This window comes from Dreissena polymorpha, chromosome 3 (genome assembly GCF_020536995.1).
Source record: "Dreissena polymorpha isolate Duluth1 chromosome 3, UMN_Dpol_1.0, whole genome shotgun sequence".
Taxonomy (NCBI): domain Eukaryota; kingdom Metazoa; phylum Mollusca; class Bivalvia; order Myida; family Dreissenidae; genus Dreissena; species Dreissena polymorpha.
The window spans coordinates 110117980-110190068 of NC_068357.1; the positions used below are offsets into that span (position 1 = coordinate 110117980).

The 72089-nt window shown below is 34.2% G+C and overlaps 1 protein-coding gene and 2 long non-coding RNA genes across 3 annotated transcripts; 1 reads left to right on the forward strand and 2 right to left on the reverse strand.

The window, feature by feature from the left end:
• Positions 1 to 21503: 21503 nt before the first annotated feature.
• Positions 21504 to 41743, forward strand: LOC127871000 (uncharacterized). The gene is made up of 3 exons (XR_008045036.1): positions 21504 to 21808; positions 26997 to 27113; positions 40770 to 41743. It is a non-coding gene; the product is annotated as an uncharacterized LOC127871000 (long non-coding RNA).
• Positions 41744 to 42279: 536 nt separating this feature from the next.
• LOC127871001 (uncharacterized) lies at positions 42280 to 42877 on the reverse strand. Its single transcript, XR_008045037.1, has 2 exons — positions 42785 to 42877; positions 42280 to 42458 (listed from the first exon to the last, which is right to left on the reverse strand). It is a non-coding gene; the product is annotated as an uncharacterized LOC127871001 (long non-coding RNA).
• A 4042-nt stretch (positions 42878 to 46919) lies between these two features.
• Positions 46920 to 47803, reverse strand: LOC127872495 (tigger transposable element-derived protein 4-like). The gene is made up of 3 exons (XM_052415824.1): positions 47666 to 47803; positions 47349 to 47596; positions 46920 to 47163 (listed from the first exon to the last, which is right to left on the reverse strand). The coding sequence occupies exons 1-3, from the start codon at positions 47801 to 47803 to the stop codon at positions 46920 to 46922; spliced, it is 630 nt and encodes a 209-aa protein (XP_052271784.1).
• Between the last annotated feature and the right edge of the window lie 24286 nt (positions 47804 to 72089).

Here is a 72089-nt window from a genome sequence, read left to right on the forward strand (position 1 = left end):
ATTCATTAAACATTATATTTTAATATAACAAAAGCTTTTTGTTTTATTATGCATATATTAAAAAACTTAATAGCAAAACGCAAAATTTTAAAATTGTGTATATCATACGAAAATTGATACATGTATTCCACAAATGTGTTGCGGTAACAAATCGAACATAATTTTGCATATATCTTTTAACCGCTATGGTTGAGATTATGGAAAACAAAGGGAGGTAATAATGTTAAAACCATTGCTAATTTTAGGAAAATTTCACATGTGCTGGTTTCGCACTGGAAAACAATGTTTAAACTCATATTTGTGTAATAGCATCTACATTTGCACATTTTCTGAGCTTGAATACTTAAATAAGCAAGATAAGTCTGCAGTTTTGTAGAAAAAGTTGGTAAAAATAGGAAAATTATGCAAAATAGTGGTTTGTAACATGCCGCAAACATAAATTCTCTTTTTCTTCTTATTTGAAGTCATTATGGCAACATATTTCTTCATGTGACACCTAACCGATGAAGAAAGACTAAGATTGAAGCATTTATTTGATAATAAATACGAAATAATAAGTGAATGCCACATCTGGAAGGGGGCGTACACTCCAAGCGTCTATGGTGTTCTGCGGTGTAGTTTCCGCGGCAAAAGGCTAAGGCTTAAAGCTCACCATGCACTATATTATCTTGAAAATAAACATGCCATGTCATCAAAAATGCATGTGTCACATTTATGCCACAGTAAACTTTGTGTCAACATCAAGCACTTAAGTTATGGGCCTGAAAGCATTAACATAAGGAAAATATGTGCTCATGAAGGTTCCTTATGCACTTGAAAATGTTTTCAAGCTGTGTCTTGTTTACAATGATGTTCTCATAGTCAGATATATTTGCCCACTGTTTCCAATTGTAGCACTTTGATTTTCAGACTGTGGTACTGTTTGATGTGGTCGCAGTTTAATAGGGAGAACGAGTGGACCCCGAGAACGATTACACGCATTCAAGACATCGTTAGCCACAGAATCACCCAATCGCACGACACTTTCCAGGTCAGGGTCTGAATTCAACGGAATAGAATCTTGAACTTGTTTCTCTACACAGGGCACATGCCTGCAGAAACTTTATAGTTTGGAAATACTCCTTTTTTGAAAAGTACACCTTTGTTTTTCCTAGCGTGATTGTTTTTATAACTGTGCTGTGATTTCTTATGGAGTGATCTAATTTTGAATGGTATTTTAATGAATGAATATCAATATTTGGTGCATGTATTATGTAATCATATGGGAATATACATCTGTAAGACTGATTGATAGTGTCAATAATCATTTTAAACATTTGACATATAACTTGTGTGCTTCTCTACTAAATAGAGTCAAATGTTGTGAATAGGAACACTATTTTTTTGATTATTTCTGTTCTGGTTGTTTCCCTTGAATTGTGTGAATTTTTGGAATTACTATGAAATACAAACAAAACACAGGATACAGTTCAGAAATGTTGCATTTAATTCATTAAACATTATATTTTAATATAACAAAAGCTTTTTGTTTTATTATGCATATATTAAAAAACTTAATAGCAAAACGCAAAATTTTAAAATTGTGTATATCATACGAAAATTGATACATGTATTCCACAAATGTGTTGCGGTAACAAATCGAACATAATTTTGCATATATCTTTTAACCGCTATGGTTGAGATTATGGAAAACAAAGGGAGGTAATAATGTTAAAACCATTGCTAATTTTAGGAAAATTTCACGTGTGCTGGTTTCGCACTGGAAAACAATGTTTAAACTCATATTTGTGTAATAGCATCTACATTTGCACATTTTCTGAGCTTGAATACTTAAATAAGCAAGATAAGTCTGCAGTTTTGTAGAAAAAGTTGGTAAAAATAGGAAAATTATGCAAAATAGTGGTTTGTAACATGCCACAAACATAAATTCTCTTTTTCTTCTTATTTGAAGTCATTATGGCAACATATTTCTTCATGTGACACCTAACCGATGAAGAAAGACTAAGATTGAAGCATTTATTTGATAATAAATACGAAATAATAAGTGAATGCCACATCTGGAAGGGGGCGTACACTCCAAGCGTCTATGGTGTTCTGCGGTGTAGTTTCCGCGGCAAAAGGCTAAGGCTTAAAGCTCACCATGCACTATATTATCTTGAAAATAAACATGCCATGTCATCAAAAATGCATGTGTCACATTTATGCCACAGTAAACTTTGTGTCAACATCAAGCACTTAAGTTATGGGCCTGAAAGCATTAACAAAAGGAAAATATGTGCTCATGAAGGTTCCTTATGCACTTGAAAATGTTTTCAAGCTGTGTCTTGTTTACAATGATGTTCTCATAGTCAGATATATTTGCCCACTGTTTCCAATTGTAGCACTTTGATTTTCAGACTGTGGTACTGTTTGATGTGGTCGCAGTTTAATAGGGAGAACGAGTGGACCCCGAGAACGATTACACGCATTCAAGACATCGTTAGCCACAGAATCACCCAATCGCACGACACTTTCCAGGTCAGGGTCTGAATTCAACGGAATAGAATCTTGAACTTGTTTCTCTACACAGGGCACATGCCTGCAGAAACTTTATAGTTTGGAAATACTCCTTTTTTGAAAAGTACACCTTTGTTTTTCCTAGTGTGATTGTTTTTATAACTGTGCTGTGATTTCTTATGGAGTGATCTAATTTTGAATGGTATTTTAATGAATGAATATCAATATTTGGTGCATGTATTATGTAATCATATGGGAATATACATCTGTAAGACTGATTGATAGTGTCAATAATCATTTTAAACATTTGACATATAACTTGTGTGCTTCTCTACTAAATAGAGTCAAATGTTGTGAATAGGAACACTATTTTTTTTATTATTTCTGTTCTGGTTGTTTCCCTTGAATTGTGTGAATTTTTGGAATTACTATGAAATATAAAACAAAACACAGGATACAGTTCAGAAATGTTGCATTTAATTCATTAAACATTATATTTTAATATAACAAAAGCTTTTTGTTTTATTATGCATATAATAAAAAACTTAAGGTGGCAGGGGATATATCAGTGAAAGGGGGGTCCATGAAAATTACATATCTTTAGGGTAGGTGTTACCTATGGTCTTTAAAAATCAATTAGGTATTTATAAGATGTATTTCTTGTGTTAGGTTGTAGAAAGAATGTCTCAAAATTTTGGAAAAAAACATTACAACTAGCCACAGCTCCCTAGCAAGGAAATTTTGAATCTTCAAAAAGGAGGTTTTCACTTTTGTCGGAAGTCAATATTTCACGCTGCAGAAACAGAACAAAATTTTGAAGGTAAATTGTGAAAAATCTAAACGTATGGGAGACACTTTTCTAGGCAAATAAACAAAGCACAGGGATGAAATTAGTGAGTAATGTAGCCAAAACTAGGATTGCATTCTGTTTGAATGTTCTGTGCATGCCATGAAATGGGTCAAATTTTTCATTAAAAATGAGGTGGTCAGGGGGAAAGATCAAGGGCCATAGTTTCACAAGTGAAGAAGCCAGCCTTGTCTTTGGTTGTATTTTCAATGTATATTGCCTATGCTATGACACTGACACAAAAAGGCTTTCTTGTGTCACTTTCTGTTTTGATGCAATGGATTTGACTGTTTGCGGCCTTTCGGAACTCGAAATTTGGAAAAATATATCCCCTGCCCCCTTAATAGCAAAACGCAAAATTTTAAAATTGTGTATATCATACGAAAATTGATACATGTATTCCACAAATGTGTTGCGGTAACAAATCGAACATAATTTTGCATATATCTTTTAACCGCTATGGTTGAGATTATGCAAAACAAAGGGAGGTAATAATGTTAAAACCATTAATTGCTAATTTTAGGAAAATTTCACATGTGCTGGTTTCGCACTGGAAAACAATGTTTAAACTCATATTTGTGTAATAGCATCTACATTTGCACATTTTCTGAGCTTGAATACTTAAATAAGCAAGATAAGTCTGCAGTTTTGTAGAAAAAGTTGGTAAAAATAGGAAAATTATGCAAAATAGTGGTTTGTAACATGCCGCAAACATAAATTCTCTTTTTCTTCTTATTTGAAGTCATTATGGCAACATATTTCTTCATGTGACACCTAACCGATGAAGAAAGACTAAGATTGAAGCATTTATTTGATAATAAATACGAAATAATAAGTGAATGCCACATCTGGAAGGGGGCGTACACTCCAAGCGTCTATGGTGTTCTGCGGTGTAGTTTCCGCGGCAAAAGGCTAAGGCTTAAAGCTCACCATGCACTATATTATCTTGAAAATAAACATGCCATGTCATCAAAAATGCATGTGTCACATTTATGCCACAGTAAACTTTGTGTCAACATCAAGCACTTAAGTTATGGGCCTGAAAGCATTAACATAAGGAAAATATGTGCTCATGAAGGTTCCTTATGCACTTGAAAATGTTTTCAAGCTGTGTCTTGTTTACAATGATGTTCTCATAGTCAGATATATTTGCCCACTGTTTCCAATTGTAGCACTTTGATTTTCAGACTGTGGTACTGTTTGATGTGGTCGCAGTTTAATAGGGAGAACGAGTGGACCCCGGAGAACGATTACACGCATTCAAGACATCGTTAGCCACAGAATCACCCAATCGCACGACACTTTCCAGGTCAGGGTCTGAATTCAACGGAATAGAATCTTGAACTTGTTTCTCTACACAGGGCACATGCCTGCAGAAACTTTATAGTTTGGAAATACTCCTTTTTTGAAAAGTACACCTTTGTTTTCCTAGCGTGATTGTTTTTATAACTGTGCTGTGATTTCTTATGGAGTGATCTAATTTTGAATGGTATTTTAATGAATGAATATCAATATTTGGTGCATGTATTATGTAATCATATGGGAATATACATCTGTAAGACTGATTGATAGTGTCAATAATCATTTTAAACATTTGACATATAACTTGTGTGCTTCTCTACTAAATAGAGTCAAATGTTGTGAATAGGAACACTATTTTTTTGATTATTTCTGTTCTGGTTGTTTCCCTTGAATTGTGTGAATTTTTGGAATTACTATGAAATACAAACAAAACACAGGATACAGTTCAGAAATGTTGCATTTAATTCATTAAACATTATATTTTAATATAACAAAAGCTTTTTGTTTTATTATGCATATATTAAAAAACTTAATAGCAAAACGCAAAATTTTAAAATTGTGTATATCATACGAAAATTGATACATGTATTCCACAAATGTGTTGCGGTAACAAATCGAACATAATTTTGCATATATCTTTTAACCGCTATGGTTGAGATTATGGAAAACAAAGGGAGGTAATAATGTTAAAACCATTGCTAATTTTAGGAAAATTTCACATGTGCTGGTTTCGCACTGGAAAACAATGTTTAAACTCATATTTGTGTAATAGCATCTACATTTGCACATTTTCTGAGCTTGAATACTTAAATAAGCAAGATAAGTCTGCAGTTTTGTAGAAAAAGTTGGTAAAAATAGGAAAATTATGCAAAATAGTGGTTTGTAACATGCCGCAAACATAAATTCTCTTTTTCTTCTTATTTGAAGTCATTATGGCAACATATTTCTTCATGTGACACCTAACCGATGAAGAAAGACTAAGATTGAAGCATTTATTTGATAATAAATACGAAATAATAAGTGAATGCCACATCTGGAAGGGGGCGTACACTCCAAGCGTCTATGGTGTTCTGCGGTGTAGTTTCCGCGGCAAAAGGCTAAGGCTTAAAGCTCACCATGCACTATATTATCTTGAAAATAAACATGCCATGTCATCAAAAATGCATGTGTCACATTTATGCCACAGTAAACTTTGTGTCAACATCAAGCACTTAAGTTATGGGCCTGAAAGCATTAACATAAGGAAAATATGTGCTCATGAAGGTTCCTTATGCACTTGAAAATGTTTTCAAGCTGTGTCTTGTTTACAATGATGTTCTCATAGTCAGATATATTTGCCCACTGTTTCCAATTGTAGCACTTTGATTTTCAGACTGTGGTACTGTTTGATGTGGTCGCAGTTTAATAGGGAGAACGAGTGGACCCCGAGAACGATTACACGCATTCAAGACATCGTTAGCCACAGAATCACCCAATCGCACGACACTTTCCAGGTCAGGGTCTGAATTCAACGGAATAGAATCTTGAACTTGTTTCTCTACACAGGGCACATGCCTGCAGAAACTTTATAGTTTGGAAATACTCCTTTTTTGAAAAGTACACCTTTGTTTTTCCTAGCGTGATTGTTTTTATAACTGTGCTGTGATTTCTTATGGAGTGATCTAATTTTGAATGGTATTTTAATGAATGAATATCAATATTTGGTGCATGTATTATGTAATCATATGGGAATATACATCTGTAAGACTGATTGATAGTGTCAATAATCATTTTAAACATTTGACATATAACTTGTGTGCTTCTCTACTAAATAGAGTCAAATGTTGTGAATAGGAACACTATTTTTTTGATTATTTCTGTTCTGGTTGTTTCCCTTGAATTGTGTGAATTTTTGGAATTACTATGAAATACAAACAAAACACAGGATACAGTTCAGAAATGTTGCATTTAATTCATTAAACATTATATTTTAATATAACAAAAGCTTTTTGTTTTATTATGCATATATTAAAAAACTTAATAGCAAAACGCAAAATTTTAAAATTGTGTATATCATACGAAAATTGATACATGTATTCCACAAATGTGTTGCGGTAACAAATCGAACATAATTTTGCATATATCTTTTAACCGCTATGGTTGAGATTATGGAAAACAAAGGGAGGTAATAATGTTAAAACCATTGCTAATTTTAGGAAAATTTCACGTGTGCTGGTTTCGCACTGGAAAACAATGTTTAAACTCATATTTGTGTAATAGCATCTACATTTGCACATTTTCTGAGCTTGAATACTTAAATAAGCAAGATAAGTCTGCAGTTTTGTAGAAAAAGTTGGTAAAAATAGGAAAATTATGCAAAATAGTGGTTTGTAACATGCCGCAAACATAAATTCTCTTTTTCTTCTTATTTGAAGTCATTATGGCAACATATTTCTTCATGTGACACCTAACCGATGAAGAAAGACTAAGATTGAAGCATTTATTTGATAATAAATACGAAATAATAAGTGAATGCCACATCTGGAAGGGGGCGTACACTCCAAGCGTCTATGGTGTTCTGCGGTGTAGTTTCCGCGGCAAAAGGCTAAGGCTTAAAGCTCACCATGCACTATATTATCTTGAAAATAAACATGCCATGTCATCAAAAATGCATGTGTCACATTTATGCCACAGTAAACTTTGTGTCAACATCAAGCACTTAAGTTATGGGCCTGAAAGCATTAACATAAGGAAAATATGTGCTCATGAAGGTTCCTTATGCACTTGAAAATGTTTTCAAGCTGTGTCTTGTTTACAATGATGTTCTCATAGTCAGATATATTTGCCCACTGTTTCCAATTGTAGCACTTTGATTTTCAGACTGTGGTACTGTTTGATGTGGTCGCAGTTTAATAGGGAGAACGAGTGGACCCCGAGAACGATTACACGCATTCAAGACATCGTTAGCCACAGAATCACCCAATCGCACGACACTTTCCAGGTCAGGGTCTGAATTCAACGGAATAGAATCTTGAACTTGTTTCTCTACACAGGGCACATGCCTGCAGAAACTTTATAGTTTGGAAATACTCCTTTTTTGAAAAGTACACCTTTGTTTTTCCTAGCGTGATTGTTTTTATAACTGTGCTGTGATTTCTTATGGAGTGATCTAATTTTGAATGGTATTTTAATGAATGAATATCAATATTTGGTGCATGTATTATGTAATCATATGGGAATATACATCTGTAAGACTGATTGATAGTGTCAATAATCATTTTAAACATTTGACATATAACTTGTGTGCTTCTCTACTAAATAGAGTCAAATGTTGTGAATAGGAACACTATTTTTTTGATTATTTCTGTTCTGGTTGTTTCCCTTGAATTGTGTGAATTTTTGGAATTACTATGAAATACAAACAAAACACAGGATACAGTTCAGAAATGTTGCATTTAATTCATTAAACATTATATTTTAATATAACAAAAGCTTTTTGTTTTATTATGCATATATTAAAAAACTTAATAGCAAAACGCAAAATTTTAAAATTGTGTATATCATACGAAAATTGATACATGTATTCCACAAATGTGTTGCGGTAACAAATCGAACATAATTTTGCATATATCTTTTAACCGCTATGGTTGAGATTATGGAAAACAAAGGGAGGTAATAATGTTAAAACCATTGCTAATTTTAGGAAAATTTCACGTGTGCTGGTTTCGCACTGGAAAACAATGTTTAAACTCATATTTGTGTAATAGCATCTACATTTGCACATTTTCTGAGCTTGAATACTTAAATAAGCAAGATAAGTCTGCAGTTTTGTAGAAAAAGTTGGTAAAAATAGGAAAATTATGCAAAATAGTGGTTTGTAACATGCCGCAAACATAAATTCTCTTTTTCTTCTTATTTGAAGTCATTATGGCAACATATTTCTTCATGTGACACCTAACCGATGAAGAAAGACTAAGATTGAAGCATTTATTTGATAATAAATACGAAATAATAAGTGAATGCCACATCTGGAAGGGGGCGTACACTCCAAGCGTCTATGGTGTTCTGCGGTGTAGTTTCCGCGGCAAAAGGCTAAGGCTTAAAGCTCACCATGCACTATATTATCTTGAAAATAAACATGCCATGTCATCAAAAATGCATGTGTCACATTTATGCCACAGTAAACTTTGTGTCAACATCAAGCACTTAAGTTATGGGCCTGAAAGCATTAACAAAAGGAAAATATGTGCTCATGAAGGTTCCTTATGCACTTGAAAATGTTTTCAAGCTGTGTCTTGTTTACAATGATGTTCTCATAGTCAGATATATTTGCCCACTGTTTCCAATTGTAGCACTTTGATTTTCAGACTGTGGTACTGTTTGATGTGGTCGCAGTTTAATAGGGAGAACGAGTGGACCCCGGAGAACGATTACACGCATTCAAGACATCGTTAGCCACAGAATCACCCAATCGCACGACACTTTCCAGGTCAGGGTCTGAATTCAACGGAATAGAATCTTGAACTTGTTTCTCTACACAGGGCACATGCCTGCAGAAACTTTATAGTTTGGAAATACTCCTTTTTTGAAAAGTACACCTTTGTTTTTCCTAGCGTGATTGTTTTTATAACTGTGCTGTGATTTCTTATGGAGTGATCTAATTTTGAATGGTATTTTAATGAATGAATATCAATATTTGGTGCATGTATTATGTAATCATATGGGAATATACATCTGTAAGACTGATTGATAGTGTCAATAATCATTTTAAACATTTGACATATAACTTGTGTGCTTCTCTACTAAATAGAGTCAAATGTTGTGAATAGGAACACTATTTTTTTGATTATTTCTGTTCTGGTTGTTTCCCTTGAATTGTGTGAATTTTTGGAATTACTATGAAATACAAACAAAACACAGGATACAGTTCAGAAATGTTGCATTTAATTCATTAAACATTATATTTTAATATAACAAAAGCTTTTTGTTTTATTATGCATATATTAAAAAACTTAATAGCAAAACGCAAAATTTTAAAATTGTGTATATCATACGAAAATTGATACATGTATTCCACAAATGTGTTGCGGTAACAAATCGAACATAATTTTGCATATATCTTTTAACCGCTATGGTTGAGATTATGGAAAACAAAGGGAGGTAATAATGTTAAAACCATTGCTAATTTTAGGAAAATTTCACGTGTGCTGGTTTCGCACTGGAAAACAATGTTTAAACTCATATTTGTGTAATAGCATCTACATTTGCACATTTTCTGAGCTTGAATACTTAAATAAGCAAGATAAGTCTGCAGTTTTGTAGAAAAAGTTGGTAAAAATAGGAAAATTATGCAAAATAGTGGTTTGTAACATGCCGCAAACATAAATTCTCTTTTTCTTCTTATTTGAAGTCATTATGGCAACATATTTCTTCATGTGACACCTAACCGATGAAGAAAGACTAAGATTGAAGCATTTATTTGATAATAAATACGAAATAATAAGTGAATGCCACATCTGGAAGGGGGCGTACACTCCAAGCGTCTATGGTGTTCTGCGGTGTAGTTTCCGCGGCAAAAGGCTAAGGCTTAAAGCTCACCATGCACTATATTATCTTGAAAATAAACATGCCATGTCATCAAAAATGCATGTGTCACATTTATGCCACAGTAAACTTTGTGTCAACATCAAGCACTTAAGTTATGGGCCTGAAAGCATTAACATAAGGAAAATATGTGCTCATGAAGGTTCCTTATGCACTTGAAAATGTTTTCAAGCTGTGTCTTGTTTACAATGATGTTCTCATAGTCAGATATATTTGCCCACTGTTTCCAATTGTAGCACTTTGATTTTCAGACTGTGGTACTGTTTGATGTGGTCGCAGTTTAATAGGGAGAACGAGTGGACCCCGAGAACGATTACACGCATTCAAGACATCGTTAGCCACAGAATCACCCAATCGCACGACACTTTCCAGGTCAGGGTCTGAATTCAACGGAATAGAATCTTGAACTTGTTTCTCTACACAGGGCACATGCCTGCAGAAACTTTATAGTTTGGAAATACTCCTTTTTTGAAAAGTACACCTTTGTTTTTCCTAGCGTGATTGTTTTTATAACTGTGCTGTGATTTCTTATGGAGTGATCTAATTTTGAATGGTATTTTAATGAATGAATATCAATATTTGGTGCATGTATTATGTAATCATATGGGAATATACATCTGTAAGACTGATTGATAGTGTCAATAATCATTTTAAACATTTGACATATAACTTGTGTGCTTCTCTACTAAATAGAGTCAAATGTTGTGAATAGGAACACTATTTTTTTGATTATTTCTGTTCTGGTTGTTTCCCTTGAATTGTGTGAATTTTTGGAATTACTATGAAATACAAACAAAACACAGGATACAGTTCAGAAATGTTGCATTTAATTCATTAAACATTATATTTTAATATAACAAAAGCTTTTTGTTTTATTATGCATATATTAAAAAACTTAATAGCAAAACGCAAAATTTTAAAATTGTGTATATCATACGAAAATTGATACATGTATTCCACAAATGTGTTGCGGTAACAAATCGAACATAATTTTGCATATATCTTTTAACCGCTATGGTTGAGATTATGGAAAACAAAGGGAGGTAATAATGTTAAAACCATTGCTAATTTTAGGAAAATTTCACGTGTGCTGGTTTCGCACTGGAAAACAATGTTTAAACTCATATTTGTGTAATAGCATCTACATTTGCACATTTTCTGAGCTTGAATACTTAAATAAGCAAGATAAGTCTGCAGTTTTGTAGAAAAAGTTGGTAAAAATAGGAAAATTATGCAAAATAGTGGTTTGTAACATGCCGCAAACATAAATTCTCTTTTTCTTCTTATTTGAAGTCATTATGGCAACATATTTCTTCATGTGACACCTAACCGATGAAGAAAGACTAAGATTGAAGCATTTATTTGATAATAAATACGAAATAATAAGTGAATGCCACATCTGGAAGGGGGCGTACACTCCAAGCGTCTATGGTGTTCTGCGGTGTAGTTTCCGCGGCAAAAGGCTAAGGCTTAAAGCTCACCATGCACTATATTATCTTGAAAATAAACATGCCATGTCATCAAAAATGCATGTGTCACATTTATGCCACAGTAAACTTTGTGTCAACATCAAGCACTTAAGTTATGGGCCTGAAAGCATTAACAAAAGGAAAATATGTGCTCATGAAGGTTCCTTATGCACTTGAAAATGTTTTCAAGCTGTGTCTTGTTTACAATGATGTTCTCATAGTCAGATATATTTGCCCACTGTTTCCAATTGTAGCACTTTGATTTTCAGACTGTGGTACTGTTTGATGTGGTCGCAGTTTAATAGGGAGAACGAGTGGACCCCGAGAACGATTACACGCATTCAAGACATCGTTAGCCACAGAATCACCCAATCGCACGACACTTTCCAGGTCAGGGTCTGAATTCAACGGAATAGAATCTTGAACTTGTTTCTCTACACAGGGCACATGCCTGCAGAAACTTTATAGTTTGGAAATACTCCTTTTTTGAAAAGTACACCTTTGTTTTTCCTAGCGTGATTGTTTTTATAACTGTGCTGTGATTTCTTATGGAGTGATCTAATTTTGAATGGTATTTTAATGAATGAATATCAATATTTGGTGCATGTATTATGTAATCATATGGGAATATACATCTGTAAGACTGATTGATAGTGTCAATAATCATTTTAAACATTTGACATATAACTTGTGTGCTTCTCTACTAAATAGAGTCAAATGTTGTGAATAGGAACACTATTTTTTTTATTATTTCTGTTCTGGTTGTTTCCCTTGAATTGTGTGAATTTTTGGAATTACTATGAAATACAAACAAAACACAGGATACAGTTCAGAAATGTTGCATTTAATTCATTAAACATTATATTTTAATATAACAAAAGCTTTTTGTTTTATTATGCATATAATAAAAAACTTAAGGTGGCAGGGGATATATCAGTGAAAGGGGGGGTCCATGAAAATTACATATCTTTAGGGTAGGTGTTACCTATGGTCTTTAAAATCAATTAGGTATTTATAAGATGTATTTCTTGTGTTAGGTTGTAGAAAGAATGTCTCAAAATTTTGGAAAAAAACATTACAACTAGCCACAGCTCCCTAGCAAGGAAATTTTGAATCTTCAAAAAGGAGGTTTTCACTTTTGTCGGAAGTCAATATTTCACGCTGCAGAAACAGAACAAAATTTTGAAGGTAAATTGTGAAAAATCTAAACGTATGGGAGACACTTTTCTAGGCAAATAAACAAAGCACAGGGATGAAATTAGTGAGTAATGTAGCCAAAACTAGGATTGCATTCTGTTTGAATGTTCTGTGCATGCCATGAAATGGGTCAAATTTCTCAATTTTTCATTAAAAATGAGGTGGTCGGGGGGAAAGATCAAGGGCCATAGTTTCACAAGTGAAGAAGCCAGCCTTGTCTTTGGTTGTATTTTCAATGTATATTGCCTATGCTATGACACTGACACAAAAAGGCTTTCTTGTGTCACTTTCTGTTTTGATGCAATGGATTTGACTGTTTGCGGCCTTTCGGAACTCGAAATTTGGTCAAAAATATATCCCCTGCCCCCTTAATAGCAAAACGCAAAATTTTAAAATTGTGTATATCATACGAAAATTGATACATGTATTCCACAAATGTGTTGCGGTAACAAATCGAACATAATTTTGCATATATCTTTTAACCGCTATGGTTGAGATTATGGAAAACAAAGGGAGGTAATAATGTTAAAACCATTGCTAATTTAGGAAAATTTCACGTGTGCTGGTTTCGCACTGGAAAACAATGTTTAAACTCATATTTGTGTAATAGCATCTACATTTGCACATTTTCTGAGCTTGAATACTTAAATACGCAAGATAAGTCTGCAGTTTTGTAGAAAAAGTTGGTAAAAATAGGAAAATTATGCAAAATAGTGGTTTGTAACATGCCGCAAACATAAATTCTCTTTTTCTTCTTATTTGAAGTCATTATGGCAACATATTTCTTCATGTGACACCTAACCGATGAAGAAAGACTAAGATTGAAGCATTTATTTGATAATAAATACGAAATAATAAGTGAATGCCACATCTGGAAGGGGGCGTACACTCCAAGCGTCTATGGTGTTCTGCGGTGTAGTTTCCGCGGCAAAAGGCTAAGGCTTAAAGCTCACCATGCACTATATTATCTTGAAAATAAACATGCCATGTCATCAAAAATGCATGTGTCACATTTATGCCACAGTAAACTTTGTGTCAACATCAAGCACTTAAGTTATGGGCCTGAAAGCATTAACATAAGGAAAATATGTGCTCATGAAGGTTCCTTATGCACTTGAAAATGTTTTCAAGCTGTGTCTTGTTTACAATGATGTTCTCATAGTCAGATATATTTGCCCACTGTTTCCAATTGTAGCACTTTGATTTTCAGACTGTGGTACTGTTTGATGTGGTCGCAGTTTAATAGGGAGAACGAGTGGACCCCGAGAACGATTACACGCATTCAAGACATCGTTAGCCACAGAATCACCCAATCGCACGACACTTTCCAGGTCAGGGTCTGAATTCAACGGAATAGAATCTTGAACTTGTTTCTCTACACAGGGCACATGCCTGCAGAAACTTTATAGTTTGGAAATACTCCTTTTTTGAAAAGTACACCTTTGTTTTTCCTAGCGTGATTGTTTTTATAACTGTGCTGTGATTTCTTATGGAGTGATCTAATTTTGAATGGTATTTTAATGAATGAATATCAATATTTGGTGCATGTATTATGTAATCATATGGGAATATACATCTGTAAGACTGATTGATAGTGTCAATAATCATTTTAAACATTTGACATATAACTTGTGTGCTTCTCTACTAAATAGAGTCAAATGTTGTGAATAGGAACACTATTTTTTTGATTATTTCTGTTCTGGTTGTTTCCCTTGAATTGTGTGAATTTTTGGAATTACTATGAAATACAAACAAAACACAGGATACAGTTCAGAAATGTTGCATTTAATTCATTAAACATTATATTTTAATATAACAAAAGCTTTTTGTTTTATTATGCATATATTAAGAAACTTAATAGCAAAACGCAAAATTTTAAAATTGTGTATATCATACGAAAATTGATACATGTATTCCACAAATGTGTTTTGGTAACAAATCGAACATAATTTTGCATATATCTTTTAACCGCTATGGTTGAGATTATGGAAAACAAAGGGAGGTAATAATGTTAAAACCATTGCTAATTAAGGAAAATTTCACGTGTGCTGGTTTCGCACTGGAAAACAATGTTTAAACTCATATTTGTGTAATAGCATCTACATTTGCACATTTTCTGAGCTTGAATACTTAAATAAGCAAGATAAGTCTGCAGTTTTGTAGAAAAAGTTGGTAAAAATAGGAAAATTATGCAAAATAGTGGTTTGTAACATGCCGCAAACATAAATTCTCTTTTTCTTCTTATTTGAAGTCATTATGGCAACATATTTCTTCATGTGACACCTAACCGATGAAGAAAGACTAAGATTGAAGCATTTATTTGATAATAAATACGAAATAATAAGTGAATGCCACATCTGGAAGGGGGCGTACACTCCAAGCGTCTATGGTGTTCTGCGGTGTAGTTTCCGCGGCAAAAGGCTAAGGCTTAAAGCTCACCATGCACTATATTATCTTGAAAATAAACATGCCATGTCATCAAAAATGCATGTGTCACATTTATGCCACAGTAAACTTTGTGTCAACATCAAGCACTTAAGTTATGGGCCTGAAAGCATTAACAAAGGAAAATATGTGCTCATGAAGGTTCCTTATGCACTTGAAAATGTTTTCAAGCTGTGTCTTGTTTACAATGATGTTCTCATAGTCAGGTATATTTGCCCACTGTTTCCAATTGTAGCACTTTGATTTTCAGACTGTGGTACTGTTTGATGTGGTCGCAGTTTAATAGGGAGAACGAGTGGACCCCGAGAACGATTACACGCATTCAAGACATCGTTAGCCACAGAATCACCCAATCGCACGACACTTTCCAGGTCAGGGTCTGAATTCAACGGAATAGAATCTTGAACTTGTTTCTCTACACAGGGCACATGCCTGCAGAAACTTTATAGTTTGGAAATACTCCTTTTTTGAAAAGTACACCTTTGTTTTTCCTAGCGTGATTGTTTTTATAACTGTGCTGTGATTTCTTATGGAGTGATCTAATTTTGAATGGTATTTTAATGAATGAATATCAATATTTGGTGCATGTATTATGTAATCATATGGGAATATACATCTGTAAGACTGATTGATAGTGTCAATAATCATTTTAAACATTTGACATATAACTTGTGTGCTTCTCTACTAAATAGAGTCAAATGTTGTGAATAGGAACACTATTTTTTTGATTATTTCTGTTCTGGTTGTTTCCCTTGAATTGTGTGAATTTTTGGAATTACTATGAAATACAAACAAAACACAGGATACAGTTCAGAAATGTTGCATTTAATTCATTAAACATTATATTTTAATATAACAAAAGCTTTTTGTTTTATTATGCATATATTAAAAAACTTAATAGCAAAACGCAAAATTTTAAAATTGTGTATATCATACGAAAATTGATACATGTATTCCACAAATGTGTTGCGGTAACAAATCGAACATAATTTTGCATATATCTTTTAACCGCTATGGTTGAGATTATGGAAAACAAAGGGAGGTAATAATGTTAAAACCATTGCTAATTTTAGGAAAATTTCACGTGTGCTGGTTTCGCACTGGAAAACAATGTTTAAACTCATATTTGTGTAATAGCATCTACATTTGCACATTTTCTGAGCTTGAATACTTAAATAAGCAAGATAAGTCTGCAGTTTTGTAGAAAAAGTTGGTAAAAATAGGAAAATTATGCAAAATAGTGGTTTGTAACATGCCGCAAACATAAATTCTCTTTTTCTTCTTATTTGAAGTCATTATGGCAACATATTTCTTCATGTGACACCTAACCGATGAAGAAAGACTAAGATTGAAGCATTTATTTGATAATAAATACGAAATAATAAGTGAATGCCACATCTGGAAGGGGGCGTACAATCCAAGCGTCTATGGTGTTCTGCGGTGTAGTTTCCGCGGCAAAAGGCTAAGGCTTAAAGCTCACCATGCACTATATTATCTTGAAAATAAACATGCCATGTCATCAAAAATGCATGTGTCACATTTATGCCACAGTAAACTTTGTGTCAACATCAAGCACTTAAGTTATGGGCCTGAAAGCATTAACAAAAGGAAAATATGTGCTCATGAAGGTTCCTTATGCACTTGAAAATGTTTTCAAGCTGTGTCTTGTTTACAATGATGTTCTCATAGTCAGATATATTTGCCCACTGTTTCCAATTGTAGCACTTTGATTTTCAGACTGTGGTACTGTTTGATGTGGTCGCAGTTTAATAGGGAGAACGAGTGGACCCCGAGAACGATTACACGCATTCAAGACATCGTTAGCCACAGAATCACCCAATCGCACGACACTTTCCAGGTCAGGGTCTGAATTCAACGGAATAGAATCTTGAACTTGTTTCTCTACACAGGGCACATGCCTGCAGAAACTTTATAGTTTGGAAATACTCCTTTTTTGAAAAGTACACCTTTGTTTTTCCTAGCGTGATTGTTTTTATAACTGTGCTGTGATTTCTTATGGAGTGATCTAATTTTGAATGGTATTTTAATGAATGAATATCAATATTTGGTGCATGTATTATGTAATCATATGGGAATATACATCTGTAAGACTGATTGATAGTGTCAATAATCATTTTAAACATTTGACATATAACTTGTGTGCTTCTCTACTAAATAGAGTCAAATGTTGTGAATAGGAACACTATTTTTTTGATTATTTCTGTTCTGGTTGTTTCCCTTGAATTGTGTGAATTTTTGGAATTACTATGAAATACAAACAAAACACAGGATACAGTTCAGAAATGTTTCATTTAATTCATTAAACATTATATTTTAATATAACAAAAGCTTTTTGTTTTATTATGCATATATTAAAAAACTTAATAGCAAAACGCAAAATTTTAAAATTGTGTATATCATACGAAAATTGATACATGTATTCCACAAATGTGTTGCGGTAACAAATCGAACATAATTTTGCATATATCTTTTAACCGCTATGGTTGAGATTATGGAAAACAAAGGGAGGTAATAATGTTAAAACCATTGCTAATTTTAGGAAAATTTCACGTGTGCTGGTTTCGCACTGGAAAACAATGTTTAAACTCATATTTGTGTAATAGCATCTACATTTGCACATTTTCTGAGCTTGAATACTTAAATAAGCAAGATAAGTCTGCAGTTTTGTAGAAAAAGTTGGTAAAAATAGGAAAATTATGCAAAATAGTGGTTTGTAACATGCCGCAAACATAAATTCTCTTTTTCTTCTTATTTGAAGTCATTATGGCAACATATTTCTTCATGTGACACCTAACCGATGAAGAAAGACTAAGATTGAAGCATTTATTTGATAATAAATACGAAATAATAAGTGAATGCCACATCTGGAAGGGGGCGTACACTCCAAGCGTCTATGGTGTTCTGCGGTGTAGTTTCCGCGGCAAAAGGCTAAGGCTTAAAGCTCACCATGCACTATATTATCTTGAAAATAAACATGCCATGTCATCAAAAATGCATGTGTCACATTTATGCCACAGTAAACTTTGTGTCAACATCAAGCACTTAAGTTATGGGCCTGAAAGCATTAACAAAAGGAAAATATGTGCTCATGAAGGTTCCTTATGCACTTGAAAATGTTTTCAAGCTGTGTCTTGTTTACAATGATGTTCTCATAGTCAGATATATTTGCCCACTGTTTCCAATTGTAGCACTTTGATTTTCAGACTGTGGTACTGTTTGATGTGGTCGCAGTTTAATAGGGAGAACGAGTGGACCCCGAGAACGATTACACGCATTCAAGACATCGTTAGCCACAGAATCACCCAATCGCACGACACTTTCCAGGTCAGGGTCTGAATTCAACGGAATAGAATCTTGAACTTGTTTCTCTACACAGGGCACATGCCTGCAGAAACTTTATAGTTTGGAAATACTCCTTTTTTGAAAAGTACACCTTTGTTTTTCCTAGCGTGATTGTTTTTATAACTGTGCTGTGATTTCTTATGGAGTGATCTAATTTTGAATGGTATTTTAATGAATGAATATCAATATTTGGTGCATGTATTATGTAATCATATGGGAATATACATCTGTAAGACTGATTGATAGTGTCAATAATCATTTTAAACATTTGACATATAACTTGTGTGCTTCTCTACTAAATAGAGTCAAATGTTGTGAAAAGGATCACTATTTTCTTGATTATTTCTGTTCTGGTTGTTTCCCTTGAATTTTGTGAATTTTTGGAATTGCTATGAAATACAAACAAAACACAGGATACAGTTCAGAAATGTTGCATTTAATTCATTAAACATTATATTTTAATATAACAAAAGCTTTTTGTTTTATTATGCATATATTAAAAAACTTAATAGCAAAACGCAAAATTTTAAAATTGTGTATATCATACGAAAATTGATACATGTATTCCACAAATGTGTTGCGGTAACAAATCGAACATAATTTTGCATATATCTTTTAACCGCTATGGTTGAGATTATGGAAAACAAAGGGAGGTAATAATGTTAAAACCATTGCTAATTTTAGGAAAATTTCACGTGTGCTGGTTTCGCACTGGAAAACAATGTTTAAACTCATATTTGTGTAATAGCATCTACATTTGCACATTTTCTGAGCTTGAATACTTAAATAAGCAAGATAAGTCTGCAGTTTTGTAGAAAAAGTTGGTTAAAATAGGAAAATTATGCAAAATAGTGGTTTGTAAAATGCCGCAAACATAAATTCTCTTTTTCTTCTTATTTGAAGTCATTATGGCAACATATTTCTTCATGTGACACCTAACCGATGAAGAAAGACTAAGATTGAAGCATTTATTTGATAATAAATACGAAATAATAAGTGAATGCCACATCTGGAAGGGGGCGTACACTCCAAGCGTCTATGGTGTTCTGCGGTGTAGTTTCCGCGGCAAAAGGCTAAGGCTTAAAGCTCACCATGCACTATATTATCTTGAAAATAAACATGCCATGTCATCAAAAATGCATGTGTCACATTTATGCCACAGTAAACTTTGTGTCAACATCAAGCACTTAAGTTATGGGCCTGAAAGCATTAACAAAAGGAAAATATGTGCTCATGAAGGTTCCTTATGCACTTGAAAATGTTTTCAAGCTGTGTCTTGTTTACAATGATGTTCTCATAGTCAGATATATTTGCCCACTGTTTCCAATTGTAGCACTTTGATTTTCAGACTGTGGTACTGTTTGATGTGGTCGCAGTTTAATAGGGAGAACGAGTGGACCCCGAGAACGATTACACGCATTCAAGACATCGTTAGCCACAGAATCACCCAATCGCACGACACTTTCCAGGTCAGGGTCTGAATTCAACGGAATAGAATCTTGAACTTGTTTCTCTACACAGGGCACATGCCTGCAGAAACTTTATAGTTTGGAAATACTCCTTTTTTGAAAAGTACACCTTTGTTTTTCCTAGCGTGATTGTTTTTATAACTGTGCTGTGATTTCTTATGGAGTGATCTAATTTTGAATGGTATTTTAAAGAATGAATATCAATATTTGGTGCATGTATTATGTAATCATATGGGAATATACATCTGTAAGACTGATTGATAGTGTCAATAATCATTTTAAACATTTGACATATAACTTGTGTGCTTCTCTACTAAATAGAGTCAAATGTTGTGAATAGGAACACTATTTTTTTGATTATTTCTGTTCTTGTTGTTTCCCTTGAATTATGTGAATTTTTGGAATTACTATGAAATACAAACAAAACACAGGATACAGTTCAGAAATGTTGCATTTAATTCATTAAACATTATATTTTAATATAACAAAAGCTTTTTGTTTTATTATGCATATATTAAAAAACTTAAGGTGGCAGGGGATATATCAGTGAAAGGGGGGTCCATGAAAATTACATATCTTTAGGGTAGGTGTTACCTATGGTCTTTAAAAATCAATTAGGTATTTATAAGATGTATTTCTTGTGTTAGGTTGTAGAAAGAATGTCTCAAAATTTTGGAAAAAAACATTACAACTAGCCACAGCTCCCTAGCAAGGAAATTTTGAATCTTCAAAAAGGAGGTTTTCACTTTTGTCGGAAGTCAATATTTCACGCTGCAGAAACAGAACAAAATTTTGAAGGTAAATTGTGAAAAATCTAAACGTATGGGAGACACTTTTCTAGGCAAATAAACAAAGCACAGGGATGAAATTAGTGAGTAATGTAGCCAAAACTAGGATTGCATTCTGTTTGAATGTTCTGTGCATGCCATGAAATGGGTCAAATTTCTCAATTTTTCATTATAAATGAGGTGGTCGGGGGGAAAGATCAAGGGCCATAGTTTCACAAGTGAAAAAGCCAGCCTTGTCTTTGGTTGTATTTTCAATGTATATTGCCTATGCTATGACACTGACACAAAAAGGCTTTCTTGTGTCACTTTCTGTTTTGATGCAATGGATTTGACTGTTTGCGGCCTTTCGGAACTCGAAATTTGGTCAAAAATATATCCCCTGCCCCCTAATTCGTCGCCCATTGTGCATGTATTTGTAAAGCGTCTGTACTTTCAGTTTCTATTACAATGCGAAATAAAAATAGCTAAGAGAGGTCGAAAGACGTCCGAGAATGTTGCGCCAAAATATCAGCCGATCGGAAACTTTTTTGAATCAAGAAAGCAAGAGCCAATAAGTGCCGAATCATTCGTGTTATCGATTTTGTTAGAAACTGTGTATACAGCAGTTGAGTTGACATCCAAAAAACATGATGGAAAGTCTGTGACTTAACAAACCTGTCAAAAGTATAAAAAGGCATGTCATTGGTTAGAAATTGTCGACATTTTTTAAAGTTTATATCATGGACAGTTTAAAGGATTAAAGATATTAGGAAACATCAGTTTATTAAAATTTATGATGATAGTTTACAGTTCTATTGAATCAATACAAGTGTGCAGCGTCAACGGAAGTAAATCAGCAATTATTTTAAGGTATGCATTTTTATTACTCATTTCACTCTATATGAAGAATGAAATCACCCTATTTTTCAAAATCAATGGTTGAAAACCCTATTTCCCAAATAATAATCTGGGGCACTGAGTTCTCGAGGACTTTTCTCAATTTCAATGTAAATTATTTTTCACCGAGGCCAATTAGCTTGTTCAAAGCTAACAACAGGTAAAATGTGAGTTGTGTCTGAATTACAAGTTGTTTAATTTTTCATAATTGAAATGTTTACAATTTACTATTTATTGAATAACTTGGCAGTGGATAATTAAGTTCTGGGCTGTTATTTTCAGTTCTGAACTGCGAAAAAATTGCATAATAATAACATTGGTGGCACTATAATGAGTTACCTTTCATCTGTCTTTCCATTTAAATGTCCCTAAAGCAGACTTCCCAAACTTTGCAGAAAGAGTTTAGGCATTGTTTTACACACTCATTTTAACCATGGCATGCTATTGTACAACATGTCTTGACGGAAATAATTTCGATAAAAAATATTTGCAGGAAATAATTTTTCCATTGCGAATCGTTTGTATCTTTTTATCTTTATTCTGAAATGCCCCTCTTAAGAATAATGTCATGTATAGCTGGTTTAGAATTAAGGATGATGATATGTCCTAACAGCATTTTGTCATGTCATTTACTGTACTTCTTAACCTACATGTATTTGAATATTCAGTCCCCATATAACTACGCCCATATGTTGTGGACATTTTCATACAAGAATACAAACAGGAATATGTATTGGAGTTTGCTGTATAAATTGACAGTCAATCGGAGGGTAACAGGTTTATTTTTAACCAGATGTGAGGAACTAAGCGCAATTTGCAGGGAAAAAAATATATCCCTTAATACCACTTAAGTATATTTGCATCAAAGGAGCTCTGGTGTCGTGAGGTTGAAGAAACTAGTGTTGAATCTAAAACATTAAGCATCATGAACTCAAAAGTGAGAAGCCAAGTCAGACACCGCTAAATGTAAAAAAATCTGTCAGATGTTTGGTCTGACAGGTTAGGAAATTCTGTCAGACTGAAGGATAATTTTTGGATTCTACTTATTAGCATACCTGATAATAGCATATTTATGTTATTAGCATATAGAATGTCAAAGCACAGATTAATTCTTATATTTTAATGTATTTTTCTTCTATTAATAGCATAATTTTTAACCCCAATATTCAGAATTCACTTAAAGTCTTTATAGCATATAGAACATTCTCAGAATGCCAAGAAAATATGCTTTAAATCTGCTAAAAAATGCTCAAATGCAAATGCAAATACCTTAGAATACAATTCCATTTGATAAATAGTTATCTTAAACATCAATCATATACAATGTTGCATTTACATTTCACTTTGACGATCAATTATTAACAGATTTGACTTATTGTATGCCCCCAGTTGCTATATTTATGCTAAAATGTGTGTTCCTGTTAATAGCATATTCCTGTTATTAGCATAATTTTTGCTGACATGGTATGCTAAGAACAGGAATCCACTGTAGCAACATATTAATCAGGTATTATGGTTTGAATCCGTGAACTATTATTTTTAATGGTGAAAGAAAATCTCCATTGCGCGTTTTCAAAAATTCCTAATCAAGCTTGGTAAAAGAACACACAGAATAGCAAATTTATTACAGCGCCAAGTTCCGGGTAAAAATGATTGATATTTTTTATATTCCGTAGACAAATGCCGCATCATATCCTATGGGTGATTTAAAAAATAATGAAGCCTAAATAAAACATGCATTTATTTTCATACCATTAAGCATGTTTGAGTTCTTTTTCTATCTTACAGAAGTGTTTCCATGTGATTAACTTAAATGTGAAAATTCTTCTCAATAACTTGCTTCATTAACAAAATATATTGAACAATATCCTTAAAATTGCCCCAAGTGTACTGGTTTTGCTTGACATTTTTTGTAAAAGGCAATTTTCAATTTTATACTTCAATAAAACTTTCAGAAATATAAGGTATTGCCAGATTTGTTTGTTTTGGATTAAGCTTCAACACCTTGTTTCGGAGGCATTTTTTCTGTATTATATATGACTAAGTTACACAAAGTTAAAGCAGGTTTTCATCCGGGGATTCGAGAAAATATCATAACACATTCTATTTAAAAGGTAGATTCTAATTAGTTTGTATTATACATCAGCGGCTCGACTAGAGCCAATCAAAAGACTTGCTGGAGTCTTCAAGCCTCATTCGGTTAATTTAACTCAGCGTTCATTGCTACACTTTTGACTCATACACAAGATGGTTTGTGCTTATCGTGATTCGCGTATGCGGTAATGGATACAGTTCAGCAATGCGTCCGAGTGGACGCACATATTTCAAAACGATGCGTCTATTTCGATATTAATTTGTGCGTCATAGACGCGAGACGCACATGTAGATTATACCCTGGAATAACTAAATCAACAAAAGGTTACCAGACAACAACTTTTGAATGACCCACGTACATTTGTTCAAAACACATTAAATTAAAAATTAATATTTATTATAATGTGATACATTGTAATGGTTTAATTATACTCTTAGCATTGAAGTGCAATTTTATGCCTGGGACTTCCAAAATTTAATGCTTACAAATGGCTAACATGAGAAGGCTGAACTCCAAGGTCAAAGTCGCACTTACAGGTCAATAGTCAAATATGGCTATTAACAGGTTGTGTTTGACATAAGCGTAGTTTTGCGACAAAAGTGGAATGTGGGGGCAACTGTGCCTTATGAACACGTCTTTTTTTTTAGGTCTATCATATTTTTCTTTTACTAAGTTCATGCCTTCTATCAGGTAAATTTGTGTCCGTGAACTCATATGAGCTCTTAAGGGCCATCATGGCCCGCTTGTTATGTTAATTAGCTACTTTATTTCAAAAATCTGTAAAATTGATAATTTTTAAATGTGTGAAAACAACACAGACTTCAATTGGTATTAGTCTAATTAAGTCTACAACAAACATTTGACATTTTGCAATACATGTATAGCAAAACCATAATTTATATTTAATGAAATTTTATATAATACAGTTTAGAAAATGTCAATATGTGTGTCACACAAATAATAGAACATACATTATGCCACAGTGGATGATTGGTGTTTGAGACGCAGTTCGTAGTTCGGAAGACGCGCAAAAGCAACTCACAAAGTGTTGATTATTTTAGTGTTTATTTTCATAAAGTACTCAATTAACAGCAATAATAACAATTATCTTTAGATAACACAGTTCTGACACACAGTATTAATTGTTTAGTTAAATTAAAGTTTGTTTAGAAGCAATGTTTTCTTGTTACGTTTAATGCAATTTATATATGTATCACAGAATAACACAAAGTCAAGTAAACAAGGACTTGACACATTTTTATCCCCCGCCAAAGGCGGAGGGATATAGTTTTGGTGTTGTCCGTCAGTCTGTCAGTCTGTCATCTGTTAGTCCGTCCATCACAAACTTTTCAGGTCTATATCTCAGAAACTATAATTATAAGAATTTGCATCATGAGACTTAATGAATTTATAGATATCAATGAGGAGAAGTGCCGTGTAGAAGAACCATAACCCTACACTTTCTTAAATAAGGGTTATTGCTCTTTGTTGTTTTTGTATGATGTAACTTTTCAGGGCTATATCTCAGACACGATACAAGATTTCAACATGAAACTTCATGGGCGTATAGATATTAATAAGGAGAAGCTCCATGCACAAGAACCATAACCCTTTACTTTCTTAAATGAGAGTTATTGCCATTTGTTGTTTTTGTATGATGTAACTTTTCAGGGCTATATCTCAGATATGATACAAGTTTTCAACATGAAACTTCATGGGCGTATAGATATTAATAAGGAGAAGCTCCATGCACAAGAACCATACCCCTACACTTTTTTAAATAGGAGATATTGCCCTTTGTTTTTTGTATGATGTAACTACAAAAAAGTAAGAAAAGGCACAACCCTACAAATAAGCTTTAATTAAGTTATTCACCCATCAATAAACAAAATTTATTTGGTGGGGGATATCAATTAAACGAATTTTCTTGTTGTTTATATTATAAAAGTGAGGACTTCATATAAAATTTATTTATCAAAATGAAGACTTGCCCTAAATTAGTTGTTTGCAAATAAGAATTTTCCCCAAAAATCTTTATATAATTTAAAGTGAGGACTTAAGACACACAATTCATTTGATGAAAATAAAGACTTGTCCTACAATTTTTTTTTTGGAAAATAATAATTTTCTCAAATAAATGTGAGAACTTGATACACAATTCATTTGATCAAAATAATACTTTTCCTTCAATTACAATGTAGTTTTTTTTTGTTAAATAAGATTTTTCTCAAAAACATTCTAATCAATCAAAATGAGGACTTTACACAGAACTTATTTTATTATAAAAGTGAGGACTTAACACACAGATTGATTTATCATAAAAGTGAGGACTTAATGCACACTTCATTTTATCAAAATGATGATTTCCCCTTTAATTAGTTTTTTCAAAATAAGATCTTTTTTTAAAAAAGTATTTGCAATCAAAATGAGGACTTTACACAAAACTTATTTTATTATAAAAGTAAGGACTTGACACACATATTGATTTATCATAAAAGTGAGGACTTAATGCACACTTCTTTGTATCAAAATGATGACTTGCCCTTCAATTAGGTTTTTTGAAAATAAGAACTTTCTCAAAAAAATTATTTGCAATCAAAATGAGGACTTTACACAAAACTTATTTTATTATAAAAGTGAGGACTTGACATACAATTGATTTATCATAAAAGTGAGGACTTGATACACACTTCATTTTATCAAAATGATGACTCCAGTTTTTTAAAATAAGAACTTTCTCAAAAAAATTCTTATCAATCAAAATGAGGACTTTACACAAAACTTATTTTATTATAAAAGTGAGGACTTGACATACAATTGATTTATCATAAAAGTGAGGACTTGATACACAATTCATTTGATCAAAATGATGACTTGCCCTTCAATTAGGGTTTTTAAAAATAAGAATTAACCTCCAAAAACTCTTTATTTCATCAAAATGAGTTCTTAACATACAATTCTTGGCAAGCATGTCTTATGAATCATTTCCTGAATACAATAATTAGATGGACACTGGACAGTTATGTAGATTGATGTTGTGATTAAGCTTTCGATTTTGTGATGCAGGAGATGATGCCAATGATTCACCATTAGAAGATATGACGGTAACAGTGGTCCAGAACTTGGCTCAACCAGAGTTCCACCAACATTGCAACATGCACACAACCAGCAAAACATACCAAGGTACTTGGGAGAGAAAATATTTGGTGCTCATATTCAACCATTCTTGTAAAACTTCAACGCGGACAAGTTTATGGAAGTTGTGACAAAGGATTGCTCTCTTTCTTGTGAAACAGCTGGTAAGGCTGGTGATGCCCCAGATGCACTAGAAGACATTAATTTTTAGCTTGTCTATTATATATGAAATATATATAGTGGAGCTATCCTACTCAACCCGGGATCGGCTTCCCGTAAGCGTAAGCGTGCAAATGTTAAAGTTTGCGTACTACCCCAAATATTTCCTATGTCCCTTGACAAATTTCTTAAATATTTTGCATACTTCTTTACCAACAACATTTTATAAGAATAATGGCCTTTTTTCCACTTAGAATATGCATATTATTAATGACTCTATGTAAAAGTTTGCGAACCACCCCAAATATTTCCTATGTCCCTTGACATATTGCTTTAATATTGTGCATACTTCTTTACCAACATGACTCAAATTTGACCCTGCCTTGGGGGGTCAAAAAATTGAAAATTTGCTTATTATATAAGGCCTATTTTGTGAAAACTTTAAAAATCTTTACATCCATAACCATTGGGCCTAGGGCTACCAAATTTGGTATGTAGTGACATCTAATAGTCCTCTACCAAGTTTGTTCAAATTATGCCCCTGGGGTCAAATTTGACCCTGCCCTGGGGGTGTCAAAAATCGAAAATTTGCTTATATAAGGCCTATTTTGTGCAAACTTTAAAAATCTTCTTGTCCTAACCGTATGGCATAGGGCTACCAAATTTGGTATGTAATGACATCTTATGGTCCTCTACCAAGTTTGTTCAAATTAAGCCCCTGGGATCAAATTTGACCGTTCCCCAGGGGTCACAAAATTGAACATATGCTTATATTGGGCCCATTTTGTGCAAACTATAAAAATCTTCTTGTCCATAACCATTGGACCTATTTCTACTAAATTTGGTAGGTAGCGACATATAATAGTTCTCTACCTAGATTGTTCAAATTATGCCCCTGTGAACAAATTTGACCTTGCTCCAGGGGTCACAAAAATGAACATATGCTTAAATAAGGCCTATTGTGTGCAAACTTTAAAAATCTTCTTGTTCTTAATTATAGAGCCTAGGGCTACTAAATTTGGTATGTAGTGATATCTAATAGTCCTCTACCAAATTTGTTCAAATTATTTCCCTGGGCTCAAATTTGACCCAGCCCCGGGGGTCACAAAACTGAACATATGACGTTTACCAGTGGAGATTACTGCGGCCGTTTGGCTGTGACCAACAACAACATCAGCATCTTGTAAACATGAGATAAAACCCTGTAATTTAGTGCCATTTTAGGTCAGATGGTGACTGCTTACAAAGGCATCGAAGTAAGAACATATGTGTTATGAATGTTTTTCTTACAAACTGAAAAAAGTCGGGTTTTATTTAAATATGTTGAAAGTGACCATATATCTGGATGAAAATATTTTGGATGACATGTTAATTTCATGTCTTTTTTGTAGTGTTAAAACCAGTTTAATAATATATTATTGATTTTAAAAACACAACTTCCATGAACATAATTATTTCAAGAAAAGTCAATATATGATACTGCAAGGTAAACTCAAACTTTGTATCCAAGAGAAGGTGTTGAAATTAATGAAGTGCAATGTTCTTAACTATCGTATATGCTGCTTTTTAATAACTAATGATTCATTGTTCCATTTGTGAATCGTGACTCATGAATTGTGGATATGATTGTCAATTGCTCAACAATCCATATATATTTCTGACCATTTTATAATTTTCTTAATATAAGTTATGAATTGATCTTAGAAGTCAAATGTATTACTTAATTAAAAACATTTATAAATATAAAGAAATAATCTTTAGATTATCATAATATTCTCAGGCCTGTTGGTCTAAGGGATGTGTGGGTTGATGAGTAATTTCTCCTTTTATCACAATTATTTCTACCCTACCTGATCATTTCCTTCATATTCCATTTTAATTTAATTGACATCTGCAACCTCTTTCAAATTGGGAAAGTCCAAAATGTGTCGTTTGGTAAAGGTTTAAGGCATTTTCATTCCTATGGGTCTTGCGAATCTGTTTCAAATCAAATGCGTAGATTTGATCGTCGGCGTCTAAAAATATGTGAAATAGAAAGAACGACAATATCTTTTGGAGAGATAAATGTACCTACGTTATAAGCAAAGGACCTGTGCAACAATTCCCGGGCTTTTAAGTCTGTTTAGTTAACACGCTAGTAACTTTTTCCATTTATAAAAATGCTCACCCTTCCAACTTTAAACCCCCAGTGGGACGAGGGATAGAAAGAGAAAGTCACATGCTTGAGTACATTTCAACCCATGCGCATTGCACGTTTTTTTTCGCAAAGAAAAAACAGTGGAGCGATACAGGGCTATCATGGCCCTCTTGTTTTGAATATACAGTTATTATATATGACTTATTACTTATTAAAGATCTTTGCTAAAAGAATATACAAACAAGACTTAATATCTCGGCTATCAAAACTGATTTATATAGTTATCATTATAGTATTCAGATATTACATACTGATATCCATACACAAATTCTGGCATTCATTTATTTTCCTTGTCTTGACACTTTCTTCCAACAAATAACCACTTACTGTTAGATCAGCAATATTCGGACAGGTAAACTCTATCTAAAACCATGGTAAAGTCTAACCCCATTATTGCAGTTTATGGTTTATGTATAAATATGTGAAGTACATGTATGATTATAAAATTAAGAAATTTAGAAGCACAAGATAATGTATCACTTGTGACCAACCAATAGCTTTACAATAATTTTGCAAAACAGAAATGTACATGGAGTATAAAATTTAACTAAGATTTATTGGAATGTGAAATACATTTTTAAAAGCTGAATAACAGATCTATTAACATATTTCTCTCTGACAATACTAATGGCACAAACTTTACATTGCTTATTTGATGACTTGAATTGATAACACTCTTAAATAATTATAATGGACATGCTATGCCTTAAAAATGTTCTTTGGTCCAATTATGACATTTAAAAATTATTCAGTACCCATGCTTCAATAGCTCGTATAATCAGATTACCCTACCCATTGAATACCTGAACATTGTAATATATTTATAAGATATAATCGCTCCGCAAATTTCTTTGTGTGAGTGTAGTGTCAGGCAATTTGAAAAAGATCTACAATAAATTGAATTTCTTTCATATCATACCTTCCAAATCACTCGAAGCCTTTGACTAGTAATGGCTGCAATATGAGAACCATAGCTGAAACTTTCAATTTAAAATCCACTGGTGATCAGCAATTTAACGAACTTGTTCGAACATTTGGCCATTATTGAGGAGGGCATATTTTAGTCACACCTTACCTCTAATTCTGAGTTCTTGTGTGTGTATGTGTGTGAGTATTCTGTATGAAATTAGTATCATCTCTGTAATTTGTGCATTCCTAGAAGGATTTCAATGTCATTTCATATTTATGCCCCCCTTCGAAGAAGAGGAGGTATATTGCTTTGCACATGTCGGTCGGTCTGTCGGTCTGTCGGTCCGTCGGTCCGTCGGTCCGTCCACCAGGTGGTTTCCGGATGATAACTCAAGAATGCTTAGGCCTAGGATCATGAAACTTCATAGGTAGATTGATCATGACTCGCAGATGACCCCTATTGATTTTGAGGTCACTCGGTCAAAGGTCAAGGTCACGGTGACCCGAAATAGTAAAATGGTTTCCGGATGATAACTCAAGAAGGCTTATGCCTAGGATCATGAAACTTGATAGGTGCATTGATCATGACTGGCAGATGACCCCTATTGATTTTGAGGTCACTAGGTCAAAGGTCAAGGTCACAGTGACTCGAAATAGTAAAGTGGTTTCCCAATGATCACTCAAGAAAGCTTATGGCTAGGATCATGAAACTTCATAGGTACATTGATCATGACTCGCAGATGACCCCTATTGATTTTCAGGTCACTAGGTCAAAGGTCAAGGTCAAAGTGACAAAAAACATTTTTACAAAATGGCTGTCACTACAACTGAGAGCCCATATTTTATATTTGCCTGACTACAGTACAGACACAGTGTACTTAAACAAAAAGCCCGTCAGCAGTGTTCTTTTTTCTCGATGGGTGACACTTCCCGGGGGATGGACACGCTACTTACCGCGTTGTTTGGCCGTCATTCACATTGTTTCACGATGAAAAGGAGTCGGCAACATGGGAATTGGAAATATGCATTCCGCAAACTAGGAAACATTGTAAATAACCGAAATAATAAATATTCGGCCGATGGGGAAATGGCAAAAAATGACTTCGCACTCTGACAATCTGAAATTCAAAATTCAGCAATCCGGTACAAAGATAGCGACGATCACAGCTTCATTGCTTTATTTGTCCGTTTCACCAATTTTAGATTTTTAACTGTGTAGAGGTTAAACCACTTTCGACAGCTAATTGGTGTTTATCTGTTGTGTAATGCCAATAAAGTTGTGAAAAACTAAAGAGTCAGTGTTTATTACATGTATTCCCTATCAGAGCTGTATGTGTAAGAAAAATAAATGAAATTATGAAGATGATTTATATACATGCTAACGCAGTGTAACTGTTAACAGATATTCATTTTCATTTTTACCCGTTACGGTTATCAGAAAGTCCCCAGGAAGCACTTTTTTTTCATAATTTGTATGACACAATAAAACATTATTTGTACATGATCGTATTGCATTTAATCTAAATAAAATTTGCTCGTCCAATGAAAGTTGTGTCCCATAATGCATTGTACTCTTTACACTTCTGATGAATGGTGTAGGCCTCAGATTTTGGCTTTTTGAGAAAAAAAAAACTGTTGAAAACATGCCCCCGGGGTAAATTTTGGCCATGCCCCATTACCCAGGTGAGTGATAAAGGGCTTTTTTCAATCTTGTCTAAAAAAATTCATAAATATAACAATGTTTCATTATAAATTTCTGCTTGAAAAGAGAGAATATGTATTGCTTAAATAAGGTTTATAGTAAATTAAAAACAGCGTTATTACATGTATATCCCTTTAAGCTACTGTAATCCTTTAGTTCAGAAACATTTCAAACAGCTTTATGGGGAACAAAATAATGTTCTATGGTCCAACCAGTTTGTATAATGTTTTAAAACTATTCAATATTCCCCACAGGATTTTGAATAGCTCAACAAATGAGATATTTTACACCTAAAGAAGATTCCTTTGTGTGAAATAGACATGCTCAAATATCCACAAACATTTTTTATGCTCCCCCAAAATTTATTTTGGGGGGAGCATATTGTCGCCGCTTCTTCTGTTCGTCTGTGTGTCCGTCCGTGCACAATTTTTGTCCGGGCTATTTCTCAGCAACTCATGACCGGAATTTAATGAAACTTTATGGGAAGTTTCACTACCAAGAGGAGATGTGCATATTATCAGCGGGTTCTGGTCGGATGATTTTTCACAGAGTTATGGCCCTTTGAAATTTTCCATTAACTGTACATATAGTGCAATTCTTGTCCGGGCTATTTCTCAGCAACTAATGACCGTAATTCAATGAAACTTTATGGGAAGCTTCACTACCAAGAAGAGATGTGCGTATTATTAGCGGGGTCTGGTCGGATGTATATTCACAGAGTTCTCGCCCTTTGAAATTTTCTATAAAGCAATTATTGTCCCCCAACTACTGTGCCCTCAAGACGTTTCCTTTTATCTGAATATATAGTGCAATATTGTGACAAAAAAAAAATTTTGGGAGCATTGATCACCGGTCTCCGACGGTTTCTTGTTTTATTATGTTTCCTTTAAGCTGAATAATGTTCAATATGATATTTAAGCAAATTAGCCAATGGTTTATTTAACCCATTCCAATAAGAATTGGAAACTTATCAACATTTTATTTGTATAACTTTATGTGCAATTTGCATTTCAGATTTTTGTGAATTAGTAGCTTTGATATTGCAATTGTTTAATTACTGTAATTTAAATCATACTTACAAAACCTTTAAAATCAATGCTATTAAGTTTCTATATATGAAGAAGACGACGCAGAAGAAGAGGACAAGGATGCATTCTACGACGCCTTCAAAGTGTTTCAAAGGACATCCCCCAACACGACATGCTGATGTTGCTCGGCGACTTCAATGCTAAGGTTTGCTGCGACAACAAAGACAAAAAGAGGACCATGGGAAGATATGGAGTGGATGTGATCACCAACAACGGGGAGAGATTAGTCAATTCTGCCAACAGAACGACTTGGTCATAGGAGGGACCCTGTTCGCGCACAAGGAGATCCACAAACTTACATGGACATCACCAGACAGCAGGACCCAGAACCAGATCGACCACATCATCATCACCTACACAAGGTCGATATATCGTATTAAATATATCATGCGTCGCCGCGACTGTCAAGAAAAATATTGTGCGTCGCCGCGACATTTAAGAAAAATATTGTGGGTCGCCGCGACTGTCAAGAAGGACATCCCCCAACACGACATGCTGATGTTGCTCGGCGACTTCAATGCTAAGGTTTGCTGCGACAACAAAGACAAAAAGAGGACCATGGGAAGACATGGAGTGGATGTGATCACCAACAACGGGGAGAGACTAGTCAATTCTGCCAACAGAACGACTTGGTCATAGGAGGGACCCTGTTCGCGCACAAGGAGATCCACAAACTTACATGGACATCACCAGACAGCAGGACTCAGAACCAGATCGACCACATCATCATCACCTACACAAGGTCGATATATCGAATTAAATATATCATGCGTCGCCGCGACTGTCAAGAAAAATATTGTGCGTCGCCGCGACTTTTAAGAAAAATATCGTGGGTCGCCGCGACTGTCAAGAAAAATATCAAGTATCGCTTCGTGTTTCTAGTTTCGCCCTTGATGAAAGAAGTGCAAGATTATATATGGCACTATCAGGATTCCGTATGTTTTAGTATTTGCTCCTTGTTGTCCTGGGTATTGAACCCTCAGGGCAGGCAAGTCTAGTGGTTATGTTTTAGTATTTGCTTCTTTTTGTCCTGGGTTTTGAACCCCCAGTGCAATTTTTGTTTGTATGCCCCCAGTAGGGTGGAATATGGCAGTTTTACTGTTCATCCAATTGTCTGTGAAGTGAACTATTTCTAAATTTGTTAAGTGCTTGATTTAAAATATGTAATTACCACTAAATGTAGATGTAAAATGACACAATTTTCAATCGAAGTTATGTAAATGTTCCTGAATTATTTGCACATGCACTAAACCATGGCAGATTTGCAAAGCCTCTGACAAAGCAATAGATGGTTTACGTGGGTAATGTCTTTGACATATCTTTCTTTTCTTTTTTATTTGAGACATCATCAGAAACAACTATAATTATTTGTAAAAATGGTTGAGTGTATGAGTGCACATTTGTGTGTCTGTTACTGTATGTATGTGTGTGTTCGGGTTTGTACAGACAGTAACTACATCATTCAGCACATCATTCAGCATGCAATTTTAAAATTAATAATTACAAAAGACCATCATTAGGAGGCGGTGTTTAACATGTAACACCTGTCTACCTTACTTAAAGGTCAAGGGCACACTTACAGGTCGAAGGTAAAATTTGTCCAAACTGTTACTTTGTCATTAATGGAGCAATAACTGACAACAAATGTTCACCAGTTTGTGTTAAGACCCATGTTCCCGGCTCAAAGTCAGACTTAAAGGTCAATGGTCAATCCAAACTGATACTTCAATAGTAATTATGCACTTCTTAAATAACTTGCCAAATGTGTTTAACAGTTACATGTAGAAACCTCTTTCATGTTCCCTTAAAGGTTAAGGTAACACTTAGATGTCAGTTGTCATATTTGAGCATTATACAGCTTGGCGAAACTTAAAAATGGTCACGCATAAGGCATGTCTCCCTAATAATAATTACAGCGTATTATTTTCAGGTTTGCAAAAATGATATATTTTGATGTCAGATAGATCATGTGTTATTGCTAATTTAAACAAATTCATTTCAACATGCAATTTCAGCTAAGTAACCAGTTTATGTGATTTGCATAATAATAGCGTGTTCATGTCAACTTGTCAGTGTTATAGTTTATTGTACGTGTATTTCATATTCCTTTTTATTCACTTGTTTGAGAAATGGCTGAAATAAGGAAACATCGGACTTAATCCAAAGCATAAAGTTGTCCACCAAAAATGGACTGAATACAATTTTACATTTATGCTAACTTAATGGCAGTAATAAAAAGCTTGATGGGACAGTCAAGGTCACAAAGATGGCTTGGGACAGCTCTGGTTTGTTTACACCCCTTTTCAGTGTTTACATCCTGTATGCCAAGTAATAATTACTTTACCTTATTAGTGCACATAGCTTTTTAAAGGGGTTTATGGAAAGGGGTTTTATCCTCTGTATAACACTTGCTTTTTTCTTAATATTTTGTTATGTATTTCATTTTCATTTTATGTGATTCAATTGAAAGATGGAATTAACAAATTCCAAAGCAGGGTATTTATCATACAAAGAAACATGATATTCCCGTGGTAACTAAATTTACATTTATAATGATATAAAAATTTAACATTTCGTAACCATATCAGCTATAATCTCTTTTCAGTCGAATAAAACTTTACTGCCATGTCATGTGGTGAATTAAAAAATAACATTTTTTTGGTGTTAATATGATACCATTAACAACTCTGTCATATAATTTTGATATCACATACCACATCAATTATGTTAATTCGTTTAGGATAGGTGGATTTATTTCAGTTGGATAGCATATATTCAGGTGTTCAGTAGCCTGGTAGGCGCCTTGTATATCATTAAAAGCGGGATAGCATCTTAAAATGTCACATTCAAATGAAATATCACTTTTCACATAGTTTATAGTCACAATGAAACATGTTTGTCTATATTTGTGTATTTGGTATTGCAGGGTATGTTTGTATCACCTGTAGTGATAGCTCTATTCTGTTTACCCTCTGTATACAAAAAACGATCTTGATGAGAAAAGACAGAAACAAACATGTACCGGTATTATTTCTGTAATGCCTTTCTATAATGGACAAAGAAATCTTGATATAATACTCTTAATTTTCTTTTTTGTTTGTATTCAGTGTACTTATTGCAAATGCTAAACCAGGAAATATGAATTAAAGTATGTTTCATATAACCTTGAAACCTGTGTTGAAAAAGAGAATGTTTTTTTTTTAATTTAGGACAGTTTTTTGGTCTGTGTAGCCCTTATTTCACTAAAATGGACATGTTTTATTTTCAATAATCAGATTTTTCTTGTGATCAGATGGCATCGAAGAGTCGAAAAATTGTTAATAGGTCAAACTAAGGATATCTGCGCTGAGATTCAATTTGTTAACTTATAATATGATTTGAAAAAATCTCAACAAGATGATATGCAAACTATGTGTAATTTACTGATATTTTAGTCATAAAGCACAGTGTATTAGAATTTATCATACCACCACATTGATATCTGCCTGATAAAACGTTGCATGATATATTTTTAGCTCACTTGAGACTAGAAGCACATGAGGACGCTCCAACCCAACCCTCAAACCATAATCTGGGACAAGACTATACGCACATGAGGACGCTCCAACCCAACCCTCAAACCATAATCTGGGACAAGACTAGACGCACATGAGGACGCTCCAACCCAACCCTCAAACCATAATCTGGGACAAGACAATACTCACATGAGGACGCTCCAACCCGACCCTCAAACCATAATCTGGGACAAGAATAGACACACATGAGGACGCTCCAACCCGACCCTCAAACCATAATCTGGGACAAGACTATACTCACATGAGGACGCTCCAACCCAACCCTCAAACCAAATCTGGGACAAGACTATACGCACATGAGGACGCTCCAACCCAACCCTCAAACCATAATCTGGGACAAGACTATACGCACATGAGGACGCTCCAACCCAACACTCAAACCATAATCTGGGACAAGACTATACGCACATGAGGACGCTCCAACCCAACCCTCAAACCATAATCTGGGACAAGACTATACGCACATGAGGACGCTCCAACCCAACCCTCAAACCATAATCTGGGACAAGACTATACGCACATGCTCTGGGACAAGACTATATGCACATGCTCAAAGCCCAGTTTTCTCAAAACGCGACTCAAATTTTAATGCTTCTCTTACTACATAGAAACCATACAGTGTGAACTTCATTTCAATTTGTAACTCTGATATAGTGATCAGTTATCTCAGCAGTCTCAAACATCTCACTTTTCATTATTCCCCTCAAAATCAGCATTCATATTGGCCGTAAAGAATGTCATAGTGGTATAAAATTGCATAAGCTAAAAATCACCAATCCATACAACTCCATCATCAGACATTCAGTTGCAACCATCCGTTATATAAATGAAATTTATGCAACTTTTAATTTATTCAACGTTTTCAAATAAATGAAATTCTTAACATATCATATCTTATTATCCATTCATTTGTAGCCGACCGTCAAATATATATCATACATCAAAACATAAAACAAAATATATCAAATTTAAAACGCATTTCTACCGAACAAATGTTAAAAAATATTCTAGGTCAATCACATTAAATTAAATATATACCCTACAAACACATAACTTTTGTTTATTATAATTTCTCAAATATCAAACATATTTTTTATAGGTCAATGACACAAAATTTTAACCCATTTATGCCTAGCGTCCTGAAAAAAAGGACTTTGCAAACAGCGTTGACCCAGATGAGACGCCGCATGATGCGGCATCTCATCTGGGTCTGCGCTGTTTGCTTTAAGGAATTTCTGTAAGAAATATTCTAAATATAGAAATAAATATACTAGACATCCCTAATTTTGGAAATAAATTGATCCAATCTAGAAGGATGGGAGAGTCCACTTGGCATAAATGGGTTAATGACTATTTGATTGAGAACATTACATCAACAAATAGCCTTCATCAGCTAACCAAACTGATGCGCTACCCTGTCTAATTGGGGATTAGCATGTGAGAGCATCATATGTCAGCGCTAATTAGATAATTAATCTATTTCCAACCGTAATTAATTTATGTATGAAAGGCCTTGTATTAGCAAGGTGTCCCATCAAGCAAATGACACACTTAAGATCAAGCCTTTGCATGCTGGGAAATTTGTCGTCTGCTAAAATGTTGTCTGCTTAATTTCTTAAATTAGCATTTTCTTCGATTTTTTTTCAAAAAATACTATCAAAATAGCAAACAGTTTGGATCCTGGTGAGACGCCACGTTCTGTGGCGTCTCATCTGGATCCAAACTCTTTGCAAAGGCCTTCCAAATTTGGTTCCAGCACTGAAAGAGTCAAACAAACCATCAACCACTTTTTCAAAGGTGTATCATGACCCAGCAGAGGTTTGTATAACCCAGCTATGCAGGTTTATGACAATTATACAATGACCCTGTCACAATTTCCATTGAAGTATTGCATTATTGACTCTATCATTACTTTGTATAATGATTGGGTTATGATAGTATAGGTATTGATGTTTGTGTTAATTTGTATGGTATGCCAGTAGTGTAAATGTTGTAGTTTACATTAATCCTTTGCCAGTTTGTTTTCTGTTTTCTTTGGTTGGATTCTTATTGAATGACACTTAATTGTGTGTATTCTTTTACTTGATTTCTCATTATTTGGCAAGATTGTATTTCTTATTCTGTGACTGGATTCTTTATTCTTTGACTTGATTTCTCATTCAATTTAGCAATTTTGACTGTATTCTGTATTTCATATTCTGTGACTCCTAGCTGGTTTTATTAATCTTTGACTTGATTTCTTATTAAGTGGATTCATGGATTGGATTCCCTATTCTTTCAATGGAATCTAAAATCCGTCCTTTTTGTCTGAATTCCCATATTATTTGACTGGATTATGTATTATTATATGTTTTTTTACTGTCTTACTGAATTTCTTGTTTATGCTATATACTTTATTAATGTACATAGCCGGATTCCTGATTTGTTTTCTTAAATCTGTAAGCTTAGTAGTCTTTGGCTTCATTTCTTATCCTTTGGGTTAATTCTAAGATCATTTTGCTAATTTTATTCTTTGGATTAATTACAATTTGTTTGTCTGGATTCTGTGTTGGCTTCATTTATCTATCACCTTCCATTCTTTGACTTGATAGGTTTCTATGTCTATACTGCACTCTTGGGATGTATTGATATGGCTTGGTTATGTCATCAGCAAACTTAAGATTTGTTTGAACTGGGGTAACATAAACATTTAGTGCCTGTTGATGTTAAAGAAGGATGTCTAATGCTTTATCCTGGCAACTATCAACCAACCACATGCTGTTGTTTCAATCGCTTACTTTCATTTTATGAAAGTCCAATGTTTACTTCATGCATTTACTTCATGTGTGTTGTAAAGTACATTTTTAAAGTACATTTCTTTTAGGATGGAGATAAATTATTTTACCCTTTCCCACTCAGAAGCAAAGTGAAAATGGCTGTGTGCAAACAGCATAAACCAGAACAGCTTGCGAGTAACTCGAGTCACTTGCGGACTGTTCAGGTTTTATGCTGTTTGCTGCTCATCAGTATCTAAGGGATGGAAATGAAGCCTTTAAAACATGAATTCAAAGGTAAAAAATGGCCATAAATGAGCTTGTCCGGGCCATAACTATGTTGTTCATTGTGAGATTTTAAAATCATTTGGCACATTTGTTCACCATTATTGGACGGTGTGTCGCGCGAAAGAATTACGTCGATATCTGCAACGTCAAGTTCACACTGTGAGTTCAAAGGTCAAAAATGGCCATAAATGATCTTGTCCGGGCCATTACTATGTCATTTATTGTGAGATTTTAAAAAAACCTGGTACATTTGTTCACAGTCATTGGACGATGTGTCATGCGAAAGAATTATGTCGATAACTCCAAGGTCTAGGTCACACTTGGAGTTCACAAGTAAATAAATGGCCATAAATTTGGACGGCATGTCATGCGAAAGAATTCAAGATTTCAAAAGTCGAAATGGCCATAAATGATAATTGCATTATAATTCTAAAAAATCGCCATAAATTTAATTCTCTTGTTTTGTAAAGACAGCATGCAAAATAGTCTGTGTCAATGCGGCACGTGGGGGTATACATCACGTCTGTGACAAAGCTCTAGTTTGCTTAGTAAAGATCTTCATTATTTTTTATTCAACAAAATAATGGGAGAATGTAGAATATAATCATCGTACCTTTCTGTTGGTGCATTGGTTTTTAGAGCCTTGCATTTTCCTTTAATTTATAAAGGTCATGATATTTCAAACTGTGTTATAGAGTCCCACTTTTGTCAAATAACCCTGAAAATTAGGTTAAACAAGAAGATTACTCATATTTTAATTTATTAATGTGTCATATAATGAAATACAGCATTCTCTTTGCTCCATTATATTATTTTGTATAAAAAGTAGTTTTTTGTGTCTTAATGTGATTGTATATTTATGATGCATAAAACATGAATACTTTTCACTGTCAAACTATCGTTCTTGCAATTTTATTTTCAGAAATAGTATTTTTTGTGAACACTTAATCTAGTGAATATAATGCTTTTCTTATTGCAAACAAATGTTGTTGTTTTTTACGTTATGTATGAATGACTTTTACTTTATTTCCAGACTGCCGAATGTTTGGTCAGGAAAAAGCATCCCACAATGTTGCGACAGGCCCATGTTTCAGTTTATCGAGACTAGTCGTGAAACACAGACTTCTGATTCATGGAGTGCGGCAAACATATCTGTGCGACTCGTTCACTCCACTGTAAAGACCCGCACGGCATTAAAATGGATATCATCCGACGTTTGCAAACGATGGCTGCATGAGGTCTGCGTCTCACAACCTACATCCCAAGATAGCTTTGTGTGTGATGTTTGTATTGCACAATATAGTTGATGTATTGAAACCAGGCTTTAAAAATAAATCAAGGTCAACTACAATTTAAAATTAAAACTAGAAATGGCGCGGCAGAGGCCGACGAGTATCCCCACGCCGCATGTTTGACCCAGGGGCGCCCTAGGTTTGGTAATGGGGCCATGCATAGTCGAGGCTTTGTTGATTCTGGTGGCGGTGAAAATGTTAAAATCGAAGTCCTTAATACAAGAGTAAAATTCACTTGGATTTAGGTCCTCATCCTGCTCTCCTAAAAAATCTAATACTGAATCAACTTCACTGACGCCCATTATGTACATATCATCCTCATTGGAATGAGATGGCTGAACTTGCTCTGTTATAGCCAATCTTCATGCTTCTGCTTTGGAAAAGTTATGTTTTGAGGTTAAATGGTTGACTAAATAGTAGCGTCTCAGAAATTTTATATCGCAATCTTGTACACAACAATGAAAATGTTAAATTTCATGTCTGTCATTGATGTGCCTGTTCAAGAGTCCTTTTTGCTTTAAATTGTTTGTCACATTTTTCACACTTGAACATTTTGAAAGATTTTCATAATGAGTCTAAAAGTGTGATTGAACAAATTGAAAGTTTCAGCCCTTTTATAGATTCTTGAGGCGCTATTCCATGAGTTTCTCATGCTTTTTATGCTTGACTGCATTCTATCTCTTCTCTAAAATACAGGTGTCCCTTTGCACCAATATTTTATTATCCCTTGTATGAACATTAGATGGATGAGCTAAACCATTTCACAGATGAATAAACACAAATAATTGACTACTAAATACATCTCTGCGCCACTACTGTGTAACTCTATATATGTTTTCAATACACAAGCTTCATTGTTGAATAATTCCTTTGTCCGATGAAAATGCTTGCACTTCTTCTGATTGGGTAGATAACCACTTAATAGATTTCGAAATTTAAACGCGGACCTTAAGTTCAAGGTCAAGGTCACAGGGGTCAAAACTTTTTAATGCGCATGGAAAGGTCTTGTCCAGATACACATGCATACCAAATATGAAAGCAATATCTGAAGGTACACAGTAGGTATGAGCCTTTTTCGAATCGTGTTTGCAGATTTCGAAACCTAAACGCTGGCCTAAAGTTCAAGGTCAAGGTCACAGGGGTCAAAAATTGTATGCGCATGGTAAGGTGTTGTTCAGATACACATGCACAGTAAATATTATACCAATATCTGAAGGGACACAGTAGTTATGAGCCTTTTTCGAATCGCGGTCGCAGATTCAGAAACCTGAACGCTGACCTCAAGTTCAAGGTCAAGGTAGCATGTACAAAATTGTATGCGCATGAAAAGATGTTGTCTAGATACACATACATACCAAATATGACAGCAATATCTGAAGGGACACAGTAGTTATGAGCCTTTTTCGAATCGCGGTCACAGATTTCAAAACCTTAAAACTGGCCCAAAGTTCAAAGTCAAGGTCACAGGGATAAAAATTTTCATGCGCATGGAAAGGTGTTGTCCAGATACACATGCATACCAAATATAAAAGCAATATCTGAAGGGACACAGTAGTTATGAGCCTTTTTCTAAATCGCGGTCGCAGATTTCGAAACCTGAAAACTGACCCCAAGTTCAAGGTCATAGGGGTAAAAAAATTGTGTGCGCATGGATAGGTGTTGTCTAGATATACATACATACCAAATATGAAAGCAATATCTGAAGGGACACAGTAGTTATGAGCCTTTTTCGAATCGCGGTCACAGATTTCGAAACCTTAAAACTGACCCAAAGTTGAAGGTCAAGGGTAAAAAATTGTATGCGAATGGATAGGTGGTGTCTAGATACACATGCATACCAAATATGAAAGCAATATCTGAAGGGACACAGTAGTTATGAGCCTTTTTCGAATGGGGTCGCAGGAAAATCACTGACCCGGCCCCACCCTGACCCCAATAACTTTTGGCCAAGGGGTCAGATCAAAATTCCGTCGCTGTCACCGTCGTATATATGCTCATAGCTACCATGTGTGTAAGTTTCAAGGTTCTAGTGCTAATAGTGTAGGAGATAATAGTGTCCAGGACGGACAGATAGACAGACGGCGGAGCTAAACACAATATCCCCACGCTTTTAAAAAAACATGGGGATAAAAAAAAGGGTAAAGATGAGTACTAAAATTTTGTGTGTACATGGTTTACCTGCATAAATAGTTTGAAATTGCATATATATTTAAATTTTAGAACAACAAAGTAAATGTTGAAAATGGATCACGATAGTTCTTTGTATATTGTTAAATCACTCATTTTAGGGCAATTATAATTTTTTGTTTAAAAAGGCAATCTTACTCAACATCTGCGGATTTAAGGTGATACATGTATTGATACTGATTTTAAGTTGATGCCATGTTTTATACAGATAACTTGAATGTACCGATAGTTTTCAATTCATTGTTTTGTAACTGAAATAATGAATTTTTTACCACCTTCCTGTTACTTTTAATTTAGTGTTTTGAGGAAAATGAGATTTTCATGTTAAAAAGTATGCATTATTCAAGATAGATTAAATCAAAGACAACTGTTGATACCTGCACATGGATATTTCATTCCTTATGTGAGTAATTTCCTATCCTTGACATGCATAAGTAATCATGTAAGAAACAATTTGTTTGCAGCTGGTTGTTACTGCATGTGTAATTTCTATTCAAAATGATGGTTTTAATAACATGTGATTCAATGAGAAATGCATTTCTCAACTGAAACATTTCTTAATTTATATATAAATCATATTTACTATATCATGTGCTCATGCATACATGTTGCTTATTGTTGATGTCTTAATAAACCAAGAGTATATTATCAATATGTGTTGTTGCTCGAAAATATGTTTTTGTAGCAGGAAGTGCTTTGGGCTCGATTAATCTGAGAACTCAACAAAATATTAATAAAACCCTTCTGTGCCTTTTAGTTCTGAAAACAGAAGTAGCCAGTTGGTATTACACATCTCCTAAACAAGTACAGCACAATGAAACTTAAGGTCCTAAAATCATAAATTTTATAAAATCTTTATATCCACACAAAAAATTGATGATTGTGGTGCTCAGATTGCAAAACCACCTGTTTGGCAAAAATAATGCAGATGGTTAGATTATGATAAGTGCAAGAAAAAAAGAATAACTCTGGAGATAATAATTGATATGATAATCATTGCTTGACAGAATCACAATTGACCTAGATATTTATTTATGTAGTGATGTATTTTTCAATGAGTGCCTTAAGACTCCAAAAACATATTGACTTAAAATAAATAATCGCGATGGCGGAAATGACTTATCATTTCATGTTCATGAACCGGTTTTAAAATACTTTGTAGACTTATCTGCTAGGCGGTGAGGACTTTTAGACCACCTGATAAACTTCAACTATATTTGCCCTAGTTCAGTAATCGACTAAAGATATGCTAACATAATACTGATGACTGATGAGTCTGTTGTGTCTTATATTCTCAATGCTACTTAAAATATTAAGTCCATTTCAAAGTTTAGACTAATAATAAGCAAATTCGTTAAATTAATATCCCCCGCCAAATAAATTTTTATTATTGATGGGTGCAGAACTAACAGAAAAGTTTATTTGAAGGGTTGTACCCTTATCCCACTTATTTAAAAGTTACAGCATAAAAAAAAAAATTGGCAATAACTCTTATTTAAGACAGTGTAGGGTTATAGATTTTGTGCATGACACCTCTCCTTATGATATCTTAACATCCAGTTAATTTCATCTTAAAATTGTGTATAGTATCTGTGATATAGTCCTGAAAAGTAACGTCAGACTGTTCATGTCACTTATTCTCATTGACAATTATACACCCATGAAATTTCATGTTGAAATCTTGTATTAATAGTTTCTGGGATATAGCCCTGAAAAGTTACATCATACAAAAACAACAAAGGGCAATAACTCTTATTTAAGAAAGTGAAGGGTTATGGTTCTTATGCATGGTTCTATAAATGAGATATAGCCCTGAAAAGTTACATCATAAAAAAAACAATAACAAGAAAGGGTAATAACCGTTATGTAAGAAAGTATACGGTTATGGTTCTTGTGCATTGATAATTATACACCCATGAAGTTTCATGTTAACATCTTGTATAGTATCTGAGATATAGCACTAGTTACATCATACAAAAACAACAAAGTGCAATAACTCTTATTTCAGAAAGCGACGGGTTATGGTTCTTGTGCATGGCACCTCTCTTCAGCTATATTTATACACCCATAAAGTTTCATGTTGAAAACTTATATTGAGTTTCTGAGATAAAGCCCTGAAAAGTTTGTGAGTGACTGCACTGACAGACACACCGACGGTACGTTTAAGTATATTTAGCGTACCGGGGGTACATTAAAGTATACTTAAGAGTACACGGGGTACTTTAAAGCATTACCCGAGCCAAACCGGCAATTACCAATCAAGCTTATTGACAAATAAATAAATGATGATAGTGGTAATTATGATTGTGTGAAATATAATACAATAGTTTTCCTGAATTGAGTGTACATGTGAATTAGCTAAAATAATGATAAAAACACTGATTGGGATTATACATTTCTGGAATGTATATATATAATCTGAAAATATTTTCTTAAATCAATGTTATATCTTTGTATTAAAACACTGAAACACTCATGACTGTAAATTAGGCATTACCATATTTCTTTACAACGTAATGCATGTACATCATCGATATATATAACATTTAAAACGAAAATCGTTTTAAAATTCAAATGTTTGCATGGTGTTAGAACTACTGTTTTGATATCTTTGTTGTGAACAACGTGTTTAGGTTCAACGTCCGAAAAAAAGATGTCCGAAAATAACTGCAAGCTGTTAAAACGCGAAATTAAGTTGAATTGAAACAACATTGCGTTAAATATTATTTTTCATCAATCTGACATTTTTCACGGCGACTGATCGGAGAAATCTCACGGGGTACTATGAAAATCGTCAGAATTCCGATTTATGTGACAGATCTCACGATCAAACAATATTCACGCTACACCGGTCTATTTCGTTTCCGTAGAGATAGCTTATGTCGTCCGTTTGAAAGCTTAAATTTGATTGGCTGACGGGTTCAATGGCTTATTCTAAAAATAAATGCTTCTCGAGCAGCATATTGCTGCTCGAGCAGAAGTTAAAGTTTCGACCCCTTTGGTGCGCCATAGTATATAGGCGTCAGAGAAACACGTGCTCCACTGGTATTTGTAGTTGTAGTCTTTAAAGGCGACGCATTCCAAACTTCCGGCCGTTCTGTTTTGGTATTACACACTCCAGCAACGAGTCGTCCGAAAGCCACTGAATGAAAAGTAATACAATAGAATAATGTTATCGGCGCAAGACTAGTTACAGCAAATTGATTGGTTAAACAGGTCAGCTCTCTCTCTCTCTCTCGATTCGAATTATCAATTATGAAATGTACATGTAAAACCAAAATGTTATTAAGAAAAAAAAAACTTTTGCCGATAAGAATATACTCTTTATTAATTATTTCAAATAAATAACCTACATATGTAAATCTATCATTTGCTAAATAATTGCATTTTTATATTAGCATTGGCGTTTTATATTTTATATTAGCATTCTTCAAAAAATGTGTTTTTATTCGATTTAAAGCAAAAAACATTCCATACCGACTTGTTTTGATTAATCCCAAAGTGAGCGTGGTGCTTTATACATGTACGTACGTGACATTTGTCATATAGGCGAGTGACGACACAAATAAGATTGTTGTAGATACACGATTTATTATTCAATACATACATGTACCACATTTCACAAAACATACACACAAGCAAAAAAAGCGTCATAATTATTTTTTAAGACATTCATAATCTCAAAACCTACACATTCTTGAAGTTTACGATTTCACGAAAGAGTCCGAGATCACTCTCTGCTTCAAAGCACATTTCTTCTTTACTATCTTATTTTCTGCAATGTTAAGGAGAGTGTCCCGGAGCCAATCAGAGAACACAGCTAACGTCATCCACGCACGCTTATTACTGACGTAAGTAACACCAAGACGCTCTCGTCGCACGTTCTTCAAGCAGCGGGGATTTGCTGCCTTGCCAATGACCAGCGGTGTCAGCTTCTCTCCCATGGCGCTGCATGCGAAGAGGACAGTTATTCTATCCTTGTGCACTTTAAATCCCTTTGCACCGTCTCAGCGCACAGTCAGGATCTTGTCAGGAAATGCCTTGTAGTAGAGGCCTGTCTCGTCGGCATTGAAGATGTTCTCGAGGCTGTATCCCTGTATGATGTCTGGAAGCCGGCTCTTGAAGTCACTGACTGTCTGCTGGTCCACCCATCACTCTCCCCGGACACCTTGAACGCCTTCACAGAATAGCGGGACTTCCAGGAGGTGAACCAGCCGCTGGACCCCTTGAAGTCGTGGTACCCCAGTTCATTTGCGAAGCTGCTTGCTTTCTCCTGGATCACAGGTCCATACAAAGGGAAGTTCTGGGCCCGCTTCCGGCTAAACCACTCCCACGTCAGCTCGTTCAGTCGGTCGAACTTGCATTCGTTGTCGAAACGGAACTTGGAGCCAGACGCATTTTTCTACCACTGCTCCTGGTAGACGTTCTTTTTCTTCAAGATGTCGCTGACCGTTGACTTCCCGATCTTGAAGCGCTCGCCGAGTGCCTTCAGAGATGGTTTTGATTGAGCAGTTGATTCCGTAATGAGCTTTATCTTATCCTCTAACGTAAGCTCTACGCGTCTGCGTCTATCTGGAGGCTGCGACATTTAAGATGCGTTTGAAATTAAGAAACGGCAATGAATGAATTTGCATACAGATGGATGGATATTTAACAGTCATATTTCTCACAGTTTATCTGACAAACAAACAAACAACCATTTAAGCGTTAAAACATGGCTATAAGATCTTTTAGTTACCCGAGAAGATCACAAGAAAGTGATCGTCGCAACGGCATGCATTAATTTTTTAATTAAATTGTTTATTATAGGCGATAATAAATAATTAATAAAACGATCGGGTCAATCACTTTTTGGTGTTACCGCACGTCTATTATAGACATTCACAGTTTGTTTTACATAAATTTAAATGTGCATGCACTGGGGTAAACATGCATTTGTAGCGAAATTAATATTTTTCAGAAGTTAAACATTTCGTTTCATGGAAAGATAATTTTGCTAGACCAAAGGTCAATCACATTAGGGAAATACAGTTTATAGCATATACCTCTAGCCAAAATACTAGCCGATATGTACCAAAACTGTACCAGTCAGAAAACAATTCTGAATAAAAGCGCTGAAGGCACTGAATTTGTTCGCTGTTGTATAATCTTATGTTTTTTTTATATCGCAAGTTTGAAATGACTACAACCCATTCAAATTTATAAAGAGTGTGTCTTAAAGCATAGGTCGAGATGTGTTGTTATTTTTTCAAATCATTCATACAGCTTATCAGTGTGCCCAGGCTAATCTTATTTGACATGCATTAAGCCCAGTTCCAATGAAAGCAGCCAATATGTACAGAGTTCAATGATAAACACTAGACTGGCCAACGTTGTCGCAAAAGCTGTTAAAAACTTTTGAATACATACACACTATGTAGGCTAGTGTACAGTGGGAACTATAAACAAGCACATTCGGTGGTTAGAGCAGACGCTTTTAGCATTCGTTGTCTGCTAAATTTTACTGCAGTTGTCAACACAGGCAGTCATGGGTTACGGTTCCTACTGTAGCTAAGCCATAGTGATTTTCAAAATTGCCTCTACATTATTTGTGAGCTAACGCTCACAAATAAAAACAAAGATCACTTATGCATGTACATTTATTGACGCACATCTATACAAAATGAATCTTAATGAACTTCCATTAACATCACATGTTTACCAACCAATTTGTAAATAGCCAAAATTTGAATTGAATTTAATTTTATATATGGTAGTCATAGATGCATCTGTTGTATTTAACAGGGGCGGATTCAAAATATATGTTACACTTTCAGCATCTTATTCATTTGTTAATACATATGAATCTTTCATATATCTTCATTACCAGAATGAAGGCTTTTGTCAAGTCAAAAGTCAACATCCTTTTATTTCACTTTCATATCATACAATTTATAAAAGATTGTCGTTTTGCTTCATTTTAAGTTTGGTATTACTCAATATGTATTCTGTCCTTCACTAGGTTAAAACAGAATAGGCAGGACAGGTTAATAAAACGGTTGTATTAAAAACGGTAAAAACAGAGGTTTTATCTGCTTTTCTAATGTAGTCATACAACTCAAAATCTTTTTACAAATATCTATGTATAAATCTAATTTTGATTTTATTTAATTTTCAGCGGCATGGTTGGCGGTCCGTCAGGTATTTCCGGGAGCAACCATCAAGGGATGTATTTTCCACTTCACACAGGCTGTTTGGCGCAAGGTGAGGGACCTGGGCTTCAGGCCAGCATACATGAAGAAGGCGTCTATCCATACGTACATTCGAAACATGATGGCGCTACCATTCCTTCCAGCCGCCGACATCGAGCAAGCATTCCAGCTGCTGGCTGCTAGAGCTAACTCCGAACAAATCACCAGGTTCGTTATATACATGGAGGAGCAGTGGTTGAACCATCCAATATTTGATATTGACTCCTTGTCAGTGTATGGGATTAGTGCGAGAACGAACGACACTGGAGGCTGGCACAACTCCATGAATACGAAAGCAGGAGGCCAGGACCTGACATTCTACCGTCTGGTTCCGGCACTACGCGCAGAGGCCGAGGATGTACAGTATGAGTTACGGTACCTCAGAGTGGTCTGTCCACTAGGAGAGTGAGGCCAGTGAGCCGGAGGAGTGAAAATAGTATCAGAGACCTCTGGGCCAGGTATGACGCCAAAGACATAACAACGAGTGAACTGTTGAGTGAATGTGCTAAGGTATACGGCCCCCAGGTAGAACTTACAGTGGAACGTACAGCAGATTATGTTCCACTAGTTACTAGATTGTGAAAAGTTGGTGTGCATGACATTGTGGATTAGAGATGTTGTGTTTGTGAAACTGAGACGCTAAGTTTTAGTGCATGATGACTAAGTTTATAAATATTGTGTTCTGTAAAACTGATATATTAATTACTATGTGCTTAGTAATGATGACTGCCAGTAATTATACATTATGTTTTTGAAACAGATGTTTCAATGGCAGATGACTAGGTTTAAAGATAATGTTTTGTACATAATGACAATTAGTTAATCTACACTCATCGGAGCAAATTATCGGCTACATTTGTTCGAGTGGACAGAAACAAACGCGTATATCTTGTAATCTGAAATTGCTCAGTTTAAAAATTATTCTAGGGTGGTTTACTGAATTTCTTGTTAAACTTGTTTAACAAATTAAATTGTTGCAACATTTTGCCCATATATATATAATTATATTGAGATAAGCGATAATATCGTTTATCTCAATATTATTATGTATATTATGTTCAACAGTTTTCTCAGTTGTTGGCTTAATTTGGTCCTTAATGGCATATTTGTGAGGTTACCCAAACGTTGAAATAGTCATGGTGTTGAAGGCCCATTAAAACATGAAATTATCGCAAATTTTAATATTCATTTACAAATGTTGTATGGCGTCCACGAAATTAAAACAAGGTGGTCATCATTATGAAAAACAAACATGCAAGTCATTATAAAAAATAAAACATGCAAGTCATTATTTAAAAAAACAACATGCAATTCATTGTTCACCAGGATAAATTTATTTTAATTTGAATGAAATATTATCGCACATCTGAAATGTGATTTACGTCTTCCAAGAATGAATCACTTGAATAGCTCGAAATATAAGATCTCAAATCGGGTACAATGCGTAACATGAAACCTCAGCGGGTGTAAACAGTTTTATACATTTTAGTGCACTAGATAGTACGACTCACTATTCTTGACATAAGATTTATAACACATATCACCTAGTTATATAATCGTAGACCTTTCGATAACAAGAAACACATAACTAGACAAGGGGGTCAGTAGAAATTATTGTCAAATAATTGCTTAATCAGTACTGGGAATCTTAAATTGTGGTCCGGCGAATTTTTGGCCATTGAGTTATGAAATCGAAATGGTTCTTTCACAATGCCTTATAATGAAAAAAAAACACTCCAAGTTTCAACAGTTTTATTTACAGAATTTAAGCAAATTGGCAGAGGTTAAGATATAACACCTGTTCGCGATATATTCCAGAAATCCAGTCATAAGTTTCTAATTTTTTATGCTCCCCCAATTTATTTTTTTTGAGGGGGGGGGAGCATATAGTCGTAGCTTCGTCTGTCCGTGAGTCTGTGCGTCCGTCCGGATTTTCGTCCGGGATATTTCTCAGCAACTAATGACCGGAATTCAATGAAACTTTATGGGAAGCTTCACTACCAAGAGGAGATGTGCATATTATCAGCCAGTTAATCATGTGGCATAATATATATATATATATATATATATATATATATATATATATATATATATATATATATATATATATATAATTCGTGAAGACACTTGTCTGTTAATTTATATAATAGTAAATGCCATGCACATATGTCCAACCCCACAAAAGTATGTCTACTATACGTCAAGTAGTATAGCAAGGGGAAAATTCAAACGTAAAACATTAAGTAAACATATTTTCTTTACGTTCATATAATATTGAATTATTCGTGTTTTTTCTTTGACGTCAGATTTGTCGGTTTCCAAAAAAGGTTAGTATTCACGGGCAAACACGCAAGGTGGAACCGCAACGTTTGTAACAGCGCTGTATTTATGGCATTTGTTCTTCCGGCTCCGTTGTGTTAAGTTCGATATTCACCCTTTCCTTATTTTGTTTCTAATTCAAAAAATCAATCAATGAAAGGTACAACAGCGTAACAAAGGCCTCAGGCAGGTTATTTTCCTTATTTATGAGTTCGATCCCTGCTCTGACTGTTTTGCTAGTTTGTGTTTTTTTTCAATAAAATATCTGAATGAGCTATAATTTGAGTTCATTCATTGAGTGCTCAGAACCTTATACAGCGAATTTAAGTAATTTACAGAATGAATGGAATGCAAGTTGTAGACTTTGTAAACAGTTTACTAAAGTGTTGCCATATACTTGTATTGCCTTTTCATGTTAAAGTAATGTGAAACAAACGGTTATAGCGAATTAACATGATTTATTCATAGTTATACACTTCTGCAATATATGGTATGGATTTTAAACAAATACAATAAAACATATGTTCAGGAATGATTGTATCTGTGACTTAAACGCTTCACCATACTTCAAAAACAAGATTTAGCCAATACCAAATTCTTTACGTGTGCGGGATTTGTAAATTGAAATGAAAAAGAACAAGGAGTATAAAACGTGAAAAGCTGTGATTTTACTGTTCTTTCAGAAAACAAAATTTCAAAGCTTCGCTAGCAATTTAAGTTATACAGGGAAACGTCTTACACCCGCAACTTTCAACATTTGTCGTAAGTAGTTTTGTTTTTTTCTTTAATATTATACATAAATCTGAACGATAATTATTATCAATTTTTTTGTTGCAAAATTGGTTCTTTTATTAATAAAAAAATCTAATATAAATCTGATTTTTGTTTAAAAGATCGATGGCGGCCGAAGTTGGAGAAGAGGTGGTAGAGACTCTTTCTTGGAAAATACTTAAGTGGCTTGGAGAGAAAATTGCCGGACAAGTGGTAGATTTTGTAGTAGAAAAAGCCCTTTCATGGATAGATCAGTCCATCTTTGGCAAACCTAAAACAAGCGAAGACGTTCTCAGAACGATGAAACTATACCAAGAAGAGTTGATTAGCGAAATGAAAGCCCTCTTCGCGGAGATTGAATGGGAAAGCACACTCGTGGACGAGTTTGGATCAGAAGAAATCATTAGAAACCTCTGGAGCTTTCTGATGGTAATTCCGCAGATACAGAGCGAACAAGAGAGAAAACAACACATAACATCGCTCTTTGCCGCCGTCTTAGATATCAACCAAGGGGTGATTCACTCTCTTCATGCACTTCATGACAGTCTTGTCGGAATCTCGTTTGCAGATCCAACGAAAAAGGGTCTTCTGAGGATATTTGCGACTACCCTGTTTTTGAAGATGCAGAAAGGTCCTCAAGACATGTCACCTGCCACATACGTTCAACACCTCGAATCGTATCTGAGTAGCGCTTTTATTTTGCAATTCATGGGGCTAAATCTGTTTTGTTTAGCGGAACAGAGCGAGGATGTGAAAAGAATTCAGATGACCGAGCTAGAAATGCGAATGAAAGAGCAAATGAAAATCATCGACGAGATGCGGTCAGCAGTTTTAACCGTGAATAGCGACGACAATCATATGTACAGCATCCAAATCTGCAACAAATCTGAAGTACTCTACGGAGATCCGCCTTCAGGTCGCGTTTGGTTTCGAAAACGCAGTCAATACAATGAAGATGAAGAATGGGTATTTAGAAGATCATCCACTTTTGCAACCGATGGAGGTATGATGATCAGGAAGTGTGGAGGATTTATCAATATTGCTGGCAATGAGCATCTTCTTTCAAGTGACGGAAGAAGTGAAACGGATTACGGAGGCAAATTTTGGATCATCCCCAGCATTGCTTGCGATACTTTAAGGGATGACAAAAAGATGTTGGCAATAATCTGGAGCCTTGGAGAACAAAAATACCTTGGTTACGACGGAAAAGGAAATATAGCATTGTCAGATGCACCGTACAGATTCGAGATAGTCGATTCGCTTCATCCAGATTATATCTACACGAAAGAGGGAATGCAGAAGCGGTTTTAATATACTATTATGCAAATATAAACCGCGTAGGCGATGGACATTCAAAGGTGACGAAATGAAGTTGTTTACATGTTTGATTTAAATAGGTGCATAGGGAACGATTATAGAAAATGATTATAGAAACACTATGTTAAAAGTAAGTTTGTAGAGTCTTAACATGATCAGATTTCTTAAAATCTGTAATTCTAAAACTGTTTTCTACACCTTCTTAACCAGAATTACATAGAGGTTTATTGAGTTTAAAATGTTTGGCTGATAAACCACCTGTACCAAAGTACTTTATTTTTTATATAAGGCCCTGTATTTCAACTATGAATTGTTTAAAGTGTGCTCCGCGTTTTCATAAAAAAGCTTAATATGTAATCTTTGTATTTAATCGGATACTGTATGGCTTTTGAGTAATAATATAACAGACTCATTGATTTTTATTATATATTTTTTTCAATTTGAAGCCCATTTTAATATGTTTTGATTTCTTTGATTGCAGTGTTGTAGTGTGAACGTGTTTGTTGTTTCTATGTTTATCATCTACTTCTTTGTCAATCAAATAATTTGCTCGGAAATTATGAAATGTTTGAGTGTGCGCGTATTTTTTTAAACATTTGGAAATGCTCGTATTGCATATTATTTTGATCCTTTCCCGGTTTATCTTAAATGACTCACGAAAGGCTGACGATTTTATAAGTATGGAAAGTAAAAGGTCTTAGATATTTCCCAGGTTTGTGTTTATATGAAGTGCAGATTTACTGCTTTCCTGATACTTCTCGTCTGACTCAAACAATAACCTTTAAAGGAATGTATGTATAAGTAAATCGATTAAGTCCGACCAATTGTCCATTTACCTATTCTTCTAAAAGGCTACTAATTTGTCGAATTCTATTTTGCACTTTTTCACTTGGATATCATTAAAACAGCTTTAAATGAATATATTTAGATTTTAATTTCCCACACATAAAATGACATGTCCTCAGATTATCACAGCTTGTCCATCCTGCGTGAAGTAGTATAATGTACATATAGTTTATGATGGCAATATATTGAGTTTTGTTTACTAACGTTTTGTTTCTTTTTATCTTATCAGGTTTGCTTGAAGTGCGTAATTAACAAAATAATAAATGTAAATTATCATTTGATCTTTTGTTTTTATTCATAGAAGTCTATGGTTAGGAATTTGTTTTGACATTTTGTTTCAAACCGAACATATTTTACCACTTATTTTCCCGTGCCCTACAAGTGCCCAGCTGCAACGTGTACATCGCTTTTTGTGCAAAATTTTATGTTTGCCATAGACTTACAAGCACACAAAAAGAAACTATGACACACATTTGTATAAACTATTTCATGACTTCAGACGAACAGATCCTATCAAAAGTAGAAGTACAATAATTGTCAAAAATATAATGAAGATAGTTTATTTATTTATTTTTAATAACAAATGAATATAATATTGAAAATAGTGACAGCTTATAAAATTTGTGACGTCGTCAGCAGTTATCCGTACAAATGCGGTCGACGTTATTTTGAGCTACGCGTGATTGAAACGTAGCGTTATAAAAATGGAAATAAATTTATAATTATATTATGAAATACCTATTGAAACTTGAGATATATGCATATTTTCGAAGAATGAAATGCCCCCAGCTTATCGTGTCTGCCAAAACCAGACTGTTGTCAATACGGTGCATTGAATGTTGATAATTCTCGTTTAACAGATACAATGACATGTCATCCGAGATTGCCTTACAGTAATGCACACAGATCTTTTGCGGTAAAGAATCACAATATCTGGTTGTTGTAATACTGATACTAGTCCTTTTATTGTGTGATCAGCCAAGCATTGGCTCCGGCAAAAAAAAAAACGCTGTCGAAAGATACCAACAGACGGTTAAAGTAGTGAACTTTGGCAGCATAATACCAATGCACTGAATGTTATTCAATGAAACCAACGGATTCAATGGGATATTCCGTTGTTAGTGCTTTACCATTATATTTGTCACTCAACAGTTTGAAAAGCAAGTAATATGCAATTACGATATTTAATTTCAAGTTCAGTCATAAAAACTTTACTTAGATCCGCTTTTTGATTTGATTTGTCGAAACAAATGTATTGCGAAAACGCTAATGATTAGGAGTGCAATATTAATGTGAATGTTCATGACTTACGCATTCTTGATCACTGGGATAAGTCACAGTCTTTTGTTCTTGTTTAAGATTTAGAAAAGAACACACGCATGGATGACTATTATTAAATGCAATATAATAAAAAATTAATTTATCTTGAGAAAAAAAATATTTGTAAAGTAATGTATTAACAGATTACATATGTGCAGGACAATTTAATAAAACAGCTCATTTTTCGTTAAATAAATCTTGAATCCACATTATTAAATTCTACATGTACAGTTATATTTTGTAACTGCGTCCTTCTTAATCTGTATGAGAACGCACAGAATATGAGTTTAAAATAAAGAATTATCTGGCATTATTCGCCATATGATTGCTTTTATGTTGAGTTTAAAGTTATGTGTTTCTTACAAATTCCTTGCAACTTTTGCCTATCCTGTCGGATTACGGTTACCACTGCAATCACTTGTATATTCCTCTAATATATTGCATGATTAATAGTTTGAAACTCTTTTTAATGTGATGCAAATCAGTTCATAAATTAGACTTTTTATCGCCATCACACTAGAGGCTATAGGTTGGCTTAATCTTGATAGGATTTGGTCGAAATGTATTTCTTGACGAAATTTACGCCACGATCGAATGATCAAGATCAAAAAGTAAAATCTTAGGAAAACTTTCATACCACTCTACAAGCCACATTCATTACCCTCTCTTGGTGAAAATTGGCAACAATATTTATCATGACAATATCTCGGTTTTGTTGGACGTTGGGTAAAGTAAAATCAAAAACAAGTTCGCAAGGCCCAATTTTAGAACAAATGTTTAGATTGACAACAGTTAGCTCGTTCCTATACTAGAGGCAACACTTGTTACTTAATATTGTAACAACTCATTCAAAAAGTTTAAATTGAAATCTAAAATTTCTTTAATTTGGCGTCATAACCTTCGCCACCGTGACAAACAGTAAAAATCGATATTTTATCTATTTGTTGCCATGGTAACAATGGTCACCATCTGCAAAATGTCTGTACATTAAAGTTTTTACCAGCATATATGTATGGCACTTTTAAATTACATGTATGATGTTTACATTGTGCGAAATCTTTAATGGATTGAAATCAATACACTGTAAAATGTGTTGATCTTTTCTATAAAAAGGACATGTTGCACTATGGCTCAACCTATTTTCTTAGATTCTTTTGGTTACTATGTATTAAATAAATATTATGTTAAAATAAAGATCATTGACTGTAAGCAGTTTTATCATATATTTGACAAAAACGTAAATATTTAGTTTTTTTCCTGATATTTAGACAATTTTAATGAAAATCATGTATTTTATGTAAATTCGTTACCATAGCAACCACTGTATTCAAATGATTGTTTTTGTTTGCACATACAATTATGAAAAACATGGTCAGTTTAGCTAATGCATTGAATCTATGTGTGAATGCTATACGGTAAAAACATGTATAATGTATGTACAAAATAGTTTGTTGTCAATGTCAATTGAAATAGAAAACCATTCTTTAGCTATAAGATCGTATAAGAGTGCATGTGTTCAAAACTCAATATCTCAAAAACTATAATAGATAGAAACCTAAAACTTTTGGATTTGACTTATGTTTGCATTCATCTTTTAAAAAATGACAAAAAAACGAAAATGTGATTTTTCCTCGTTTGTACTGATTTCTGTAGCCTATGACACACACACACACACACACACACACACACACACACACACACACACACACACACACATATATATATATATATATATATATATATATATATATATATATATATATATATATATATATATATATATATATATATATACTTAAACTTGGTATCCAGTTATCTGTCTTTACATGTGTTAGATTGCAGAAAAGATATTCAATATTATTTATGCATATATATCGCTTAATTTCATTTGATGATTATATGGACAGAGTAAACAGTTTTATTTTGTTAGATGTAAGTCTTAACAAATCATGTATCTACCTAGGCGTGGCTAGTTTTGACAAGAAGGGGCATCATGACAACAAACTTAGATCATCAATATTCGATGATACACTTAAATATAAAAACTCTACGCCTTGTGGCATCGGGACGGAAATACAAATTGAGTACAACATTTAGTACAAAATAAGTGAATCGAAAACTTCACCGGTACCAGTATCCTCTTAGTAACATTAAACAAATGAATCTGTTGTACCCGGCTCATCTCCGTTGTACATAAAACCTCTTCGTTATAACACAAACGCATTGACTCGGATTAAAAACCGCGAATGAAATATATTTAACAACGTTACGTTGAATTGCCGGTAGTGTTCCGTGTTGACGAATTGACATAGGTCGTTAGCGAGAGGACGCATTTGGTTTAAACATTAAGGGTAGGGTACTGAACTGCTATATCATCGTGATAATACACTTAATACCGAGAATCGGCAAAAGTGACGCATTTGTTTGGATTCTAAATGAGCTATTTTAATAACTGTGAATGTCAACTGACCTTGAAAACCAAGATCTTGCATTAATATTTAAAACAGAACTCAACAGTGTAATGATGCTTCATTATTATACTCAATCAAACATTTTATGAACAGATATTTCGAAATATTTCCTATACCGAAAAATTTGAAATCTAAATGGTCAGTTACTGAAGCATATAGGTTAAAGCATCCGGCCTACAGAAAAGTAAAAAGAAATCCCCATGATCAAGTACATACGGTGGTGATAAAGGAGACATCCGAAATAAATTTATGTTCGAATGCATACATTTAGATTTAACGTTCGCACTCGCAGATCTTTACGAGCGCTCGTGATAATCTTTAAGTACGCATGTGAGTTAACTGTAAAACTGTTTTTCAGACAACTTTTTATCTTACAATCTTACATCTTACAAACCAACATGCATAACCCCATAAAACATACGACAATATTATTGGCAATTTTCAAGCTATAGTGGAGATGCAGATTGAGGTATCGTCGTTTTACTGTTGAGTAAAGGCGCTTCTTCCCATGCGTTCGAATTGTTTTATTCCCCTTTTTAGCATTAACATTATTCACTATAATTTTATGAACGATATTATGTTTAATTATGAACAGTTGTCCGCTAAGAGTCATTCCTATACATTTTCGTGAAATCTTTCCAGAAGTCCTGGGGGGAAGTTGCTAAATGAAGCAATGAATGCGAGCACTGAGTGACGGACTGACGGGCATAACGGTATCCTAAAAGCTCTATAAGCCCTTAACTGACCTAACAAACAACATTCAATAGTTTCAATTCGTTTCGAGATAACGGTAAGTGTTTATGACGAGTTTGTTTCAAGATAACGGTAAGCTTTTATGCCGAGTTTCAATTTTCTATTTTTCACAGATAGAATTTCAAAAAAATACGGTCGCCTTGTTTAAATGTTAACGTTTCAATACTTTGATTAGGATTATGAAATACTAGTAAAAAACAGGGTTTTCCTATCTCTATTTGACATTACTTCTGTTGTTGTGTGTTGATTTGAAGTTAATTTAGCGCACGTGAACGAAAGTAGCACACATTACACACCTTATAATGGAAACGAAATAATTTTTCAAATGTGCATGAAAACCTGCACTCACACTTTTGATCAAGCAACAGCACATTTATTCATCGTCTTTTATACAAATGTACCCAACCGGTAATGCAAATGTCAAAAGTAACTTCGTTTATTCATGATTTAACTGAAACAGGTAGATTTCGAATGCGATTTATGAACTATTGGTATTATGATTTAGAACATCTATTCACGCATAGAGCTCCTGGATAGCGTCTTTATTTATGTCACGATTTCGGTTTGTTTTACTTCGATTATATATCAATGGACTCTTTCAAACATTCTGAAAAATATCATAAATTTAAATTAATAGAGAATAATAGGTTAGTGTTGATTGTAGATTAGGTTTATCATGCGAGGCTTAGAAAACAAAAGCACGAGCTTATTCTATTTATTTAACTTTTTATTCAGTGAACATTTTAATTTAAACAAAAATAGTTTAACTGGATAAGTTCGCGTTTTCACGAGTGTTTGTCGTACTTTTCATAATGACTGTAGTGTAACCAAGCTCAGTGTATTACTCCGCGTTCGAAAAATAACCGCTGATCAAATAATCAGTTTTTAAAATCCGAATATCGTTCTGTGACAAAGAGTCGTGCGTTATTAATTGCAATTGTATTCATATTGAATTGCAAATCTAAAAAATTTATAACATCAATATAACGTTTTGTTGTTATATACAAGGAACTACATTTGTTTATAATGTAGCCTAACAACGTAGCACGTGCCGTTGAAGATACCAGAAATTTAATCAACACGGCTTTAATCACCGAATTCGCTGTAAAAGTGGGATAAAATTGTAACAACAACATTATAATACATGCATGTTTGAAAATAATTACTATATCGATTAAAATTAAACGCGTATATAAGCATTAAATTAAAAAGAATTTTACCTCATACATGTGAAAGGCAAATTTAATACGCTTTTCCCCTGTCATTCAGGCTCTTGATCCGAAAGCAATGTGAATAATAAACGTATTTCCCTAAATTGATGTAAAGCGTTACAAGCGATAACAGCTGCGCTGTTGGTTAACAGGTTTTAACCCATTTATGCCTAGTGGACTCTCCCACCCTTCTCAATTGGATCAATTCATTTCCAAAAGTAGGGATGTCTAGTATATTTATTTCTATATTTAGAATATTTCTTACAGAAATTCTTTAAAGCAAACAGCGCAGACCCTGATGAGACGCCGCATCATGCGGCGTCTCATCTGGATCTACGCTGTTTGCCTAGGCCTTTTTTCTAGACGCTAGGCACAAATGGGTTAAATCAGTCCGCACATGATAATCAGGGATAAACAATTCCGCCAGAACTGCATTTTCGCTAAGAAGATACTTCCTTTAAGCGAAATAATTAAATAGGAAAGTGATTTCAGTGATTAGCCCGTGTGGACTTCACAGACTAATTTAGGATGATGCTTCATGCACATGCATTCTACCCTGGTTTTCCAGCGCCATGATCTTTTTTTCTATTTCGATTGATCACAATCTCTTAACAAAACGATATGTTATGGCAGTCCGCATGGGCTAATCAGAGACGAGACTTTCCGCTTTTATGACATTTTTCGTTGGACGTTTTTTTTTTCTAAACGATAATCCAGTTAGCAGAAGCTTATCTGGGGCGATACTTAACGCGCATGCATTCAACCCAGGTTTGTAAGAGCGAGGCTCTGTTAATTAACATCTCCTGGTCTTTATCAAGCGGTGCGTTTAACTAACTCAGTCTAACGTTATCGTGGTATAATTCTAACGCATCTTTACATCGCTGTTTATGGAGCGATACACAAACTCAAATGAAACATAATTTCTTAATTAATTTACTTCTTCATTACAGCACCTTATCCACTTGTTTTACCCTACTTCGACATTGAAGTTCCATATTTTGAACCAAAAGCGAAAGACGATTTTCCTACATCAACTTCAGCTCCCAGAATATCCCATATCATCAACCAGACTTACAAATCTGGGCCTGTATTCACCAACCGATTCTTAGACTTAATAATAAAGAATAAACTTAGAACCAAGAAAAATGTGTTCAGTGTTTGAATATATACAGGCCGCCACTGGTGATTATGTCATTAACAAAATGTTCTATATGAAGAATAATATAGATAGAGATGTTTACTGCAGAGTTTGACTCAAAATTAAAGAAATTATTGAATATTCTAATTTAAAGAATTTTCTTTATTCTTAGACTTTAGTCTAAGAATTGTTTGGTGAATACGGACCCTGAGGATATACCCAGTGATTTTGTAAAGAATGTACAATCCTTTATGCACCTTAATCAAAATTGGACTTACATGTTTTGGACCGATGAGACAGCCAGGCAATTGATAGAGGCAAGGTATCCAGCCTTTCTGGTGGTGTGGGATAATTACAGAAACAACATCAACAAGGCGGACGCTCTCAGGTACTTTGTTCTGTATGAATTTGGTGGAATCTATGCTGATCTTGATTTCGAGTGCATCCGACCTCTTGACCCCGTGACCCGGAAGTACGCCGCCATTTTCCAATTGGAACCGTTTGAACACAGCGCATTCAGATTGAAAATACCCTTTCTTTTGAACAACGCTCTCATGATGTCCAGACCACGACATCCGTTCTTGACATTCATGATAGACAATCGCATGGACTTTCAAATGCAGTTTGAACAAATTGACGTAGCGGGGTCTAGTTTTGTAACAACAAACTTTGTATTATACAACAAACTCAAGACGGTAGTTTACCGGATCTCGCATATGTACCAATTTCTAACTTGCTAGAGTCCTTCATTATCACTCCTACTGATGTTCATGATATTCTCAAAACACTTCCTGTTAATAAAGCATCAGGACCTGACAGTATAAGTAACCGTATATTAAAAGAATGTAGAGTCAAATTATCAACCTCCTTATGTAACTTTTTAAATTTCTCACTCGACAAATGTATAATGCCAAGCTGTTGGAAAGAAGCGAACGTCAGTGCAGTCTTTAAAAAAGGTGACCCTAAACTAGCGATTAACTACCGTCCTATATCATTGCTTAATACAATCGAAAAAGTGTTTGAAAAACTTATATTTAAACATGTGTACAACCACCTCATTAATAGCAAAATTCGAACCCCATTTCAGTCTGGCTTCTTGCCAGGTGATTCAACCACAAACCAACTTACTTATATTTACGATACATTTTGCAAAGCCCTCGACAACGGTTTAGAGGTCAAAGCTGTCTTTTTCGACATTAGTAAAGCATTTGATAAAGTCTGGCACCTGGGTCTTTTACATAAACTAAATGCTATTGGCATCCGTGGAAAATTACACTCTTGGTTTACAAACTGTCTTAATGGAAGACGTCAACGTGTAATACTTCCAGGCGCCGTTTCAAACTGGGCTTCACTAGAGGCCGGTGTTCCCCCGGGCTCTATATTAGGTCCCCTTCTATTTCTAATTTTCCTAAACGATATTGTACACTATATTCAAAGTAACATTCGTCTTTTTGCCGACGACACATCCCTTTACATAATCATAGATGACCCAAACACTTCAAATTCAATATTACATAACGACATCAACCGAATATCTAACTGGGCACTAAAATGGCATGTCTTATTCATTCCTTCCAAATCTAAAACACTTACTTTCTCCAGAAAGCAACAACCGAATACCTATCAATTCACAATGTTGTCAACGCCAATACCGGAAGTAAGCTCTCACAAACACCTTGGAGTTTTTCTTTCGAACGATTGTAAGTGGCACATCCATATTAAATACATAACTGATAAAGCATGGAGTCGGATTAATATCATGCGTAAAATGAGATATAAACTCGACCGAAAATCACTTGAAACTATTTATAAGTCATTTATACGACCGTTAGTAGAATTTTCAGACGTAATATGGGGTGACTGGACTCAGGCAGAAAAACATGAACTTGACAAAATTAAAACCGAAGCAGAGCGAATTGCATGTGGAGCATCTAAATTATTATCATTATATGAATTGCAAAAATAAATTAATTGGGAACCGCTTCAAGATCGACGCGACAAACATTAACTTTTACTTTTTTACAAAATGCAAAATTCGCCTACCCCTCAGTACTTGACCGACCTTGTATCTCAACATGTCGGAGCTGCTACTAGGTATAATCTCCGCAATGCACGTGAATTACGTTCATCCGAATCAAGATCAACGCTCTTCTATAATTCCTTTCTACCAGCAGTCATTAGAAAATACAATGTACTACCAGAAGAAATTAAACATAGTGAATCATTGAATATGTTTAAATCCAACCTTAAAAGAATTGATTAAAACACCATCGTACTTTTATTTAGGAAAACGTTATCTCCAAATACTTCATACGCGGCTAAGGACTAAATCGATTGCTCTTAATGAACACCTTTACGCAACAAACATAATCGCATCCCTATTGTGCTCCTGTGGAGATATTGTGTCCAATCAACACTTCCTTCTCGTATGTCCTCACTTTAACATTATGCGTATTACATTATTGAATAGTATCACCAGAACAACCAGCGATGTTGAAGTTGATATTCTACTCTTCGTTAATAAACATCTTAACGATACTGAAAACTCTAAAATTTTCTACATGTTCAACAATTTATAAAATAATCCCGGCGATTCGGTTAATAATCCGGTTACGATTTGTCGTTGCTGTTTTTAATCATAGTCCTCACATTTACAATCCTTCATCCTTATTTGCCTATTTGCTTATTGTTTTCCTTATCTTTTCTCTTATTTAGCTCACGTTTTTTTATTTCTTTTTTTCTGTTTTCCAAAACCTTTATATATGTATCACTCACATTTCCTACGTCTATATTGTTTCTATTACACTGCCAATAATGTGTAAACATAATCCCAAGGAGAGAAACCATATAAGAATTATTTCTTTCGTTTCAATCCTTTTCTGATATATATTGTATTGTGTATTTTGATACATTGTACTTGACAAAAGAAATAAATATGTTTTAACTAAACTCAAGGCGGATGACCTGTACAAAGAAAGTGCCACGCCAAATCGAATGTCGACTTTTTTTTAAATATAAAAGCATTATAAATGAAACAGATGAAAACGCCATCTATGTACCCAATACACACCTTTTCATGAACACCCTTAGCACTTCCGGATTAAATGAACACTATTTTACAGAAACGTGTCTCCATTTGTCTCCTGATTCGTCGACGTTTTAAAACGAGGCTGCAATGAGCTTCGTCGACGAAAATCAGGGGATTCCGAAATTCATTTGCGGTTTACTTTAATTTGCAATGCATCACTGGTCGGAGACATATTTGCCCAGTTGGACAAAAGTTGAGCACACATACACGAATATAATTCCAGCGAGTATGCTTCATATATACAGTGAATAAAACTTATGTGATTGTGCATGTTTATAGTTATAGCAAAATATGATTTAACAAAGATCTATGATTATGTTTCTCCAACGGCCATTTAGTTTTATTTTAAGCACATACAATGTTAGAATGCATCTTCATTTTATTCATCGAGTTCGCACGTCAAGGTTTAAGGTTCGCACTCTCAGATCTTCGCGAGCACTCGTGCAAGTCTTATCGTGCGCACGTGAGTTTACTGTAAACACTTTACAGAAAACGTTTTGTCTAATCATCAAAAAAACAAAACTACATAAAACCGTCATTTAAGTCAATAACATTACGATAATGTTGGCAACTTTCAAGTGATCGCGGTGATGTGGCTGGAGTTATCGTCGTGTAAATATAATTTATTTGCGAAATTATATTTATTGATATAGAATGCACAGAAGATATGCCTCTTTTATTAAGGTCGTTACCACCACTCAAAGGGATTTAAACATCAGTGAAGTTTTATTAAATATGTCCAGCAGCCCAGGAGAAGTTGCTAGAGAAACATGCAATAATTGACGGACGGACGGAAACCATGGTATCACTATAGCTCACCTGTGCTGAGGTCCTAGCGCTCCTGAAGCTAAACTTGTGCCACCCGTAGTGTAAAAAAGATATATTATTTGGGAAAAAACAATTGTGAGAAAGCTTCATGAACATTGGGTCAGAATGTGACTTCTAGGTGTGACACCTTGTGAACTGCCTAGAAGTCACATTTTGATTGATATAGCGATAAAAGAAACCGCTTCGCCTCTGGGTGACAATATTTTTAACGGACCAGAACCGTTTTTGAACTCCGCCGCGATATTATTCTAAAAAAATTGTGCAAGTTCATGATGATTGGGCAAAACAATATGACTTGAGTGTTCGTAATGTTTCAATGAAGGCATTTAATACTAGGATAGAAGACTGGGCAGCTGAAAACAGTATGACATAGTCACAGTTCGTATTGTAAGAAGCAACCCTTGTCCTATTTATTGTTTTTAATCACTGTCATAATTTGTTTAACATCTTTATTAAACTAGAAGTAGTTTTTATATTCATTTATAATATTTCCTTGGTAAGATTTTCAAGTCTCTTCTGCCAAGATAAAAATATAATTACTCTTTCTCACAAATTGAGGTATTGATTTATCACCGAGTATGAGCCAAATGAGGTATCTTTACAGAAATGAACTGATGCTCAGTCTTGCTATAATGGAGTACACGTGTAAAGAATCAACATGCAAATAACGCAAAAATGCTTACTACCTGATTAATACATTTTATTTTAAATCAAGAAAATATGTACACCCGTTAAAATTAATTATTTAAATAAAAAAGATAGTATACAATAAACAACTATGAATTATGTTAAACTACATTTATATTAAATAATAATTAAACAATATTTACTTCTTATAATAATACAAAAAATTAATAATAATTATTATAATAATAATAATAATTGATATGTTATTTATGATAAAGTGTTAATATAAAATATAGACAGACAGACAGACAGTTTATTCAGACTTATACACAAGTACATCGTCTTAATACTAAAGTATAAACATTATTTTCTGTCACGTACCTAGGTATAACAACATAACATTAAATAACATAAGATACACATTAACGAGTACAAATACTAATAAACTATCAAGGCGGTAATACAATTATTAAACAGTATTATTTCAAATCGTATTTCTAATAACAAGAGCCTCTTTGATATATGTACATACATTTTAAATAACTGATTTTTCACATTAAACTAATAACTTTTGGAATTTATATACTGATGGATTAATATAAAATATACGATTTATATTTTCTTTCTTAAATCCGTGTAACAACGGCATATACATATAAAATGGTATTCATCTACTAAATCCAAGTCATTACAACATAAGTAATAACGTTCATTTCGTGGTATGTTATTATGGGCGTATCGGCCTGTTTGGATTCTCAACAGATGCGCAGAGACTCTTAATCTTACAAAAAATAATCGCAGACGTCTAGGAACTAAGTCTAAATATGCTTCATAATCCAAGCAGCTTTTTATAACTTTGTACATCATTAAGACAGAACTATTATTCAATTAACCGTACCACTCTTATTTAAAATTATCAATAAGTCTACATTTGGATTCTCTAATAAAACTATTAACATGTACAACGTTTGGATTTTCAAAAACATAACTAAATCCAAAATTATTTAACATATTCTTTACATTTGAGACCCAGTTTGTATAACCTTTATCACAATCGCTCAAAGCTTGTTTGTACACAGTTTGCATTATGATATTCTCATTGTTGAGAATCTTAAACCAATATGTAACAATTTTAAAATATATGTTTACATACAATGGGTATTTTCCTAATTCTCCATAAACAGCAACATTACATGTATTTATTTTCACCTGCAGCAATCGTTTGCAAAGTTTTAAATGTATGCGTTCTATATCATCTGACTTCGTGAAGCCCCATACTTCTGAAGCCACAAATGAGTCAAACAACTGACAAAATATTTTTGGCTTTATGTCAAGTTCATTGCATTTAAATAATAATGTATTCATGGCTGTAAGGGCTTTACCAACCAAATGCTCGTGTGTTAGTTTAAAAAAATCCAGTATAATTTAACACTGTGCCTAAATAATTAAAGTTGTCAACAACTTCAATATCATTTCCATTGTATGTCCATTTTTCGTTATCTTTTAGTCTGTCCCTATTCCGAAAAACCATTAATTTTGTTTTCGCAGTGTTTACATTTAACCCCCAAGAATCGCAATATAAGTATAAGTGATCTAAATGACTTTGCACTTCAGCATGTGACTTGCCTAACATAGCAATGTAGTCAGCAATTAATAATAAAATCAACACAATATCTTCTGTATTCAAGCCGGAGTTAAAGCTATCTTGCAGGTACAGTTCTAGGTCTTCAACAAACAAACAAAACAAAATCGGCGACATCACCTCCCCTTGTCTCAGGCCAACAGCATAACTAAAATAATCTGAATAAAATAAACATGATTTAACATAGACTTGACATTTGCATACATATCCTTAACTAGTCTAAGCAATTTGCCTTGAATACCAGTCTTAAACATTTTCAGCCATAATGCATTACGGTATATACTATAAACACATTTTAATATGTCGACGTATATTACATACAAACGTTTATTTTCATTTAAATAATTGTGTACAATTGATATCAGTATAAAAATAGCATCAACAGTCAAATATCCTTTCCAAAATCCAAACTGCGCATCCGAAATAATAGTATTATCATTGCAAAAAGTTTCGATGCGCTTATTTAAAATCGTGGAAAATAATTTTGAAAAACAACTTACTAGAGTAATCCCCCTCTGTAGTTATTGACATCATTTTCAGTACCCTTTTTATGCAAAGGGTTTATAACCCCTTCTGTCCACTTATCGGGATGAAGCCCGATACAAAGATACCGTTAAATAAGTCACACAAATGGGCAGATACAATATCACAACATTCAATAAAATATTCCTTCAAAATACAATCACTGCCAGATGACTTATTACGTTACAAATGTTTAATAGCATACTTAACTTCTTCAACAGATATAGGTACGTCAAGTTCAGGAAATGTGGACTTTTCTAGGTTAAAATCATTATTTAAACAGAAATCTTCTGCTTCAGTATTACAAAAATCAGACATATCGCTACTAAGATTGTAAAAAAAACTTGTAAATTCTTCAACAGATATGTTATTATTTATGACGCTATGTTTTGATTTGAAAAATCGCCAAAAGTCGATTGGTTTGTGTTCTCTTAAATTTTCAGTTTTCAACATTTTTTGTCTATAACAACAGGCTTTCTTCTTGCGAATTAAATCTTTATAGTATAAACAATCTCTATTTATATCTGTTTTACAAGAGCTAAAAACACGTAACGGGCGTGGTTCAATTTTTGTGCAGTAACGCACTCATGTTCAAACCATTCCGCATGCTTATTACAGTTATTTAAATTGAAACTAGGGTTTGTATTATAAACACGGTTTTTGGAAAATAACGGGTCCGCAACACTGCGAATGGTATCAGTAAAATTATTCAAAACGTCATTGATTGATGACCGACTTAAAAAATCTATATGTTGCAAAATATTATTAAATGTAGGTAACAAAGGAATAATCCATGAGCGAAATTGCTCGCGTAAAACAACGTCCCATTTATAATTGACATCAGTGTAGGACTTATACTCTGATGGGACATTATTACAAAACAAAGAGAAATCTAGCGGGGCGTGGTCCCTAAATTCGTTGAATATATCGCGGTATTTACAAATAAATGTTTGGCGCAACTAATAATAATAAAGCAAATAAAACTATTATAAATTATCACCCGAGTCATGAATTTGATTCATTTTTTATACATTATCTGACATTGTTTACAGCGCAAAATGATATGAGTCCATTTTAACCTTTGATATGGATATTTTTGTATACACTGTTCATTCTTTTTAAGAACTGGATTATAATGTGGCATACTAATAGTAGACAAGTGAAACGTTTGCCAAAAAGGTCATGATGCATAACAAATGAACGTTGACAATGCCCTTTTCATCGAAAATTCGGCAGAAAATTTTCGCTAGTTCAGCACGCGTCTTATACAGCCTCATAACAAGGGACGGATGTCTCAAGGTGTTGGGTATCTTAAGCCAAGATTGCTTATAATGAACACGAGATCTATCTAGCGGAGGATTCCGGAGACAATCGATGTATCACGATTGGTGTCCCCCAATGTCAAAATATGTAGCAAATTGATACTTTAAAAAAAAGGTATTCTTTAGACATTCCCAGTTTTGAACACAGCAACATCTCTAATTCTTCTGCAAAATAGCTTCGACCACTCTTCCCCACGTAGTTTGCAACTCATATATAGTATCATTCACTCGAAAGCAAGTATCATCATCATGAACGTCGTCATAATCGTCACCATGAATCTCCTCAACATCATTTTCATCCGGTACGTCTTCACAAAAGAGGGGCACAGATGTGCTTTAAGTGTCTTCCCAGATTAGCTTGGGCAATCTGAACAGGCTTATCAAGTATGACACTTTCCGCCTACACAGTATTTTCGCAGGATTCCTGGTAACAATAAATGTATCCGATGCGGTGGCATATCGTCTTGTGTGTCCGTCTGTTTGTTTGGCCGTCACACATTTAAAAAAAACTTTTCAAAAACCACTACGCAAATGTAAACCAAACATAACAGGAATTTTCCTTGTGTGGCCCTCTACCAAAATTATCCAAATAAATCCAATCTGATGACCAAGATGGCACCAGAGCTAAAAATGAAAAAACATTGTAAATACTTCTGTGACCATTGTTTCAATCTTCAGGATATTTGGTCACAATGTTTATTTTGATGATCTTAAGGTCAAATTAGAATCTTTGTCATGTTGGGTTAAAAACATGGTCGCTAGATCAAATAATAGAAAAACCTTGTTAACACTCTAGTTGCAATATTTTGGCTTAAATCAACATGATCTTTGGCCAACATGTTTATATGGGTGATCTGAAGGTCAACTTTGAATTTGGGTCATTAGGTCAAATAATTGGAAAACCTTGTAAAGACCCTTGTGGCCACAGTTTTGCTTCAATCTCCATGATCTCTATGATATTGGGTAAAAGAAAAAAGATTTTAAGTGAAGTTCGAACATTGGGTTAATAACTAGGTCAATATGTCAAATAATAGACAAATGTTGTGAACATTATAGTGGCTTTTTGTTTGCTTCAATCTTCATGATCTTTGGTCGAATTGTTTATCCCTCACATTTCAATGCCAAAACAAATGCAGTCTTGTTGAAACTGAAACAAGGTTGGCTATTAAGTACATTGTATGTTGTCTGTGCATGTGTCAGCATTTTGATGTAAGCTTTCTGCAAGGCACAATTTTTGTAAAACTAGGTATATAAGTTAAATTGTACAAATACTTTGTAAACACTAAATAGGTTAATATTTTAGCTTATCTAGTTGGAGAATACGAAGGGCTACTGTACTTGTGTGCCGTTGGCGTTACACTCAACTTGAGTCAAGTGTAGCGCAACTTTTTCAAGTATTCCTTATATCTTCAATACTGCTTAATATATTGTGTTGAACAATTTTGTCAACGTTTTTCCTGATTATATGAAGCTAGTCAGAATATTTATCTCAGTGAAATATAGGTCAAATTTGAAAGTGGGTCATGTTCTGTCAAAAAACTTGGTCACCAGGTTATTTTCTCAAATCCTAGAAAAAAGTCTGTTGATGTAGGAGCATAAATTTTCTGAACATGTCTTCATACTTGGAAGTTTGTTTGGCAAATTTTTAATATCTAAGACATAATTATTTTATTTTTTTTTCAATATTACTGATTTATCGAAGACAATGTTCGGAAAATTGTGACTTTCCAGGTTTTTTCCTTCTTTGTGACCCGCCGAAAATCGGCCCTTTCCCCTCGGATTTTTTCCCCTCAACTGGTAAATTTTCCCCTAGATTTCATTTTCCCCTCCCGATTTATTTTTTATTTTTTTAACCTTAAAATATAAAAGTTTACCTGATCCAGTGTAGAAAATAGAAAAATATTGCATAATGAAATTATCTGTTGCCTTGAATTTGTTTTAAAAACAGAAAAATATGTAAAATTGACTTCCCTTATTTTCCAATAACTCCGGCGTTTGGCGCAATTAGTTTTCCTAAAATCCGACGTTTCGCGCGATTTTTTCCCCTCAAAAAGGCCAGGCACTTTCCCCAAAATTAGATAAAAAACCATACTTTCAGTAAAATTGATTAAAATAGGGTATGTAAATTGTATTTAACGTGATACTATGGACATTTTAAGCTCGACTATTATATAAGAAATAAATATAGTGGAGCTATCATACTCACCCCGGCGTCGGCGTTAGCTTGCAAATGTTAAAGTTTGCGTACTACCCCATTGACATTTTGCTTTATTATTTTGCATACTTGTTAACCAACATGACCCCATCCTAAAAACAAGACTGACAACTGTTTCAAGCATTTAGACAGAATTATTGCCCCTTTTTACTTAGGATATGCATATTATTGATAAATCTATGTTAAAGTTTGCATACTACCCCAAATATTACCTATGTCCTTTGACATATTGCTTTTATATTTTGCATACTTGT

Excerpts from the sequence above, each read along its gene's own strand:
- LOC127872495 (XM_052415824.1), bottom strand. The coding sequence starts at position 47,803 with ATGTCGCAGCCTCCAGATAGACGCAGACGCGTAGAGCTTACGTTAGAG. Across the intron at positions 47,597-47,665 it reads TCAAGATCGGGAAGTCAACG|TTCCGTTTCGACAACGAATG; the intron begins GTCAGCGACATC and ends TCTGGCTCCAAG. Across the intron at positions 47,164-47,348 it reads GATGGGTGGACCAGCAGACA|CGCCATGGGAGAGAAGCTGA; the intron begins GTCAGTGACTTC and ends CTTCGCATGCAG.